General features: G+C 37.4%; 4 protein-coding genes and 2 long non-coding RNA genes across 6 annotated transcripts; 4 read left to right on the top strand and 2 right to left on the bottom strand.

The window, feature by feature from the left end:
* Positions 1–2,771: 2,771 nt before the first annotated feature.
* Positions 2,772–4,150, top strand: LOC117277410 (uncharacterized). Its single transcript, XM_033656830.2, has 2 exons — positions 2,772–3,401; positions 4,010–4,150. Exons 1-2 carry the CDS (start codon positions 2,772–2,774, stop codon positions 4,148–4,150), a joined length of 771 nt encoding a protein of 256 aa, XP_033512721.2.
* A 75-nt stretch (positions 4,151–4,225) lies between these two features.
* Positions 4,226–4,843, top strand: LOC138906063 (uncharacterized). The gene has a single exon (XM_070194584.1). It carries the CDS (start codon positions 4,226–4,228, stop codon positions 4,841–4,843), a length of 618 nt encoding a protein of 205 aa, XP_070050685.1.
* Positions 4,844–17,870: 13,027 nt separating this feature from the next.
* On the bottom strand, positions 17,871–41,263 carry LOC104099006 (uncharacterized). Its single transcript, XM_009605869.4, has 13 exons — positions 40,801–41,263; positions 36,851–37,025; positions 33,201–33,284; positions 25,504–25,745; positions 25,108–25,351; positions 23,955–24,034; positions 23,615–23,699; positions 22,252–22,386; positions 22,050–22,163; positions 20,642–20,689; positions 19,503–19,587; positions 19,012–19,059; positions 17,871–18,393 (listed from the first exon to the last, which is right to left on the bottom strand). Exons 1-13 carry the CDS (start codon positions 40,929–40,931, stop codon positions 18,302–18,304), a joined length of 1,563 nt encoding a protein of 520 aa, XP_009604164.1. The 5' UTR covers positions 40,932–41,263; the 3' UTR covers positions 17,871–18,301.
* LOC138906753 (uncharacterized) lies at positions 19,628–20,635 on the bottom strand. The gene is made up of 2 exons (XR_011414384.1): positions 19,804–20,635; positions 19,628–19,754 (listed from the first exon to the last, which is right to left on the bottom strand). It is a non-coding gene; the product is annotated as an uncharacterized lncRNA (long non-coding RNA).
* A 357-nt stretch (positions 41,264–41,620) lies between the features above and the next one.
* LOC117277411 (uncharacterized) lies at positions 41,621–46,703 on the top strand. The gene is made up of 2 exons (XR_004507706.2): positions 41,621–42,163; positions 46,100–46,703. It is a non-coding gene; the product is annotated as an uncharacterized lncRNA (long non-coding RNA).
* A 7,525-nt stretch (positions 46,704–54,228) lies between these two features.
* Positions 54,229–54,912, top strand: LOC138906062 (uncharacterized). Its single transcript, XM_070194583.1, has one exon. It carries the CDS (start codon positions 54,229–54,231, stop codon positions 54,910–54,912), a length of 684 nt encoding a protein of 227 aa, XP_070050684.1.
* The last annotated feature ends 17,177 nt before the right edge of the window (positions 54,913–72,089 follow it).

The raw sequence follows: 72,089 nt of genomic DNA, 5'->3' as shown, positions 1-72,089 counted from the left end.
CATTTGTGATGCAAAAATCACATTCACTAATGATGATCATTTGCTCGGTGAAACACACCATAATCATCCCCTATTTATGGTTAGCTTTATGGGAGAACAGAGAATAAGTAGAATCTTGATCAATGATGGATCTGGCGTCAATATTCTCCCACTTCTTACTGTCAAAGAGCTTGGCATACCGATGGATGAACTATGTGAAAGTCGTTTGATGAATCAAGGGTTCAATCAAGGGGGGCAAAGAGCTATAGGGGCTATCAAATTGGAAATAAATATGAGAAATTTGCATTCGAGTGCATGGATGCACGTGATCTATGCAAAGACCTCATATAATATCTTGTTAGGAAGGCCATGGATACACGAGAACAAAGTGGTTTCATCCACCTACCAAAAGTGCTTGAAGTACTATGAAGATGGGGTCGAAAAGAAGATAGTTGATGATGATAAGCCCTTTACCGAGGCTGAATCATACTTTACCGATGCAAATTTCTACTTAAAGAATTATGTCTCGAAGGAGGTTAAGGTTGATGACGTGATGCCAACCAAAAGTGTTGCAAAGAAGGTTGATGTCGCAACTGGCAAGGCAAATGTTACGGTTGAAAAGGATCAAGTGATTTATGATAAAATCAAGATAAACGAGGCATCTTCAAGTAAGAAAGTGACTTCCATTCTTCGCTATGTCCCAAAGGTAACGAAGGTTGAAGATCCATCTTCTGAACTGCAAGGTAATGTGTTAGGAGGCTTGACCCTTCCTATCAAGCGAATTGATGCAATTAAGTCGTCCACAAAGTTGCTTAAAAGGTTTGTCAAATCATCAAACCCCAATTCGCTTCTAAATCTAGCAGTTCCTGCAAAGCGCACAAATGATGGCTTTGACCCAAATGCCTGCAAGTTGTTAGCAAAAGCTAGATATGATCCAAATAAACCATCCAAGTTGGGAAAGCTCCCACCTAGAAGCTTCAAACCCTACTCAAAAGATGATGATGGAGAAGGGTACCCCCTGAAGCAATCACGTGAAGGTTTGGGTTACAAACAACCCCTGCCAATCCATATCTCCATTAAAAGGGCAAGTTGTAACTATATTACTGCTAAAGAAGTGTCTATGACGCTTAACAAGAAGCCTTTTATGTTTGATCAACTTACAAAACCAAGGACCTTAGTATTTGATAGGTTGGGACCATTAAAGAAAGAAAACAAGCGTCATGGAGGTAATATAAGGATTGGAGCACCTATCTTTGCTAAAAAGGAGATTTTGACCACAGACTGTCCAAGTCTGATTCCTTCTAGAATGAGGCGAGAGACCAAACTTGTAGTTTCGTGCGGAGAGGTCCTCAAAGCAAAGGCGCATAATATAGTCCACACTAAAGAACGAGAGGAAGATGAAGAAAGTGTGGGGTCATCATATCATATCACCATTCATGACGAACAAAATGCTTCATTTTATACGGAAGTCGAGAAAAAGTGCCTTGATATTCATGTATGTCATCACATATCTTTCAAAGATGGTGATCCTCAATTGGATGAAGACGCTAAAGATGTACCACCTGAGCTTGAAGAAGGGGTAAAAATAATGGTTGATGCACTAAAAGAAGTCAATCTCGGAGCTGTTGAAGATCCAAAGCCCACATATGTAAGTGCCTCTCTAATTGGTGATAAAGAGAGCAAATATATTGAGCTACTTAAAGAGTTCAAAGACGTATTTGCTTTGAGCTACAAATAAATGCCAGGTTTAGACCCCAAGGTGGTTGTTCATTATCTTGCTGTCAAATGAGGTGCTCGTCCTGTGAAGCAAGCACAACGTCGCTTCAGACTTGAACCGATTCCCTTGATTGAAACCGAAGTTAACAAGCTTATTGAGGCTGGTTTTATTCGTGAAGTTAAATATCCTACATGGATTTCAAGCATTGTCCCTGTAAGAAAGAAGAATGGTCAAATACGAGTTTGTGTTGACTTTCATAACCTAAATAATGCTTGTCCTAAGGATGAAATTCCTCTTCCTATCCCTGAGCTCATGATTGATACCACGACTGGAAACGAGGCGATGTCATTCATGGATGGTCCGTCTGGATATAATCAAATTTGCATGGCATCGAAGGATGAAGAACTTACTGCCTTTCGCACCCCTAAAGGTATATACTGCTACAAGGTAATGCCTTTTAGTTTGAAGAATGCTAGAACTACATATCAATGTGCCATGCAAAATATTTTTGATGACATGCTTCATAAAAACGTGGAGTGTTATGTTGATGACTTGGAAGTAAAGTCAAGGAAGAAAGATGATCACTTGCAAGATTTGAGGATGGTATTTGAATGGCTTCGGAGATACCAACTCATACGAAATCCTTTTAAGTGCGCCTTTGGAGTTACTTCTGGGAAGTTCCTTGGTTTTATTGTTCGACACCGAGGTATTGAAATTGATCAAACTAAGGTGGATGCTATCTTGAAAATGCCTGAGCCTAAGGATATTCATGAATTAAAAATCTTACAAGGTAAGTTATCATATCTTAGAAGATTTATTTCGAATCTGGCTGGAAGATGCCAACCGTTCAGTCGCCTCATGAAGAAATGGGTTCCTTTTGAATGGGACCAAGCTTGCAAAAATGCTTTTCAAGGCATTAAGTCTTATCTGATAAAACCTCCAGTACTGGCAGCCCCCATACCTGGAAAGCTAATTAATATAATACATTTTAGCACAGGAAAGGTCAGTAGGAGCGCTTCTGGCTCAAGGAAATAATGAAGGCAAAGAAAATACACTTTATTACTTGAGTAGGATGATGACGCCAAATGAGCTCAAGTATTCACCTATTGAGAAGTTATGTTTGGAACGTGTCTTCTCTATTCAGAAGCTGAAGCATTACTTCCAAGCTCACATTGTACGACTCGTCTCAAGAGCGAATCCTATCAAGTTTGTCATGTCTAAACCAGTCCTAAGTGATCGATTAGCGAGGTGGTACCTCCAATTTCAACAATTTAAAATTGTGTATGTTCCTCAAAAGGCGGTAAAAGGACAAGCATTAGAAGACTTCCTAGCTGACCATCTAATTCCAGATGATTGGGAGCTGTTTGATGAATTGCCTGATGAAGATGGAATGGTCATAGAAATTCAACCTCCTTGGAAGATGTATTTTGATTGCGCTATACATCGTGAAGGAGCTGGCACTGGAATAGTGTTTATTACTTCTCAAGGAGAAGTTTTGCCATATTCTTTCACTCTGACACAATGGTACTCCAATAATGCTGCTGAATATCAAGCGCTCATATTTGGTCTAGAAATAGATGTGTATATGAAACAATTGCAACTACAAGTTTTTGGAGACTTCAAGTTAGTGATTAATCAGCTTTTGGGTAGTTATGAGGTCAAGAAGCTAGAGTTGGTCCTATATCACAAGTATGCTAAGAAACTGGTAAGTTAGCTTGGAGAGGTAACTATTCAACATATGTCGAGAAAGGAAAACAAGAGAGCTGATGCATAAGCAACCATAACTTCTACATTATCTTTTCCTGATCAAACGCAAGTCGCTGTTTGCCAAAGATGGGTAGTTACTCCACCAAATGACTATGAGGAAGAAGAAAGCGAAGTTGAGCATCTTGCTTCCGTTCTTGAGGTTGAAATTGAAGATTGGTGACAACCATTAATCAATTATCTTTGTTATGGGATATTGCCGGAAAATCCCCGAAGGAAGACAGAAATCCAAAGGAGAGCCCCTCATTTTCTTTATTATAAGAATACACTCTACAGACGATCATTTGATGGAGTGCTCCTACGTTGTTTGGGGGCTGATGAATCCCTTCAAGCTCTGTAAGAAGCACACTCTGAGTATGTGGTGCGCATCAATCTGGGCCAAAACTTCATTTCCACATAAAAAGAATGGGGTATTATTGGCCAACCATGGTGAAAGATTGTTTAGATTACGCTCGAAGGTGTAAAGCTTGCCAATTACATGCTAACTTCATACATCAACCACCTGAAGTATTACACCCAACGGTTGCTTCTTGGCCATTTGATGCTTAGGGTTTGGATGTTGTTGGTCTATTGCCAAAGTCTTTTGGTGGACATCTATACATTTTGGCCGCAACTGATTACTTCTCGAAGTGGGCTGAAGCTGTTTCTCTTAAGGAAGTAAAGAAGGAAAATGTGGCCAACTTCATCTGAGTCAATATTATCTATCGTTTTAGCATTCCTCGATATATATTGACGGATAATGGTAAGCCATTTGATAACAAGCTGATGAATAAAATATGTGATCTTTTTGGCTTCAAGCAATGCAATTCCTCCATGTACTATGCTGCTGCCAGTGGACTTGCTGAAATATTTAACAAGACGCTCTGCAACTTGTTGAAAAAGGTTGTCTCTAAGTCTAAGAGAGATTGGCATGAGATAATGGAAGAAGCTCTTTGGGCATATAGGACCACATACCGCACACCAATGCAGGCGACTCTTTATTCACTTGTTTATGGATTTGAAGCGGTCCTTCCACTTGAGCGTCAAATCCCATCGTTGCGGCTTACCATTCAAGAAGGACTCAGTAATGAAGAAAATGCTCGGTTACACCTTGAAGAACTAGAAGCTCTTGATGAAAAGAGGCTAGAAGCTCAACAAAGCCTTGAATGTTATCAAGCTCGCCTGCATCGATCTTTTAACAAAAGGGTGCGCCTTAGATCTTTCCAAGTGGTGACCAAGTTCTTGTGGTCAAAAGGCCTATTATTACCTCTCGTCAATCCGGGGGAAAATTTTCTGCTAAGTAGGATGGACCATATATTGTACAAGAGGTATACTCAAGTGGCGCTTACAAGATTGTTGGCTCAGATGGTTTGCGGATTGGCCCCATCAATGGGAAATTCATGAAGAGATACTATCCTTGAAGAAAACAAATATGCTCTTTAACACATGAGCATAAACTGCATGTTACACCTGGCCCGCAAGAGTATAAAATGTGCACTGTCCAAAAAAAAAAGCTCGCTAGGTTGAAAATCTCGAAAGAGGCAGCCTAGGCAAAAGTTTGGACATTAAAAAAAAAGTCGCCAATTTCGAACTACGGAATGACTTGATCCTCTTCACCGAGGTACGTAGGCAGCTTAGAATTTCATTCTAAGTTCAGTCATATGGGTCAAAAATACATATTACCCAAGACATTATTCAAATGAGGTATGATGAAATATAATTTACTTGATTGACACTTGAAAATTAGGTGTACATGTATTCTTTCGTTGAACTCTCTGTCTTATCTTGATGGATCAATGGGGGCAAGTCCTCCATGTAAAATTGAGGTGTTTGATGGAATAATTGTCGTTTCTTTAATAAGAGGCTAAATATTTAAGTTGAAGGCTCCAATTCTAAGTCAAGTTGATTTTGTAAAGTCTATTACATCATCAATTTGAAGTATTCAAGCCCGCTATGTCTTAAAGTTGCATTATTCAAGTGCGTTAAGTCTTCAAATCCATAAAGTATTAAAAAAAAACTCACTTGTTAACTACATAATGACTTGATTCTCTTCACCTAGATTGGTATCTTTGAGATAATTATAGTCTTTAGAAGGCTGCAAAGGTTTCAAGACTGTTATGTCTTTGAGCTGAATTTTTCAAGTTTGCTAAGTCGTCAAGTTGAATTCTTCATATTTTCTATCTCATTGATTTGAAGTCTGTAGCGTGCTAAATCTTTAAGTTGAAGTTGAGTTAAATTCTTCTAGTCAGCTAAGTCTTCAACTATCCAAGTCTGTCATGTCTTCAAGTTGAATTCTTCAAAGTGGCTACATCTTCAAGTTTAATTCTTATACTTTAACCTTCAAGTTTAATTCTTAAAATCTACCTAAATCTTCGAGTTGAAGTCTTCAAGTCCACCAAGTCTTCTGAATTTTTCAAACATGCTAAGTGATGATGAGTCCTTCGAATTCGACAAATCTTCAAGTTAAAGTCTTCAATTTTGGGAAGTCATCAAGTTAAAGTCTTCAAATTCACCAAGTCAAGTTGAGGCCTTCGAATTCACCAAAAGTTGAAGTCTTCAATTCTGCAAAATTTTAAAGTTGAATTATCAAGTTAAAGTCTTCAAATCCACTAAGTCTTCAAGTCGAAGTTTTCAAATCTGTCAAGTCTTCAAGTAGAAGTCTTCAAGTCTGCCATGTCTTTAAGTTGAAATATGCAAGTTATATTCTTTCGAGCACTAAGTCTGCAATTGAAAGCCAATAAGAAGCCCCCATAATAGTCTTAAAGTCTTCAAACTGATATAGCCTTTGTCACGACCCAATTTTTCCTCCGTTGGGTATCGTGATGGCACATAGTCTTAGGGACTAGGTAAGCCTAACATTTACTGAATAACAAAAATAATTAAATAACATCTAACAATTATTTTTTGAAATGGAAATCTCTATAAAATTTACAATTCCCAAATCCGGTAGTATAAGTCATAAGCTCTACAGAGTTTGCTACAATTTACTAAATACAACTATTTGAAATAAAGTAAATAATGTGAATATAATCAGAAGGTGACTCCGAAGCCTGCGAACGCAGCAACAGGTTTATCTTGAGTCTCCACAGCAACAGTCCGCACAACTAGCTAATGATCAACTGACTTCGAAATACCTAGATCTGCACAAAAATAATGTGCAGAAGTATAGTATGAGTACACCACGGCGGTACCCAGCAAGTATCAAAACTAACCTCGGTGGAGTAGTGACGAGGAACAGTCAAGACACCTACTGGACTAAATAACCTGAACAAAGTATAAGTATAGAAACAACAGAGTATAATATCTACATAAAAACTACGCGATATGTCTGACAATAAAGTAATTGCAATATGAAAGGACAACAATAAGTATCAGCGGAATACCATAATAATGACACAGAAGGGTGAACGTAAACACAACCTAAATCCGAAATCATGGATACAGCAAGGACAATTAATAACTCAGCAACAATGACCGCTTTCACATCAGGTTTTAGTCAACAAACTCCACGAGGTACCGAACCTCGGACAAATCACAACTCACGAGTCTCAATACCTGAACCTTAACACTTGGCATCCTGTGCCCTCATTACACCTCATAACCGTAATGACGACTCGCGTGCCAAATAGAGCCATTCTCACATAGAAGGCATGTAAGCAAGGGTGTACATCTATACTCAACAATATCAAGAAAACCTCTTATCCGATAAGAGTGCTTAACTAGGTGTATGCTTATGTTAGTATCCTAACATAGTTCATACCAGCTAGCGAGCATAAGGGAAAAGAACGGACAGCACGTAGAATATTTTCTCACAACTTTCACAAGATAAAACTCACATAGGTAAGTATACCACTACACAAATATCAACAACAAGAATGCTCCCAGGCCATCACAAATCAATCCCTGTCACAACCCACATTGTCTCTTAAAATAAATGCCCGCCTTGTCTCGCCACACGTGCATGATAATGTTCCCACCTTATCTCGCCACATGCGCAACCCACATATATATATATCCTGCCTTGTCACGTTGCATGTGCAAATATCAATAGTAACAATAGCACGACAGATACCTCGTGCAACCTCATAACACTCGCATGGTAGAAACCTCGTGCATCATAATAACAACAACCGCATGGCAGAAATCTCGTGCATCACAATAATAATAACCGCACGGCAGAAACCTCTTGCATCACAACAACAAGTACAACAACAACAATGTCAATAGTACAATGGTATGACAAATAAGTCAACTCAGAAATTCCAGAACTCAAAGAAACGAAGGAACTAATTCACAAGGAGTAGTCACAATAGAGAATGCTAGTCATAATAAGAACAACTCAACAAGGAAAGAAATAATATGTAACAACGGCCCGCAATGTACAGTTCAACAACAAGGGAGCTAACACAAGTCGAATGATTCCAAATAAGGACAAGTCAACTAAGATATAGGATATCTAAACTGCCTTTAAGGTCGGGTAATTACAAAAGAGACACAACAAATTCAATTAAGCATAAGCAGCATAAAGATAATCATAGTGTCAATTAAGGATGAACAATTACAGAAGAAATAATTATAACTTCAAATAAAGACAAGCAATTAGGGGAAAGATAACATGACAATAGAAGAGATAACAATTTCAGTTAAGGCACAGATGAATCAAATAAACAACAAGAGTGGATCATGAAGCAATTAACTCTAATTAAAGCAGGTAGATGTGAAACAAGTAATTAAGAAATGTATTCATAAAAAAACAACTGCATATTTAGTAAATACAAGAACCTAAGAACCTTAAAAGGCCAATTTTCCACAAATAAGTCCGAGCACGTACTCGTCACCTCGCATACACGGACTATAATCAACATAGAAGACTCAAATCCTAAGGGGTAGTTCCCCCACACAAGGTTAGGCAAGATACTTACCTCAAAGAAGACAAATCGATACTCTAAAATGAACTTCTCGGGTGAAATAACCTCCGGACGGCTCAAATCTAATCAAATAACTTCAAAGCACAAATAAAATTCATAAAAAACTATTCTGGATCATAAAGCTTCAATCTTTATCAAAATCTAAAAATCGGCCCAAAAGTCGACCCTCAGGCCCGCACCTCAGAACCCGACAAATTTCACAAAACCCAAACACCCATTCCGATATGAGTTCAACCATACTAAAATTACCAAATTTCGATACCAGTTCGTCCCTCAAATCATGAATTTTTATTTTGAAAACTTTCTTCAAAAATCACCATTTTTCTCAACTCAAAACACAAAATAAATGATAAAAATAAAGATAAAATCATGGAATATAATAAATTCTAGGTGAAGAACACTTACCCAATCGATTTGCTTGAAAAACCCACAAAGAATCGCTCAAAACCGAGCTCCACAAGTCAAGATATGATAAAAATGGCCTAAACCTCTATTTGGAAAATATATTTTGCTGCCCAGGTGTTAAAGCATCGCGAATGCGTAAGACTACTCGAGTTCGCAAAGAAGGAAAAATGAAGGCTACCCGGATATGCTTCGCGAACGCGGAGAGAAATATTTGATGGTCCAACGACTAGGCTACGCGAAAGCATGAAGTAGTACGCGAACGCGAAGAATGGGATGGCATACCTTCGCGAACGTGGGAAGAAGGACGCGAACGTGAAGAGGAAGTAGTCACCAGACCCCAGCTCCTAGTTTCTACTATGCGAACACGAAGAATGGAAGGGCAGACTTACGCGATCGCGGATGCGAGCTCGCGAACGTGAAGAACAAATAATTCCTCCTCCAAAATAACACTACGCGAACGCGGAGGTAGTGATGCGAACGCGATTAAGGAAACCAGATGACATAAAACAGCAGTCCAAAAATAGAAAGAAATGGCCCGTAGCCCATCCGAACACACCCGAGGAACCCCAGGACCCCGTTTAAACACACCAACATGTTCCATAACCTAACATGGACTCGCTCGAGATCTCAAATCTCATCAAACAACGTCGAAACTACGAATCGCACCACGAATCGAACTTATGAACTTCCAAAACTTCCAACTTCGAAAACTCGTGCCAAAACCAATCAAACCAACCCGGAATGACGTCAAATTTTGCAGGCAAGTCCCAAATGACATAACAGAGCTGTTCCAACTCTCGAAATTGCATTCCAACCCCGATATCAAAAAGTTCACTTCCGGTCAAAATCTCCGAAAATTCGACTTTCACCATTTCAAGCCTAAATCAGCTACAGACCTCAAATTCATCGTACGGACATGATCCTAAGTCTAAAATCACCCAACGAAGCTAACGAAATTGGTGGAACTCCATTTTGGAGTCGTCTTCACACAATTCCAACTACGGTCAAAATCCTAAGACTTAAGCTTCCGTTTTAGGGACTAAGTATCCCAAAGCACTCTGAATCATCCGGTAACTGAACTCAACCACGCACGCAAGTCAATACACATAATACAAAGATGCTCAGGGCCTTATGCCACTGAACGGGACTTAAATTCTCAAAACGACCGGCCAGGTCATTACAGCCTTCAATTCTTTAGATGGAAGCTTTAGTATATCTCCAAGTAAAAAAGATTCTTCAACTGTGAGGTTATATTTACTAAAGTGGTATCTTTGGAAGTGATTTCTTCTTCTACCTGCCAAAAAAAAAAGAAAAAAAAAAGGGGAAATATATCTATTTAAAGGAGATCATAAAATTACCTATAAAGATTGAAATTGAAGAGATATTCTTGGTGGTCCGCTTTTTTTTCATGCTTCATACAATCTCTAATTCATGCATCTCGAAATAAGGACGAGTTTTAGTTCCTTTGCACCAAAGGGTAAAATCTTTTGGAGGTAAAGTAAAATCTGCATGTTGACTCTATAATGATCTTCGTTGGTCTTCGTCTTAGGCAAAATATAATCTTCAGATTAGACAGTGTAATGGTCTTAGCCTCGGACAAAGTAAAGTCTTTATCTTAGACAATTGTCTTCGCCTTTGCAAAATATAGTCTTCATCTTAGCCGATGTAATAGACTTTTCCTCGTATAAAGTAAAGTCTTTGGCTCAAATGGTGTAATGGTTTTCACCTCAGACAAAGTAAATTTTTGTCTTAGACAGTGTAATGATCTTCACCTCAGACAAAAAGTAAAATCTTTGGCTTGGACGGTGTATTGATACGAGAATGGGCCAGTGCGAGACGTAAGTTAAGACAAATGAACCCAGGAAAGATTACGGGGAATATTGATATGAGAATGGGCCAACTAATAGTTAGCAGTTGATTCAGGAAGAGCCTAGTTATGGCTAGACAAGAGGATACATGCAAATCAACAGATCGTGCAAGATAAACATAGTGAACCCCAACATGGGGAATTCAGTCTCGCAGGTATGACATTGTGATCCTTGAGAAATATTCAGATAGGAGTTGGGGTAGTTAAAGGTACCGTACGAGAGTTACGGAAATAAAAGGGAGTGCCACTAGGAAGTCAGTTAAAATTTCAGTTCAGAAGCAACCCTACGAGCACAAGGGTGCGAAGATAAGTAACTACGGATAATTATAGGCGAGCAAGAACATTAAAATTCCGACGAGTATACGATGTAATAAGCTCACAGCTTTACAAGAGTAAGAAGGTCCTCCCTAAGTGCTACAATAAAAGACTAGCTAAGGAAAATAAGGAAGAAGACTTCAACCTAAACTCAGTGACCTAAAGAGGAAATGGTCTTATAACAACAGTCTCAAAACAACATTGTATGCACTCCATAAGAAAGTGGCACCTACTGTGGCTAATGAATGAGGAGTAAAATAAGAAGTGATATTCAAGATCATATGAGTTGTATGGAATTTCAATATGTGTGGGCACTAAGATAAGCTAAGTATGGACGTAACAAGGGGGAAGAAAGACCAGGAAAAGTAATAGTTTACGTTTGGAGTATTATCCATGCAGCATATATGTTGACAATCATACAGCCGTTTAAAAGGAAGAATTGAGCCTGGGTCATAATCAAAGGATTGAATTGTTAAAGGATTGTATCATGGATATTTCATAGCGCCATGAAAGGATAAAAGTAATAACTAACACCATGAGCCGCAGATCGGAAGATAGATTAAGCCTACATAAAGGTTGATCAGAGGAAAGAGGAAACAAAAGAGTTACATCAACTAAGTAAATTAGGAGTTTGATTATTGAACCCAGAAAATTATGGACATAGTGATTGAGAACATTGCAGAATCACTCTTAATATCAGAGGTCCAGTTAGAAGAATACCTTCCTCATAAGAAGTCAGTATAAAGCTGTCATCGAATCATGTAAAAAGGTGCAAGGTTTATAATAAAAGTTCAAGTTGTGGATGTGAATTATACCTATATGGAAGGGAGGTCATGAAGGAGATAGAACATGTGATGCGAGACTTTAAGGTAAGTAAGGTAAAGGTGAACAACGTACGAGATCAAATGCAAAAGGTTGTGAATAGTCCATATTTCGAATAGAAGGCTAGAAGCGCGGGGATTCAATATCCAGGAATGATAGCGGCATCGTCAGTGGCATATCTTATAGCCTATGGTTTCTAGGTATCAAGAGGTCTAATTAAGAAAGTAAAAGAAGAGTTAGAGATGATGTGATGTCTCACTTAATATTCCAGAATAACACAAGGAAATCTTTAGTGCAAGGAAGTTGAAGGAAGGCTGCAAGTAGTATAAATGGATATGTATGGGTCGCAAGCTAAAGTATGGTAGAGCGACAAGATTGTAGGAAGACAGGAGTAAGGATAAGAAAGGGTGAGTGAGAAGGTAACGAGAATGGATATGCCCTCGGGATTAAGCCCACGAAAATGAGAGAGAGCTGATGGGTTCTCTAAATTATATAAAGCTCAGTATAGCCTGAATGAGCTCAAAGGAGTCTATGACTAGTAGCATTTAGAAGAACTGAAATGTTGACCTGGTAATAAAATGAGGGTGTAATTATGACAGATAAAAGATGATGTTTGGGCCTTTGATTGAATAATGATTTGAAGAAAAAAAAGGAGAAGGAGAAAAGATTTCGCGGACGACACGAGATTAGAATACCCCCATAAGGTGAATCACATTGAGATACTATGAAATGCGATTATGGAAATCACTTCAAATATTTCTCGATGCAACGTAAGCCCTAGTGGCAAGGTATTACGTCAGAAGTTCAAATTATCAGTAGTATATTGTAGATCAATATTGAGGCGAATCATAATGGATGGACAAAAGTCACAAAGTATGAGCTGAGATTAGGTCGTCATTCTTAAGATGAATAGTAATGAGGAAGCATTAAAGGACTTAAATTTATACATATGGGATAAGCAACAAGAGTAAGCTAGAATTTGGTAATAGACCTCAGTAACAATAAATCGAAGTAAGAGTTATGGTATAGTATGGCCTACTTAGGTGTAGTAAAGCTAATGACACCCAAAGGGACATATTGACATTATTTTGTATATGTTCACAAAGTGAGGCCTAGAGATTGGCTAAGAACTGGAAGAAAGAGGATAGAAGCGTCGCATAGGCGCACGTACAAAGTTAGAGTTGTACATACTGCATGATAGAAGGTAGCAACAGTTACAAGATTAGAAGGATTCCAACTAGAAGTCGTGGTATGAGAAAGAGGCTTAAAGGGGGGGGATGCCTTGGCTTTTGGATTTATTCAAAGAACAGTTGCCTAAATTGATAGGAGAATATTAAAGTATTCGCAAGAGCTATGGATTATGAGAATGATGAGTGCATCAGTCAATATTCGAGGATAAATATTCCAAGGGGGAATGATGTTACGCCCCGTAGTATTACGTCGATATTACGCCCTGCAGTATTATATTACGACGATGTTACACCCTGTAGTATTATACGTAAAATTATCTTAAGATAATTAACCTCAGTTCAAGGACAAGATTATTTAGAGATTATAAGCATTATACTATTTCAAACAAGTGATGAATAAATTCGCGAAGATGAGAGGGTAAGCAAATCGAAGAAAATAAATTTTCGTCGAAGTTTGATATTTTGGGATAAAATACGGCCCGATCTAAAATATCCGGTACTTATGAACTAGTACCATGCAAGGTACCACATGACCATGATAGTAAGGTGTGTTAAAAATGAGTAGTATTCTAGGTAATTTAAGATAATTCTTAATTATATGAATAATTGATTAATTGTGGAGATTATTATAATATTAGGTGGATAAGTGTCTTTTGGGGATTGCCACATGGCATAGACTAAGCCAAAGTGGCAAAATGCATAAAATGACTCATAAGGCAAAAGGCCATCTTGTTTACACGTATAGATACTTGGTCTATCTATTAGTAAGTTATGGAATTTTTCTAAGACTAAGTAAAATGACATTCCAACATTATTAAGAGAGAAATAACAATGACCAACGTGAGATTCTTTGAAATACTACAAGGTGCAATGTGAAATTCTAATTCAAAGAAGGCCTGGTACAATCTTTCTCAAGAATATCATACGGATTTTTTCTACTTCGATCCTCCGTTACGTATTTTCGTATAAGAGAATCGGTTCAGGTATGTTAAGGCTATCCCTTTTTTCTTTTTGGCATGATCTATACGACACGAATGAAATGAGCAAAATACGTAACTTTCATAAATGACTCTATTCATAGAAATACTAGGGGTGTATATTCTTGACCCCCCATGTGAATTATCATTATATCTTCTGTTCATGGGTCTCAGAAAAATACGTATTTGATAAAGTTTATCCGAAAAGCATATTGATTTTTATGACATTCCGAGAAATTTAATTAACGTAATTCTTATGCATTTCATGCATTTATACATGTATATTGACTCATGACCAGATGGCGTTATATACGCGTATATTATATGCATATGAGATATGAAAAAAGGTTATGGCATTATATACGCACTACCACCTGATCAGCTGGTATACGTTGATGATTTGCCCACAATGGCCGAAATAATATGATGGGATGCCCTCAGAGGCTTGATGATGTTATGAACGCATATACCTATGCATTGTATGACATTTATATGCATATGCATGACATTATAAAAATGAAATGATTCACAGAGCTATGCAGACATACATGTCGAGTCTTTTACTCCATGTTTCTCTCATATCTATTATTTACTGATTTTCATTCCTTATATACTCGGTACATTATTTGTACTGACGTCCCTTTTTGCTTGGGGGACGCTGTGTTTCATGCCCGCAGGTCTCGATAGACAGGTTGTGAATCCTCCAAGTAGGCGATCAGCTCAGCGGAAGATATTGGTGCACTCCATTTGCTCCGAAATTGCTTATTTGGTTAGTATGATTTAGATGTGTATTGTTTGGTATGGCGGGGCTCTGTCACGACCTTTATGACAATTACGTATTCTTAGAGGCTTGTAGACAGATGTCATGTATATGAAAGGTTGTATGGCCTTGTCGGCCTATGTTCAATGTACGAGTGATCGTTTTGGGTCTTATAGGCCAGTATGTCATACGTATAAGTTTATTCCCTCATGCTTTACTTCGGTTCATTTACCTATGATGGAATGATACGAAAGATATGTTCTGTTGGTACTCGGTTGAGTAACGTACCGGGTGCCTGTCGCGGCCCATCGGTTTGGATCGTGACAAAAGCGGTATCAGAGCAGTTCTGTTCAAGGGAGTCTACAAGCCGTGTCTAGTAGAGTCTTGTTTATGGGTGTGTCGTGCACCACACTTATAAGAAGGAAGCTACAGGGCATTTAGGACTGTCACTCTTTCTTCTTACTCTAGATCGTGTGTTTGAGCTCAGTCGTAGAAATTCAAATTCCTAAATTCTATTATATTCATAATACAACGATACCGACATCTAGAAAGACGGTTGGTAAGGGATTGAATATGGCTGTGGAAGAATTGAGTCAGAGGAACTCGATTTTGCATCATGCTTATGATGAGTAAATGTAAGGTCTCCAGCAGAATATGTGGATACTAAGACGTGCAAGCTTCTTGATAAGGAGCCTTAAGGCAAGAATATCTATCCACCCCTATGGTGAAAGGCAATGTGAGATTTAGAAGATAGATACAAATTTCAATAAGTAAAAGAAGCAAGGTGAAGAAGGGTACGGGGTACCCAGTTAGTGAAGATGATCATTATTTACAATTCAGGAAGAGAAATATAAGCATTTTGAGTACCTTCAACAATAACATAGATATATACAATTGATCACACCCATCTCAATTATGTCCTACGGGAGCTAACATGTGTAGTTTAAGAGAAGGACGGATATCAGGATCCGACTGGGGTAAGAGTAACCCAAAATGGTGAATGGATTATTTGTGTTAGTTGACATTTGCGAAGGATATAGAAAATATGCTAATAGATCTCCTTGTGAGATACTCAGATGGTGCACTCTAGAATAGTACAGCTAGATATGAATACTAGAATGTTCAAAGACATGCACTGGAATCCTGGAAGGAATAACTTTAATGGTATTACAAATTTCATCAAGTTATTTTCTCATTTGTTTTTGAGATGAATCTCATTGACGATTGTGTATATCCCAGTTCAGTGGGAGTAAGTATATTTTTCTGATTTGTATGCGTCTGGATATTTGCATACAATTTTGAGATATTGTGCAGATATTAAATAACCTTAAATTTTATTTTTGGAAAGCAGTCAAAAGGTTCATAAGGTATTTACAGAGAACATGCATATATTTTTATACTCACATAAAGAAAGTTGAAAAAGTTAAAGATAATTAGCTATTCAGATACCGACTTTTCTAGACACCAATCTAGTATATTTGGTTGATGATTTATATTGGGAAGAGTTTTAAACGAACACTCGTAGATCTTTTCACCATGACAATTGAGTTTATAGAGCAATATGAGGCATCTAATATATGGAATATGATTGTCGTATTTTGTCACTTGGCTGTGACTTTTATATATATATATATATATATATATATATATATATAAGGGTGTGTGTATGTATGAATAATAATTATATTTTGGTTGCTATGGTTGTCCCAAATTAAAGTGATCTGCTAAAGTTTAAAATTAACAGATCTATAAGACACCTCATAAAGTTTGGGAGACATACGTATGTGATTCAATTTTAATGATGGGTTGAACTAGAATTACAAAAATATGTCCATCTATAAATGGGTTATGGTATCCGATCGTTGGAAGAGAGTGACGGCTTACGTCTTGGTTTGGAGGACTAATAACCACAAGACGAAGAATTTCATCCTCTTGTGGATTCAGGTACGCTTCCGCATCTAGTTTTAATTTTTGATGATTTGACATGATAGATCTTGCGTAAAAGATAATAGTTTCATAATAAAGTTTTTGGTTCTAGCAATTTCCATCAGAGCAATGTATCATGTTGAATCATTAAGATTTTCTTCAAGTATAATCGATAAATAGCGAAACTAATAGCTTCTGGTTCTAGCAATTGCCATCAGAGAAAAGAGTTTGGACAGGTTGAAGGGAAAGGGTGTTCTGAAGAGTTTAAGATTGTCGTTTCAAGTGAAATGCCTATAGAGGAAGGAAGAAGACAATGTTATGCCAGTTTTATTAATCGCTATAGTATTTAGACTTTTGGACATCTTTTATTGGGTTTAACTGCTTTGCCTCGTCTCATCGAAGGTTGGACGTTTAATGACATAGTCCCTCGGAATTGTAGAATTCCAAGCAACTCAACCACATCTCATCTAGGTATCTCCAGCCCCGAATGCTGAAACCACAATTCAGTGGACTAAGAGTTTGTTTGACCAAGCTAGAAAAATCAGCTTATTTTTAAAGTGTTTTTTTTCAAAGTACTTTTCGAAAAAATACTTTTGAAGAAAAGCAGTTTGTGTTTGGCTAATCAATTTGAAAAATAATTTTGAACAATAATTTGTGTTTGGCCAAGCTTTTCAAAAAGTGATTTTAAGTGTCAAATTACAAATAAGGACATGAAAATATTTGCTTAATAGTTAATATTATATAAGTAGATAAATAATTATGAATATTTATTATTAAAGATAATAATTAAGTTTTTTATTTATTTAAGTAAAATATAAAAATAAAATTGAAACTGCTTGCAATAAGACACCTCTTCAATTGCAGAAACTGGCTTGGCTTCACCCAAAAGCCATTACGATATATTTCTCTTCAGCTCTTCGGCTCTAAAGCCTGACTTTCAAGGCATCCCATTCATAGCAGGGTTTCAAACCTAGTCTTACTCTTATGCTATATTTCTCTTTTCTATACCCATGTTTAGGATGTATTCCATGCGCCGGTCTTTAGATCCCAGTCTCACACATTAATTGCGCTAGGTGCCTGTAGTAGGGCGGTTGAACTGGTATATAATATGTGTCATGTATATATGAGCAATGCCAAATGCACGTCCTTCTGTTTGATAATGCTCAATTACATATTGTCTCTGCACTACTACTATACATCCAAGCAGAGACTACAAATCCCAAAAGATTCGAGAATAGATCTTTCAAGAGAAAACTAAAAACAGTTGGAAACATTACTAAGGTCAACAACAATTACAGTGTGAATATAACATTTCCTTGGACCATTAAAAAAGAGTATACCCCAAGTGGAAAAGTTATTGGATAATTTCTCATTTACTTATATTATCTGACCAAACACTGCCACAAGAGAAAGCATTTGAGTGCCAACCTGGGCAATCAGGGCAATAATACATCAAGCTATACTAAGTTTCTATAGCACACACAAGTAGTTTTTATCCTACAAGCTAAAACAAAGTTTCTCAAGCTCTGCTGTACACTTAGATGATGGTTCTGCATAATGTAGACACCACCTTGAATGCTGGTAAAGGGGTGAGCAACCTGATCTAATACCACAGGTATATGCAACCTCCCTTCAGTACGAGTTTGTTTCTTTCAATAAAACAGTTGCATTGTCATGGTAACATTGCATCACCGGTTGATGTAATCATCTGTACATCTGTTTCCCCAGCTGTTCCATTCGTTGAAGGATAGTCTTTGGAATCACCTACAGAGATAATAATATAGAATATAGAATATTAAGTTCAAGTTACAACAGTACTGCAACAATAAATACGAAAGCAGGTTGAGCTCGGCTATATCAATCCTCATTATCCCATGTTGCTCCATTTAGGCTCATCTCAGTTTAATATTATACTCCCTCTGTTTCAAAAAGAATGAACCTAGTTCGTTTTTAGTCAGTTTCAAAAAGAATGAACCCTTTCTAAATTTGGAAACAATTTAACTTTAAAATTTTCTTTTTACCCTTAATGAGATGATTTATAGCAACATAAATATCTATGAATTGTTTTAGACTACAAGTTTCAAAAGCCTTCTCTTTTGTCTTAAACATCGTGCCCAGTCAAATAGGTTCAAACAAATTGAAACGGAGGGAGTATAAAATAAGGCCTGACAAAAAGAATAACAAGTGTCTCTAGTTCTTTTCTGTATATTTTCCATAGGCATATCTTACATGACTAAATGACATTGGACCTAAAGCAAATATACTAACATGACTAAAACTTAATCCAACTAATTGGTATCACCTACATAGATCTTTATCTTCCTTTATGCACTATTTTTCGCTAAGTTATGACAATATTCAAGGTTGTAAAACAAAACTTACCAAATATGGAATCAATTGACCGTCTAGGTGAGGTACTCCTCGTAGGATCTGAAAATACAAATGAAGAGTTAGATCACTCGCAGTATTTCAAAAACAAAGAGGAACTTCACAGATACTACATGCCAAATCAGCGTACAGGGCAAGGTTGGGTGGGTTATCCATACAGTAATTTCATTTACTTGGAAGTATAAGCAAATAAGCAAGCAAATAGTAGCTTTTAAGACACCATAGACCACCAACAACACGAGCATAAAAAGCATCAGCTGAATACTGGAACGTCCAAACTGGACTTGCTTGTGATTGACAGATTTTCGGAAACCAAAATAGCAAAGAAACCAAAACAGCTTTGGGTTTAGCAGTTATGAGTTTGTCTCAGGTAGGTTATGATGAGGCAATTTATCAGCACAGTAGTCCAATTTAATCCCCCTCCCCCCCAAAAAAAAAGAAAAAGCGAGGGAGAGAAACTCTGATGCGGTGCAAGTATGACTCACCTGAATTGTTGCGTAGTGCTTTGACAGCATCAAAATTTTTGTAAGTATAGCCAACGAAGCTTAAATCTTTGGGTGTCAATGATATCTACAAAACACAAAACAGAGGTTAGATGCATTTCTAAGAATTTTGAGGCAAGATATATTACTAGGACTTTAATTTGCGCATAAAATATAAAAAGGGAAGCGAAGATGTTAGAACCAAGGAAAATAGGGAAGTTGAGACAGAAGCTTCAGGATTTACTAGAAATAAAGCTGATGGCAACTTGGGAATTGAGCTCAAACCAAGCTTTTAAATGTTCACAAAACACTCTGTTGAGATACCCATCCACATTAGCACCTACGTCTTGTCCCGTTTGATTATTGTGCCGAAAAGAATGGATATTTTTAGACACGTAAAACTTCAAACTTCAAAAAGTATTTTCTCATGCATCTGTAATAGCCTATATGTCCCAAAAGGAACATGATGCGCCCGGCCCCGTTTCCGTAGATCATATTATGATGAAACAGCTTTCTTTCATTAACATTCAGTGAAGATGCATAGGTTCTTTGAGTGTCTGCTGATTGAAAACCAAATCTAGGGATGGAACCGATCCCGAAAGAGAGGCCTTTCTTCATGGTTATGAAATTACTTTGATCAAAAAGCAAGTTGATGATGCCACAAGTCAAACACACTTTTAATTGGATTATTACAAATTGACATTTAGAAATCATAGTAAATGACCACACCATACTATTGATTCATACAAATTTAGGAGAAGAACGATCAAAGCAGATGAAAAAAACCACACAGGGATGTCCAAATACATAGGTTTCATCTGACTGTGTATTACATAATGTATGTATTTATTATGTGTTGATTCACAATTCCTACTACAAAAGTCTAAAGTGAGGTTATGGGGTACAGCTTGTATATCTACATAATAATTTTAGACAGTATTCTTTTAATTTAACAAGGAACATAGATACAGTTTTTAAGCAAATTTGAAAACCCTCCCTTCGTCCCTCTTTTGCTCTTTGCTGTGCTAGTTAAGTTCAGTCGTAGTGTTAAGAGAAGGTTACATAAACTTTGATAGCAACAAAATCTTAACATATTTGAAAGGTATTGCAATAGATAACGATGAGAATTAATGCTTGCATACCTTCCGAGAAGGACCTGAACCAGATCTTGCCGGTGTTGGAGAATCCATCTAATGAAAAAGCCAGAATGCAAGTTATAAAGAAAAGCACTCATGAAGTATTGGATAAAAGACAAAAAAAAAGGAAAAGTATGTATGCATCAAATTATGTCTACCATCTCATTTAAATATTTAAACTAATTAGAAGGGAAAATTTCTATGTACTTCATTATGTCGTTAATACGCCTACTTACATGCAAGTCAGATTCCTTTTTGTGAGCCAAGAACATGAAATTTTTTTACTAGTGGTAAGATTCCTACTTAAGACCTTTGTCTGTTATGCTAACATATCGAATAGTTTGCATCATTCCTTCTAAACGCTCAAGAAGCCAGAGGGACATTTGTTATTTCTTTAACAATACAAAGAAGAATGGCATGTATGACTTAGTAGAATTTCATATGTTTTTAACAATACGAAGAAGAATGGCGCGTGTGACTTACTATAATTCCATCATATTATTGCAGAAGGCACAAAATGTAACACATCTTCTCATTAAGAGGATTAAGAAGAGTGAGATCGACCACAAGAAGGTTGAAAATGACAAACCCAAAACTAAAGGTACCAAGAGTTGATTTTCTAGTATGTCCAGAATACACCACCAAGCCCACCTATATGTGGCTAACATAAACTAGAGAATGTGGTTACCTGCTACGTAGATTTACAAAAAGAACATAACATTATGCAGAGACGCATGCTATAATTGTGTAAGAGAAACTCAACTTACATACTACATCAAGCTTAGTAAATTTGGAGCATTTTTAAAAACGTAAAATTTTACTGATATAAAAAGGGAAACTCTTATGAATGGGATACAAAAGTAGAGAATTAAGAAAAAAAGTATTTCTCTACAAAGGAGTATCCAAACACCTATGCTAACCGGGATATCAAAGGTACTCCAAATAATTTTAAATTTTGAGCATATAACTAGTTTATTTAATGAGAAAATCATCAGACTATTGTCCAATGGATAACAAAATCACAGAACGGGGTAGATATATTGAAAAACGGCTGGAAGTAGAAATCAGAAAGAGAAAGTTGAGTTCATAGAAATAGACAAATGGACGAACAGGAAGGATTCCTGCTGCATCTTTTTCTTATTTTCTCTTTTTACTAAAAATTCTCTGCCGCTGCTTTCCTCGTAGATTCTGAGAAGATAGTGAAAAGAGAAGGTTGTAGTTTGTTTATCAGTTAATGCAGATAGCGGGAAACTTAGTTATAATATCATGTGATTTCTTATCAATTGGATAATTAGAGAGCAACTGTACAAGAGATCCAAAAGGATAAAAAGAGTGATAATTATGTGCCATTTTGGTACTTATCCAAACTAAATGTGCACCATTGGTTATGTAAGAGAAGATTTTTGTACACAACCTCATCAAACTTCATAAAATTCTGAGTATCCAGCTCCCCATTAACTTCTGGTCTGAAGGCTGCCTCCATTTCATAAAGCTTATCCCACAAAATATCCTTGAACCAAGGATGAGCCTGATAAAAGGCCACTTGGAATAAGTTTTACCAGAAGAAACAGAAAATATGTGATGAAACAATTGAATGTAAGTGATTGAGATAGTACCTTAATTTGGTTTGCACCTCCTCCAGTGCCAAGTCTATGTTCAACATCACATAGCAACCTGCAAATGAGATCCTTTGCCTCCGCTGACAATTTGGCATCTTCGGGAAATTTTAGCTGATTTCTCCAATGGACAATCTGGAACCATAAAACACATAGTCGAGATATGATAAGATTAAAAGATGTAGGCCACAGAGAGGTATATAGAAGGTGTTTGGATAAGCTTACAAGCTGGTTTGGCTTAGCCATTGTTTGGTAAACACCAAAAGTGCTTATAAGCCAAGATCAGCCAAAAGCTATAAGTTAGTCAACCCTAACTTAAAATATTTTAGCTTATAAGCACTTCTTGTTGAACCAGATTTTCCTATTTTGTCCTTTTCTTTTTGTAAATTCCAGAATACCCATCCCAAAAAAAACCCCAGATCCCTCCATTAATTTCTGCCATTTGTCCTTCTCCCTACTTACAAACTATAGTCAAATTATTATTAGGGTAAAAGCTTTAAGATATTTCAGTCATTTTAACATTTTTCCCCAAACAGTTTTTTTAACTGGTAAATAAGTACATTATTGATATAAAAAACACAAAGAAAATACTCTGTAAAAAAAAAGGCTCCAATCTATACAGAAATTGATTCCTGTAGTGAATTGATGAATCTAACATACTATTTTCATCCTTTACATCCTGTGTTGCACCAATAAGCCAAAACCAGAGACACTTTTATTTTAACATTTGTACAGAGACAGTTTTCCTTTCAAAACACCTAGTATTTTTCCCCATATATATTAAAAACTTACTATCAGTTTCATCACTCTATCCTAACACGTTATTGCTTCTTATTAATATCAGTTCAGCATTAAAAGTTTTCTTCAAAGCAGGCTCATAGTCATGGCTAGTAGGTGGTGATCATGTAAAAAGAAAGGCAAGAGTTACACTACACTGAGTTCCATACATTGATGGCATGTCATCAACATTCCTTTTTCACACTAGACACTGGTTTGTAGTACTGGAAGCATATCAATGGGAACACTATACTTCTACTCCGCTTTTAAAGCACAAATAGATAAGTTGAACTCACCGGGGCCACATTAAACAATCAGTGACTTTCAGTACTAGGCACAAAGGTCGGATCAGGTGTTCAACTAGTCTCCAATAATGTATCAAACATAAATTAGGTTATCACTTGGACAAAATCCTGCTAGGTGGTAACTTGTACTTCTCAACCTTTTTATTTTCCTCTTTTCATTGATTTTAACTGTAAAAGTAGAGGGTGGCCGATCTGCTTGCACAGCACCGCTGAAATACTCTAATCAAAACGAAAACACAAAAATACACAAGAGGAAGACAGAAAAGCAGGAAATATGCTACCTTCCTGCAAGTAGTTATTGGATCATCGGAGTAGAACGGAGGGTAACCAATGAGCATTTCATACATAATTGCACCAAGGGACCACCTGCATGTTGTAAGGCAGATAAAAAATGAGAAATGGATGCAGACAATCCTCCCACGATTGCACTTATGGCATTATCAACTCTAGCAATTATCAATAATTTTCCCCACATTTCACCAACTTTCACAGGCTCTCTACATTGGTATTTTGGATGCTTTTCGAAAAGATTTATGCATACTAGACATGTATTAGCAGAGAAGCCAAGAATCTTAGTAATTTCAAAGAATATTACTGGCTATATATAATGAAAAAACTAACCAGTCACACTCCATTCCATATCCTTTCTTCAACAGTACCTCCGGAGCAATATAGTCAGGCGTACCCACTGTTGAAAAGGCCTTTTGACAGAAGAAAAACAGAATCAGAAAATTAGCGTCAAGACTTACGTGCAAATAGTGAGTTATGAAATAACATAGATCAAAGGTTAAGTATCTATAAAAGTGCAAATACAGATTCTATCTGACAGTCAGATCGCCATTTGCAATGAAGTGAAAATTCTTCAATTCACTCACACACGGGCCATAATAACCTCTAGTTCCTGTGGTAATTCTTCTTTATGTATGTGCATGTGTTTGGGAATGTGATCTCTAAAGCTCATAAAAGAAAAACCTTTAACAACAATACTCTAACAAGTTACATTACGAGCTGAGCTTACAGCAAACAGCAGCTTTTATACAGCATATTGTTATTAATCACCTTTAAATGTCAGATTGTACTTGATGAAAAATGGAATGAGGCAGCCCGGTGCATTAGCCTCCCGCTATGCGCGTGGTCCGGGGAAGGGCCGGACCACAAGGGTCTATTGTACGCAGCCTTACCCTGCATTTCTGCAAGAGGCTGTTTCCACGGCTTGAACCCGTGACCTCCTGGTCACATGGCAGCAACTTTACAAGTTACGCCAAGGCTCCAGTAAATCCAAATGGGATGCTGATAGATGTATTTCCATTGGAAGTACTGTCTACCAAATCTTAAGAGGTTAAAACATAAACCTCCCATGTTTAAATAAAATAAGGCGCTCCTCACGTCCAATTGTCTTTTCCATGGCTTGACTTAATGGGGAAGCTGTCATATTTTAGAGAAATCATTGATTTCTTTACATTATAAACATTGTTGTCTTACATAGTACAGCATTTTGGAATTTGTCTCAACTCCCATTAGAAACCTAAATTGCACAGGACAAGTTGGATTTGACAAACAAGTCAAACAGTCCCATATAAGTTGTGCAAGAGATACATCATTGAGCTGGAAGTAGGAAAATATAATTAATCTAAGCAGAGAACCTTCATGATTTCAGAAAGTCCTAGCCTTTAATCCCAATTATGTTTTCCTCCTTTAATAACAGAATAACTGCAAAATTTAACGACTCCCACAAAATCCAAAGAAACAGAATTTATTTTTTTAAATATCATACCAATTTCCTCCTGTTCATCTGCCAATGCTGAATCTGCTCACGAGGGCTTCTCCAGTTACTTCCATCATTGGCATCTGGGAAGCTGCTATCAATGTCCATCGGGTCCCTGATATTCTCATCATCCATAGCTTCATTTTCATTTAATGTAGATAGCGTTCTACAATCAAGAGGCTTACAGAGACCAAAATCAGAGAGCTTCATGTGACCCTTTTTGTCCAGAAGAAGGTTGTCAGGTTTGATATCTCTGGATGAAGAAAATGGGCAAATATGAGAAAGAGACAATTAGTTAGCTATAAAGTTTGTACCTCAAGAAAAAACTGTTATAGTCGCAATATGCTGTAGTTCTAAATAAATTTCAAAGCAATAATCTTTACAAGTCAAAAGTAAATGATGCACCTGTGAATGTAATTATGCTTGTGAATAGATTCTATAGCTAGGACACTTTGAGCAATATAAAATTTAGCTACACTTTCTGACAATGTGTCTTCTCTCATCAGCAGTGTCATCATGTCACCACCAGGAAGATATTCCATGACAAGGTAAAGATACTCAGCATCTTGGAATGAGTAGTATAATTTCACAATACAATGGCTGGCTACTTCTGCCAGCAGGTTCCTTTCTGCTCTAACATGCTCCACCTGCAACAAATGCAATTTGTCAACATGGACAATGGGACAGCAACAACAACAACAAACTCAGTGTAAACCCACAAGTGGGGTGTGGGGATACTTTCTTATACTTGGATTTCTACTACTACCGGGTGTTTCTTTTGCTCCAGTTATCTTATTATCCTGTTGTTATTACTGCTTCTTGTTATTGCTTATTTTCCGTGACTTCTCTATTTACTGTAAAATGTATTTCTTTTCAACAATGTTGTGACTGTATTTTTCCTAAGCCGAGGTTCTATAGGAAACAACCTCTCTACCTTCACTAGGTAGGGGTAAGGTTTGAGTACACACTACCATAAAAAAGATATACGTTAAGGTTTGAGTACACACTACCATGAAAAAGATATATGTTCAACTACTTACTATCCTTCTACCCCTAGTTCTCGGCCTCCACACCCTCTTATCAACGGTCATGTCCTCGGTAAGCTGCAGATGTGGCATGCCCTGCTTTATCACCTCTCTCCAATACTTCTTTGGCCTACCTCTACCTCTCCTCAGAGTCACTGTTAGTTTGGTAGTTAAATAGTAGTAAATAACCCTAATCCAATGTGTATTAGGAGTAGGACATGTATTATATATATATAGGGCTCATTGTATCATTGTCAGTATCAATAATATAATTTTCATGTGTCATATTTCTCACATGGTACCAGAGCAGCAGTGAGAAAACATCCGGGAAAGAAAACCCAGCCAAAACAGTCGTCGTGCTTCAATTCCGGCGACCTTTTAGGGCTGTTTTTCGAAAAAAACCAATTTCTATCGGTGTTGTGCAAAAACCAACACCACCACAAGGTCCCCCAACCCCCGGCGACCAAACCCCAACAAACACCTTCGGCAGACAACCTCTCACGCGCCATCACACGTTGCCCGGAGAAAAAATTTTCCGACGAGATCTCCGGCCAGTTTTTGAAATTACTTCTTCAGAATAGTCGGATCACCGTGTAATTCCGACCCTACCCGTGCTTTTATTTTTTGATTCCGAGCACTTTGAAAATTTCCCGGCAACTACAGTAGTTTTCCGACAGCTACAGTATTTTTTTCGGCAAAAGTATCCAGATTTCTTCTGTTATCTGCTGATAACTTTGCTAGCCCTCTCTTTAATCCAACCATGTCTCTCGGACTTGATGCTTTTGGTTCCAAAAACAGTGGCGTTGGGAATTCAGTCCTGATGATTACTTCTAAACCCCTACTTGGGAGTTTCAATTATTTATCTCGGGCCTCGTCTGTTGAGTTGTGGTGTAAAGGTCATGGTGTTCAAGATCACTTGACCAAACAGGCTAGTGAGGGAGATGACAAGGCCAAAGCACATTGGGAAAAGATCGATGCTCAGTTATGTAGTATCTTGTGGCGATCTATTGATTCCAAATTGATGCCTTTGTTTCGCCCATTCCAGGCATGTTATTTAGTTTGGGAAAAGGCTCGTACTTTATACACTAATGACATATCTCGTTTCTATGATGTGATATCGCGAATGACAAGCTTGAAGAAACAAGAATCAGATATGTCTACTTACTTGGGACAAGTACAAGCAGTCATGGAAGAATTTGAAAAGTTGATGCCAGTTTCTGCTAGTATTGAAAAGCAACAAGAGCAACGGCAGAAGATGTTTCTAGTTCTTACACTCGTTGGACTTCCGAATGACCTGGATTCAGTACATGACCAGATTTTGGCTAGCCCGACTGTCCCTACAGTTGATGAATTATTCTCTCGATTACTTCGCCTTGCTGCAGCACCAAGTCACCCAATGATCTCATCACAGACACTTGACTCCTCTGTTCTCGCATCCCAGACAGTAGAAAATCGGGCATCTCAAACTATGGAGAATAGACGAGGAGGAAGTCGTTTTGGAAGATCTAGACCCAAGTGCTCTTATTGTCATACACTTGGACACACTCGTGACGTGTGTTATTCTTTACATGGTCGTCCACCCAAAAATGGCTATGTTGCTCAGACCGAGACTACAGGTAACCAGGGATTTTCTTTATTTGAAGGGGAGTATAATGAGTTCCTTCAGTAGCGAGCAAGTAAGCAGACATCTCCACAAATAGCCTCTGTTGCTCAGACTGATACTTTTATTGTTGGTAATTCTTTTGCTTGTGTTTCCCAGTCTAGTACTCTTGGACAATGGGTTGTGGACTCAGCCGCTTCTGATCATATCTCTGGTAATAAATCACTTTTGTCTAATATTGTGTATTCACAGTCTCTTCCCACTGTTACTTTAGCCAATGGGTCTCAAACTAAAGCCAAAGGAATTGGACAAGCGAATCCCCTATCCTATAGTAGTAAATAGCCCTAATCCCATATGTATTAGGAGTAGGATATGTATTATATATATATATATAGGGCTCATTGTATCATTGTCAGTATCAATAATATAATTTTCTTGTGTCATATTGCTCACAGCCACCATTGCCAACATCTCACACCTTCTCACTGGGCATCTCCTCTTCACATGCCCGAACCATCTCAGCCTCGCTTTCCGCATCTTGTCCATCTTATCAACATGGATAATGGAAACTACAATAAATTTAAGCATATCATGATGATGCAAGTCACACATGGTCAAGTGATCCCTCCCCCCCCAAAAAAAATCACGCCATATTATTAAGAACGGATACGATTTCAGCTTCAACTGTAGACAAATGAGGATCTCCTTACTGATATACTAGTAATAAATATCCAACCTTGATATGACGCTAGATCATTTGCATTTATTGAAGGAAATAATGTCCATCTTATAAGCATAGACCTCTCACTCTCGAGGAAAGGGGGTAGGCGAAGGGTCAACTTGATTAAGTTTCAAAAGAAAGCTTTTTGATGAAATGTGTGACCGTCACATCTAAAATCTTTAGTTGTTAGAGAATAGAGAGTTCACATTCTTTTTATTAGTAGAGAGATCAATTATGTCTTTAATACGCCAATTCACGAACGAGCCTGATTCTTTGTCATAGGCCAAGCATGTTGAAATTCTTTTTGATAATGGGTGGCGAAGAGACTCAATCTTTGGAACTCTATCTGCTCTAATTTCATGTTTTGAAATGTGTGTCTCATGTGAAAGCTTAAGCTATTTAAAAGCACAGTTTTATCTACATAATTATGTCTCAGCACTTTTAATCTACGAATATGTGGGAAAGAACAGAGGGCCCTAATAACATTGCCAAAACCACATGCAGAACGTATGCTATAAATTCTCCAACATATCCCATGATATGATTAACTTCCAAAGATGAAGAGAAATGAAGAAAAGATTAAAGCTTGTTATTTACCGAATATTGAAAACAAAATCTATAAAGATCAATGTTATCAAAGGCGCGCTTAATGAGCGCTTAAGCCTTGAAGCAAGGCTCAAAACATACTAAGCGCTTTGCCTCGCTTAGCGGGCGCTTCAGCGTTGTCATCAAAGCTCTAAGGCATACTTTTCCTTGCCAATGAGTGTAATCATGAAGAGGCCACATTAAATAATTGATATTTCACTTTATTATAAATTTTCTTCAATTTCTTAGTCCATATATTTGGTATTCATGCTTATAAATATTAGTTTTGGACAACACATACATATTTGTTGTTTTTCTCCATTTGTGTCCTTCTTCATTTAAGCCCACGCTCTATTTGCGCTTAAATCCCCAACATAGCATAAAACTTTTTTGCGCTTTTCGCCATTGATAACACCGATCAAGATGCGAGAAACAAAGTAAGAGAACAAGGAAAATCCCTACAAAGAAGAGCCATTCATTATAGGAAGAGCTAAGATTGGGGGAACGATAATATTTTAACATGCAAACAAAAATGTCACTTTTAAGCTCTAACTTGGGAATTGTGCCTGCGCCATTTTTAATTATGTAATTCTCTCTCCGGCGAGGCCTTTTCCGGCTAAGGTGTCATTTTATTATGGGTGATAGACTAATCTTTATTTCAGGTGACAAATCTTTTGAGTTAACAAACATTAGTGATGATCGGAGCAGATGGTTCTCCATTACGGAACGAGGCAGACGATTTACGAGCAGTATCAAGATTGACGAAAGTAACCTCCAGTGGCTCTGTTCAGTGCTTCATCTAGCATCTAGGGGAACAGGGGATTTATACAGAAGATGGGAAGGAAACAACAAGCAAATCTATACAGGGTCTACCAAAACTACAACGTATATGGTCGATTCTTGAGGGTGGAAGCTTGGCTAGGGGACAGGAAAAAAGCCATCATCATTCCAGAATCTGAATATGACTATGGCTGGGTAGAAATAGCAGACAGAATACTTCGTCATCTGGGAAATCGAAACCATTTCGCGCCTCCAACGCTATTACTGAAAACTTATTCTGCAGCTGCAACTATTCCAAGCTAGTGTTGTGAAGAGCGTGAAGCAAGGAAAAGCAACAACCCCCTTTTCGCTTAAAGCGAGAAGCGAGAAGCAAAGCGCTTGCTTTTTTTAAGTGAAGCAGAATTTTTAAAAAAAATTAAAATAAATACTGCATAGACAACACATGTAACTGTAAGCAAATGTTCAATACTTCAATGTAAAAACTAAAGAGTAGCATCAACTAAAGCACAAAAGAAAGGCAATAAGAACTAAGAATAAACGATATAAAAATAAGAGGAAGGACGGTATACCATTCCAATAAAAAATGGGCAGCATTTCAAACGAAAAAACAATGCAAGAAAATGAAGAAGAAAGAGAAGAATGAGAAAGAAGAACTGAAGGGAAAAAAAATTCGCCAGCATTTCACTACTATTTGGACGCTGAAACAGTGAAAGAAGAAGCAGGAGGAGGAGGAGGAGGAAGGAATCACATACCTGGACCAAACTTGATGATCTTGAAGTTGAAAAGTGTAGAAAATTTGAACCCTAGTCGCATCTTTCTTTCTCTGTTGTTGTTGGTCGATATGTTTTAAAAAAAGAACATCTTTTTTAATTAAATAGGTTGGAAGCCCTTTAAAACAGAGAAGCGCACGCTTCTTACGCATCGCTTCGCATTGTCGCTTCTCGCTTTTTAGTGGGAAGCGAGCGCTTTTGAATACCTGCTACGCTTCAGATAACAGAAGCGCTCGATGGGTCGCCTAGTTTCACTTCTCGCTTCCGCTTTTCACAACACTGTTCCAAGCTGGCCAGTAGAGGCAGCACCAGCTCCTCTTGGGCATGAAAGCGATCATCCTATTTCTAGATGTCTAATTGGAAGGTTCTCGAGGTGGAAAATTCCCACAGGTCTGATTGGGACCAACATGATGTAAATGTTCATTCTATTAGATAGGAGAAAATGAAAAGATATGTGAAACTCTCACCATCACTCATATAAAAGGATAACTTTGGTATTTTGCATATATTTGGCTTAACTGTCGAAAGTTTTCTTTAATTTTTATATTTCGTGCCCAATCAAACACCTTCATCTCAAATGGGACGGAGGAAGACTAATTTTGACTGGAGTTCTACCATTGCATTATGAAGAGTTTGATTTGCTAAAGAACGCTTTTTTTATTATTAAATGCATGTTTTCTTAAAATACTTGCCCCACCTTCTAGAGGGAGGTTTTTATGATACTTACTAGGTATCTTATACTCTCTCCACCTTCTTCGTGTTTACAGATCCCGAGAACCATCACAGCACTACAGCTTGAGCACCAGTTCTTCCATTTATATCTTTGGTGGTGATATTCATTTTTTGCTTACTTCTTTGTTTATCCAGGCTGCGTCCCAATACTTTCATTGTATATTTTGATACTCTTAGGGACTCCAGATTGTCCTTGTAGTTACCTATGTCTAATTTGGATCACATACCTTATAATGTTACTTTTGGGGATGATAATTGGCACGGTCCCTTTATGAGACGCGCGTATTGAGTAGGGGATTTTCAGTCTTCGATATTTTATAAATGTGATGTGCGTTGAAATATTGGTGCCTAATATGGTACTTAGATTATGATAGGGGTTAAAGGATAAGGGTTCATTCGACAGGGAATATGCTGTTGTATGTCCGTCACAGCCCCCTATTTTGAGCTGTGTGCACAACAGAGAGAAATCTATTTCATATTCACCAGAAAGAGGTTATGATGATGCGAATCTCTAGGAGTTCACCGGCGTAATTTGTATTGGTGGCTAATAAGGAACTGGAAAAGCTGCTGGAACAGTGAAAGGAAAAGCTGTTGGAAAGGTTGCAAAAAGTATGACATGCACAATGGGCATAAGAGGCAGTGCGGTTGGACATTCCAACAGCTATTATATGTAGTGTCATCCGAATGGTCGCAGCAAAAGCATGGTGTCATGGCAACATTTGCCAAAAGAGGCTCAGTGTTGTTAGAATAATAACTGTAAAGAGGAATGGTGCTGAAGGAACAATAGCCAAGAAAGACACACAGAAAATAAAAAAAACTTCTGAATTACAAGTAATGAGGAATCAGGAATGTTTCTTAAATCTTGGATGCTTTACTATGACAAGATCATTATTTTTAATAATTATTATGAAAATAATAAAAATATTATACACAATTCTTTTAAATGATTCCTAGACTTTACACTAGAGGGGGTATTTCCCTAGAAGTATTGAAAAGCCTACTGTGCAGACGTTTTTACCACAGGCTACTAGGATTATTTATCTTGGAAACTTGGTCTCTCGGAGGCAAAAGAGATTGACATAATGAGAGGTCTTTGCATTAAAGTTAATATTTCTTAACTGGTACATCAAAGAATGTTAAATTAATTATACCAAAAAAATCAAAAGGCTCTGTTATCGTCCTCTAATAACACCGTTGGAGCAACCATCCGCCATTCACCACAGCCCTCCCTCCCAAAAGAAAAGGTACAGAAAAACAAAGAGAATAGAAGATAGAGTAGAAAGTTTAAAGATAGTGCTTCATCATATAAAGTTTAAAGATAGTTGCTTCATCACACATACCGCAGACATACATACGACAAAGCAGCAACATATGCTGAACTGGGCCCCTGCTTAAGAACATTGCAGAGCAGCACCAGCACCAGGGACTTGTAATATCCAGAACCATCTTAGTGCACTCACTTTCCAACTTACAGCCTTTTCTCTTTTCTTTTTCTTTCTTTTTTTTCATACTTTTTCTTTCTTTTTTTTCATAACTACCAACTTATAATCTGTGTGAGCACTCACTTTCTAACTCCGAGTTTTCTTACCATCATATAATGCATACTTTACCTTGTCCTGTTCAGCACCATCTTAGTATTTGACTGCTCTTACTTTTTTTAATCCTTGAATGTAATGCTAGCACCGTCCCAAAGGGCAGTCTTACGCACCCCTGGTGGGTGGCTTAGAAATTAGATATCTAAATACCACCGAAGTGGTAGTTCTTGACTGCTCTTAGCCTCTTACTAATAAAAGTCTTACTTCTCCCCCAAAAAAGAACAAGGAATACATACTTTGCCAGAGAACTTGGAACAAAAGAAAAAAGATAAAAGGAAATATTCCTCTTCTGACCTGTCCCCTTATGAGCATTTCGGATTTCTTCAATTTCTTCATAGCATAAATATTGCCTGATTTCTTCTCCCTGCATAAACGAACCTGCAGAGCCAAAGTATCAATATTATATCAAAAATAGGAATACGTCTTCATGAATTGCTAGACTCAGATTTTAGGGAAACCATCCTTGTAAACAAAAGATGTTTTTTCCCAGAGGCGGCCACAGGACACTATTTCTGTTAATTCATCATAGCTTAAGTAGTAGGTATTGGAAGAAGAGAGCCAGTTTTGATTTGATCCTGCATGAGTTTGAATGCATCTACCAACTTGGACCAAGGATGTCAAGTGCGAGCAGTATGGTTTTGTATGATTTTATTAATATCATGAATCGATATAAATGTTTTAAAGGGTTATATCATGATTTACATTTCACTTGCCCTTTAATTTATATTGATGAAGAACATGAATTTTTTGATAGAACTGCTTACTGTTTATATCAAATATCAGCTGCATTAATTTTTATAAAAGTCTTGTCTCAAGAACTTGAGTTATTTTATGACACTTATTGAGTATTATTGAGTATTGTGACGGTGTACTCAGTCCATGCGGGCTCCCCCTCTCCAAGGCCCCGCCTACTTTATATGTTTCAGGATGAGCTATGGTACTTGTCATGTGGATTGGGCTTAGAATGACTCTCTTTCTCAGATAATTGATGAGACGCCACATTTATTCCGTGGTAGCTGACATGTTAAATTTTATTTTCTTTTAGTCGAGAATTGTCCCGGTATTTATTCGAGGCTCCATAGATAGTTGTGAAGAGTTGTCTGTAGTAGTGGGGTTGTACACGACATACATGAAAAGATATTTATTTTACTTGGTCGCATTGTTATTGTTTGAATAGGAAAAATGTTCCACCCTTTAACTTGAAAATATATATGATTTTCAAAGAGTTTCCACGGTTAAATTAGTTTTCATGCTAAAAAATCTTCTCAATAAAGGTAAAATGGGAAAGATAAAGTTAAGTGTTCCAAATAGAGAAATGTGACATTCTTTTTTGAAAGGACCAATAAGGAAATAATGTTAGATAAATTGGAAAAGGGGAGTAACAATTATACCTCAACCTAAACTAGTTAGTGTCGTTTTTTTTTTCTATGTAATTTCAGGTCTACCTAATCCTTTTTTCCCACCTTCGGTCATTGTAGTGTTGCACTCACGGACCATTGCATTGGAGGTCTGCGTAAAAGGGCAGCCTGGTGGACAAGGCATCCCGCGTTCACGCAGGGTCCGGGAAAGGGCCGCACCCCAAGGGATGTGATGTAGATAGCCTACCCCTACCCTAATGCAAGCATTAGTGGCTGCTTCCATGGCTCGAAGCCTGTGACATATAGGTCACACGGCGACAACTTTACCGATGCTCTAAGGCTCCCCTTCATTTTTGGAGGTCTACGCAAAAATGGTAAAATCATGATGATAAGTTGATGTTTTACCAAACTTATCTCTTCTTTGTACAAAGACTTTTGTATGATTTTGTTGAGAAACTAAGGTATTTGTTGAGGTTTATTAGCATATTTCAGGTATTATGTAATTTAGAGAAAATACGGAAGAAAATAAGTCAAAATGAGTTAAAATGGAAAAATATATTGTTGCCAGATATTGCTCTTTGCGATCACGGAATGAATTAATACAATCGCGAACTTCATGGAAAATGTCCATTGCGAATGCGGAGGATGGGCTGCAAACGCGAAGAAGGACGAGGTGGTTAACAGCTGGTCAAGTACTCTACGCGATCGCGATTTGGAAAGATGCGATCGCGGTCGTCCTGGAAGATGCCAATCAAGAACGTGAAGACCTTTACGCGAACGCGATGCAGAAAAGCCTGGCCAGCGGCTGGTCAAATGGTTAACATGAACGCGAGATGCAGTACGCGATTCCGATCCTTTGCAATGTTGTTCAATGCGATCGCAGGACTTTTCTTCGCGATCGCGATTCATATAACTGGGCAGAAAATCTGGACAGAATCCTCATTTCACATTTTTTGCACCCAAACCACTTAATACTCGACACAGCTCATTTTGGAAGATATCTTTGGCAAAAATACAAGTTTTGGAGCTAGGGTTTCTTGCACCACACGTGGGAGTTGAAGATTTGAATGAGAAATTTCTTACGCTTTTACTCATTTCTTCAATTCCTTGTTAAGTATTAAATATCTAAGTGTGTAGCATTTTATTCCATTACTTGAATCTTGTTTAGGGAACTATTCATCATTAAAGTTTGGACTAAAACTCTTGTTATGCTTATGTATTGAATGATTTTTATTAATTATGAAGTGATTTGATTGTTTCTTTAATTATTCTTGTTCTTTAATATTTCCAAAGGGATTAACTAACCTTAGGACCCGCCCATTAACTTCGAATTAATCTTGGAAAAGGCAAACTCGGAGTTTTGAAAGATTAATTAACAAGAACTTGAGGCGTTAGCCCTCATTTTATAGATTCTACCTAGGAATAGGATTGAACTACTTGTAGCCATATTCAAGTGTACTTAATTCTCTTAATTATTTTAGGGATAATTCAATTAGGAAGTCTTGTTAATCTTAGGAAGAAGCTAATATAGAATTGTTTTTCGCGGCTAATTAACATAAACTCGCTCTTATCTGTAAAATCGTGAAATACATTGTATCGTTACTTGAGTATAATTCCCCTTTTATCCATGCTTGTAGCCATTGATCATTTCACTTGCTTTCTAGGTCAGTTTATATTTCTGCATTAGTTGTAATATTTTCTGAAAAAACCCAGTTAGTGTTTGACTTAGCATAAAAAGCGATAATTCTCTTACTTGCCTAATCACCTACATATTGTTCCCGGTGGGATGCGACCCCGACTCATAGTTGGGTAAATTATATTGCATACGACCGGGTACACTTACTCTTTGAGGAGTGGATTTGGACGTCATCACATGCGATCTTGTCTCATCCCATCCTCTATGTGTGCTACTTGCATTCTCAGTATAATGTGATCAGTTGCCCAAACTACAAACAATAAAAATTAAAAGGCTTGCTACTTGCACCCTATGTCTAATGTAATAGTTGGCCCAAGCTACAAAGGATAAATATTAAAAAGCCTTTGAAATAGATATGCAGTTGGAATGGTCGCAGCTGGAATGGGCTACTGAGGATACCAACCACGCTGAGATTTGATTGGTCAATAGATTAAAGGCAACAAACCTAGTAAACATGTGATTGGGTTTGGGTCTATAGAAGAAGTGGGTAACAAAGCTTAAGCATTCTAACTGCTACAAACTAGTTTCTGAGGTGCACTATTTCCCGTACAAAAATAGACAACGGCACATGCCAGGTAGGAATATCATCTTGCAGACTTAGTAGGCTTATGAAATAAGGAAATCATCTTTATTTATAGTTGTTATCCGAAAAGGGGTGTGACAGTAGTCATGTATTATCCTTTAGTAGTCTTGCTTAGACTACAAGAGTGAGCTTGAGACAGCAAACTTTTCCATCACTTACTGTTATCATCTTGTCCGTAACTAGCATTTATTTATATGAATATAATGCAAATGAAAATGGAAATTAAAAGATCATGAAAGAGAAAAAGATGAACTGCTAGTATTTGCAATAAACAGATCACTTTGCTTAAATGGGAATAATCACGAACCTCGCCAAAGGCTCCTCTGCCAATAATTGTTAGAAGCTCAAAGTCATCCACGCAAATCTTGTGCCTCCTCAGTCTCATATACTCTGTCTCCTTTCGCTCTAGATCCTTGATCAGATTCATCTGCTCCTCTTTAGGCACATCTGAAGATGCTAACTTTCTCTCTAGAATCCAGCGCCTATTGTCAGTCAATATTGTGTTAGAACAAAGGCATACTAAGATCTATTCTAAATAAGACTAGTTCGGACATATGTAAAAATGCAGTAGTGAACTTCAATAAGCAATGATAAAATATTGTTGAAGTTTTATAAAAAAAAATGTCGTTGAAGTTTAAGTTGCTACCCATGGATAAACATTGCAAATGTAGGTTGGTATATGCAGCTAAAGCAACAGAAGGAAGAGGCACAGACAACAGAAATGACATTTCCAGCATAATAGGGACAAAAAATGTCCTGGAATGTGGCAGACAGGGGAATGAAAAGAAAAACTTTCCCAAGTCAATGCTAACCTCAGTGCTCAAACGACACAAAACAAATTACAAGTGAAATGGTTGATGCACCGTGGAAGACTGTGCAAGCCTGTCCTACATTTCTAGAAGAACATGCAAGAGGAAACTTTTATTCACATATTGTTCCCCCAACTTTAAGGGTCATTTGGTTCGGAGCAGAGATATCCAGGTATTGTAATCCCGGGATTATAATCCTGGAATTATAATCCCACATCATATACGGGGTAGCCAATACCAAGATCGTGGTATAAAATTCATTCTGGTATTAGCTAATACCCACAACCAAATATAGGATAAATATAATCTCAAATTTTATAACGAGATTAGTATCCTTCTCCAGGTAACAAAACGATCCCTTAACATTTGCCTTTTTTCCCTTTTTCCTATAATAAACTTAGATATGTCAAAGGACTTATGACAATTGTGCAGCAATTGCAACGTTAATGGGTACTTCAAGAAGAAGAAAAAAAGGAGATTTAAACAAAGAGCACAAACAGATAAAACAGCTGAAAGTACTCGGTGGCATGAGAAGAACTGAGAAAGATTGGCTTACAACTACAAAAATATGATAGACACCCCCATCTAGATGTGTATTCTTTTAAGAAGAAAATAAGTCAATGTGCGTCTCCAGATTCCCAGCATTAGTATAGTAAGTTCCAGACATTTAAGATTCACTTGTTCTGGAAAAGGTAACTGAAATGAACACTAGCCTTCCACAGCAGTAGCATTAGAAGTGACCAATTTCTTATCACACTGTATAACTCAGACAATCTTATAATAATTCTAGTTGAATTAAGGTATCCATTCAAAAACCCTAAAGCTACTACACTACAAGAAAGATACCTAAGCCAAAAATACTACTCTTTTAGTCGCAAATTGTTGTCAACTCTTCTTTAGTGTGAAATTTCGGTAGCTGGATGAGTTTCAGTTGAAAATAATATTAAGAGATTTGAATATTACAAAGACACTACACTTGGAATATTTTTTTCATTTTAAGATGCAATATTGTCCAAAAAGAGAGAATCACGGTCTAACGTTTACACCCACTCAATAGGCCCACCATTATATCCATCCATCAAAACCTTTTAAATATCACCTTCAACCTTTGCAAAAGATTATTACAGCGGGTTCCAAATTCTAGTCACAGTAAAAACTCATACCAGTGAACAATGTAACAACACATGAGATTATTCCCGACTCATCATAATGTATCTTTTTTTTAATAAATAGGTAAGCTCATCCGATAATATATGTTTTCGTTCTCCCAGTCATACTCCTGTTTGTTTGAGAATGGAGGAAGTAGTGCTCCTAAATGTATGATTGATTGTATGCCCAAAGGAGAATACTTCTGTTGCAAAGTCAGTCAGGTAATCTTATCAATCAAAAACAAAGTCAATCAGGTAATCTTCCAGTTCAACAAAAGCACAAGATAAACGGATTTTCAAGGTGTTATCCAATATACTAGACAAGTAAGATGGCAGAATAGAAGATTTCTAACGAAGGATCAAACTCGGAAATCCATATGTTATTGGGAGGGGATTTAATGAAGGAAATTGATTATCGGGGAAAAATAAGGAGAGGGTCACATTTTGTGCACGAGAAAGTGACGAGGACGGAACAAATAAGCACATATAGTATATGCTCCAATGATGATGAGCAGGGACTAAGACGGGTATTGTTTTGAATATATAAGAAATCATTGTATAAATTGAATTGTCTGGTCAGTTGTGTTGTGAGAAGCCACCCACATGCTGCAGAATTTTTTCAGCGACCGAGCTAAAATGTTTAATCGCGCTACAAGAGCATTTTGAAAGAAGCATTCCAAATATTATTGAAATATCTTGATGTTGTGAATGAATTGATAATGACACGTACCTTCACAAGCTTTTCTTTTCTGTTTAATTCCTAAGTAGGACTTTAGGTAGTAAGAGCTTTAACATGTTCCTTCAGCTATTCAGTGAACTAAATCAAAGAATATGGAAGAAGGCTAATTCAAAGAATATGGAAGAACCTTTTTTCTGTTTAATTCCTAAGTAGGACTTTAGGTAGTAAGAGCTTTAACATGTTCCTTCAGATTTTCAGTGAACTAATTCCAAGAAGAAGAAGATTAAATGGTAAAATACACGTGTTAGGCGCTTGTATTTCACCACTGAAACATAGATCTGGTTGTGGCATTTTAAGCGGGTACTTTTTCCACTTCGGAAATGACCAGGAGGGTTAATAGGAGTCCTGCAAAGTACAAGTGTATAACTGCAAATAGAAGAGAGAGAGTAAGAACTTCAAACGAAGCGTTGTCATCGCCTAACATGCATCTGCCCTTGACAAGTTCCATGCATGTGAGACAAGGAAGCACATAGTCTCTCAACATGATTTCCCTAACTCCCATATTAGCTTAACATTTCCTTGTCATTTCTCATTTTGTATTATACATATCTGGAGATAGTCTTATGGTCCTCTCACCAAGTCAAAAGCTAGTCAATCTCAACTCGTAAACTCTAATCTCCACAGGTAACCAGATTAAAAGTATAGGTCTTAACATAGAGATATACCCCCAATGGATGGTTGACTAGTGAGACAAGAGTGGGTTGCTCTAGTAGTGAGCACCCCCACTTCCAACCAAGAGGTTGTGAGCTCGAGTCACCCCAAGAGCAAGGTGGGGAGTTTTTGGAGGGAGGGAGCCGAGGGTCTATTGGAAGCAGCCTCTCTACCCCGGGTAGGGGTAAGGCCTGCGTACACACTACCCTCCCCAGACCCCACTAGTGGGATTATACCGGGTTGTTGTTGTTGTTGTTATTGTTGGATGGCTGACTAGTGACTGGGTAAGGCATAGGAGTAACAACCTAGAGACCCCGGTTCAAATCTCACTTATACACCTATCTTTGTGGGCATTTGCCTGGACACTGTTGCTACCCGTGAAATAGAGATTTGACTGACTTTCAATGACATGAGAGAACAATTACTTTTCCTCGAGTCACCACACAAATGCCAGATTCTATTTTACGATAATGGTGTCCGGACCAACTTACGCGCACCTCGACTATTCCATTGTAGACCTGCTACCTTCCATCAGTACAGGCATCGAGTAACTTCTACTTACCAAGGCTTTTAGATGAGAAGAAACAATGACCTAATTTTGTTTTTTTCTGCCTTGGAATTTGAACTTGAGACCTCATCGTTCTGATTATATATCAGAGAAACACTCCCCTATCTCAAGCAGCTGATGCAATTGGGTCAAATTATTTCCGCATAAGCAATAATCAAAAAACCCAATTAACTCATTTATATAGTTCCATCTATGAAGACATAGAAACCAAGGACATAAATACTATAAGTAGATCTTGAAGTGAAGCACAAGCCAATTGACTCGCAGCAAAATCAAGTAAACTTGCAGAAAATAACATTACAATATTCTCAGCAAAAAGAAGGGGAAAAAAAAAACAAATACCTCTCTTTGCGGTCTTGAATGCTTTTCATCTGAGTCTTATAGTGATTCTCAATAAATTGCTTAGCAGCAGCAACTTTCTCCATTGTTAAGCTTGAACCAAGTACTTCCTCTTGCTGTTGTTCTTCCTCCATTCTTTCTCGCTCTAATGTCTAAACCAACCTCTTTCTCTCTCCAGAATTCGTATATAGAGAAACGCAATTCAGACTTACATTCAGCAGTATATGCGGAACGGGGTCGGATCCCCTGTACTTGACAGGTCCACTCTACTACTATAGGCCTTTTACTTAGACAACTAGCCATTTATTACTACGTTCTGTTTGGAATGTCCTGTATTTGACGCATATAATTGTTATATATACTCTCTTATTGATTTAAGAAGAATAAAATTATTTTTATAATTTAGCAAATATATAAATAGTTGTGCCATTATAAATCATCTACTTCATCCGCCCCAATTTATGTGACCTTTTTTTAACTCATTTTTTGAAAAATAATAATATTTTTTTATATTTAGTAGTAACATAAATATCTATTTTTTCTTAATGATATGATTTATAGCGACGTAAGCATTTTTGACTTACTTTAGATCGTTAGTTTCAAAAGTCTTTCTTACTCCGTCAAATACAATCACATAAATTGGAACGAAGAGAAGATTAAGGATAAATAAAGATTTTAAAATTTTTAAATATGAAGATATAATTTTTTGAAACATACTAAAAGAAAATATATCACATAAAATATCACATATGGAGCATTTTTTTACTTTTAAAATTTTTCCTTTTTACTTTCTGTAAAAGGAATTTAAAGGTAAGGGGTGGCTTTGGAGAGTGAAGGAAGGAACACGGATGATCGAAAATGAGATGGTGTTGGTGAAATTGGAACTTTGTACTTAGCAGTATAAGTTGAAATTGCAAAAGAGAGGTTCTTTTCGGCCCTAAGTTTCTGCGATGCGTTTTTCTCTCAATGCATGTTAGCTTAACGTGCGCAACCATGGAGAAGAGGACACGAATTCCATCTCAGAAAGCACTAATGGTGCAAGCGTCGTCATCTTTGGTAACTACAAATCAAGGAAGGAAAAAAAATCAAAACAAATTTGATATGGTAGTGAATCGGTCTCCGAGGATAAGAAAAACGCACAACTGGAGGAACGATTGAGGGACGAAGAGACCGATTCACATGTAAAAGTGCAAGAGGAATGGGCTAAAATAGTTCAATTACCGACGAGCAGTCGCAAATTGTCTTGGGCAGAGGAAGTGGAGGCAGCATAAGAGACAGTGCCAAAAAGGTCAATTTGGGACAAGTTCGATATCGGGAATCTCGAACGCCGGTTTCAGATTGGAATACATCGCTCCTGAAACTCATGGTAAGTCTTCTGTTTGTGCAATTGACGTTGAAGATATGAGTTCAGAGCTAGATTACTGGAAGTCAACAGTAGTTTGCTATGTCCTTGGGGCACAACCCCCTTCTGCTGTGCTAAGTGGATACATATAGAGGTGTTGGGCAAAAGCATGGAATCAACAAGATTTCTATGCTGAAGAATGGAATTGTATGAGTCTGATTTGATTCAGATGAGGGGAAAATAAAGTGATACAAGGGGGAATTTATCATTTCGACAATAAACCATTTATAGTTAAAGCATGGAATCCGGATATGGAATTTACAAGAGAAGAACTACTTATAGTTCCTATATGGATCAAGCTACCAGGCCTCGAATTCAAATATTGGAGTCCTAAGGACCTAAGAAAAATAGGCACTTTAATTGAAAAACCACTTCTTGTGGATCACAATACTGAAAAAAGAATGGGGCTCAATTTTGCTAGGTTATTGATAGAGGTAGAAATGCATGCTAAGCTTCCTCATGTGATAATGTTCATGAATGAGAAGGGAGTATTATTAGAATAAAAGGTCTTATATGATTGGAAACCTACATTATACAATTTCTGTTATAGGTATGGGCACTCCGAAGAGGAATGTAGAAAGAAAAAGGTTACAAAACCTGGATTACCAAAACAAGGAAAACATGTAAGGAAGGAGAAACCAGAAGAACGGAAGGAGAAACAAAGGGTGGATACTGAAGAAGCAGGGAATCGGGAGAAGATACACTATGTTAAAGCAGCAGCCATGACTATGGGAGGAATGGCACCTGCTGAATTATCTACCAACTTAGTGAAGACTCAAAATGTGCAAAGTGGGCGACCAGTTAATTAGACCACAAGGTGGATTACTCTAGTGAATATAAGAAAGCAGCAGTTTAGACAAAACCAGCAAATGATCAATCAAAATCCTTCCAAGTTCTTGACAAGAAAAGGAATAATACTCAGATTCAATCAAGCTCAGTTGAAAATGAGGGAGGCCAGCTTATTCCTCTCTCAAAAAATGGTTAGTATCTTAAGTTGGAATGTAAGGGGCCTCAATGGCCCTAATAAGCAGAAGGAGGACAGACTCCTTTGCAATGAACAAGAAGTGGGATTGGTTGGTTTATTAGAAACAAATATCAAAGCTAATAAGATTGAGGGTCTAGCAAACAAATTGATCGGAGGTTGGCAATATGTCACAAACCTAGAACATCATTACAATAGTAGAATTTGGATTACTTGGAGGCAAGATTATTATCATGTAACTTCTGTTACTAGCTTAGCACAAGCAATTACTTGCAAAGTGAGGTATATTCCTATGCAAGTGACATTTATGATGACATTTGTGTATGCTTTTAACCAAAGGGCAAAATGGAGGGAATTGTGGAGCTATTTGGAGAATATGCGTATAAGGTGTAATATCCCTTGGTTGGTCCTAGGTAATTTCAACTCAGTATTGCACCAGGAGCACAAAATTGGAGGGAATCCTAAAACTTTAGCTGGGATGCTGGACTTTCACACTTGTGTGAAATCATATAGATTGCTAGACCTTCCAACTCATGGTAGTCGATATTCATGGAATGACAAACAAGGAGATCAAAGGGTGTTTTGAAAAATAGACTGGGCTTTTGTTAATAATGAGTGGTTAATTAACATGCCTGCCTATGCAGCCATATTTCCGCCTGAAAGCATACGTAATCGTTTCCCTATTAAGGTTGATATGCTAAATACTCCTCCTAAAGTAAAGAAGCCATTTCAATTTTGTAATCTTTGGTCGAATCATCCTCAATTTGCTGATAAAGTGAAAGAGGTGTGGCAAGTCCAAATAGATGGATGTAAAAAGCTGCAGGTGGTAAAGAAACTTAAGTTACTAAAAAGGAATCTGAAAGAGCTGAATGGGCAAACATTTCAGAAACATTCTAACAGAGGCAAGTGAAAATAAGGAAGCTCTAGTTCTGACTTAGAGATCTTTGCAATCCAACCCTTTAGATCCAGTGCTTCAGCAAGATGAAAAAATGAAGTATCAGAAGTACAGACAATCATATTATCTGGTTTAGTTGTTCCTGCAATAAAGAAGCAAGGCAACATGGATCAGACTAGGTGATGACAACATAAAATATTTTTTCTCAATTTTAAAACATAGGAAGATGCAACAAGCTATTACTCCGCTACAAGATAAGAATAATAGGGTGCAAACAGAATCTAATGTTATAGTTGGAATACTGGTGGAGTACTATGAAGAACTATTGGGGAGGAAGGATACAACAAGAACAAAAGCTCAAGCAAGATTGTTGAAGAATGGTCCAACACTGACCATGGAGCAACTGATTGAGTTAGTGGAGCCTTTCACAAAGAGGGGTATTAAGGAATCTATGTTTGGAATAAATAGTAATAAGAGTCCTGATCTGGATGGATATAAAAGTGGATTTTATACAGATGCATGGGAAATAATAGGCAAAGACATAACTAAAGCAGTGTTAAAGTTTTTTAACAATGGGAAATTGTTAAATCAAGTGAATACTACCATGGTTTCCTTGATTCCAAAATTCAAAGTTCCAGAAAATGCTTGCTAGTATAGACCCATTTCTTGTTGCAATGTATTATACAAATGTATCTCCAAGATGCTCAGTGCTAGATTAAAGAAGACAATCACTCATTTAGTAGCTGATAACGAAGCAGCATTTGTTGCATGGAGGTCATTGATTCACAATGTACTTATTTGCCATGACTTTTTAAGGCATTACAATAGGAAGACCTCTCCTAGATGTATGATGAAAATTGATCTGAGAAAGGCATTTGACATGGATAGTTGGGACTTTATTGAAGAGGCAATGGAAGGGTATAGATTCCTAGTAAGTTTTACTCAAAGAGTTATGACATGCATCACTTCCACTAGATTTTTTGTGAATGTAAATGGGATAGGATACGGGTACTTTGTTAGGAAGAGGGGTCTAAGGCAAGGAGATCAAATTTCCCCGTTATTGTTTTCCTTGTTATGGAGTACCTATCGGTAGTATTAAGAAAAATGTACGAGCTTCCAAATTTCAAATTGCATCTCATATGTAAAGCACCAAAACTTGCACATCTTACATTTGCAGATGATTTAATTATATTTTGCAAAGGTAATATTACTTCAGTAACCAGGGTAATTGAGGCTTTAAATCATTTTAGCAAGGTAACTGATTTGGTGTCAAATTTTGACAAATCAAGCATCTTCCTAGCAGGAGTGGATGAATCTCTAGAGGAGGAACTCTTAGGCATGACAGGTTTTACTGTAGGTACCTTTCCCCTTAGATACTTGGGGCTACCATTATCCTCAAAAAAGTGGAGTAAGGTGGAATATCATCAGCTAGTGGATAAAATAACTAGTAGAATCACTAAAAGTTATGCAAGGCAATTATCATATATTGGAAGGTTACAAATAATTAATAATGTCTTGTTTTCAATATACAACTTCAGGGAGCTATTTTTATTTTGCCACGGAGCATCTTGAAAGAGGTGGATAAAAAGTGTAGAGTGTATCTTTGGGGTGGGTCTGAGAAAAATAAAAAGATTTCTTTGGTCACTTGGAAAAATATGCGTGTTCTAAAAAAATTTGGAGGTTTAAACATCAAAGATAGTAAAACCTGAAATGTAGCCCCAATGGGGAAATTAATCTGGCAACTGGCTACTAAGAAGGACTTGCTATGGGTTAAATGGATACATGGGCTTTATATGAAAACTAATACTGATACATGGACTCATATACCACCAGTGGACTATAGTTGGTACTGGAAGAAACTTAATGAAATTAAGAACAAGATGGTCGATAGGTATTTGAATGGGACATATAGGTTGCAAAAGTTACCTAGTCATGAAGACTAACCTGTCTAAAGTTCCAGAATCTGGCTTGATCTAGAGTTCTGTGTTGCAATCTAAACACAGAGCCATTGTTTGGTTGGCAGCTTAAGACAAGCTACTCATAAAAGAAAGATTGGTGAAGCTACATATAGCAGTGAAGGACATTAGTTGCTGCCTATGTGAAGCTGTACATATGGAGACACAACAACACCTATTCTCTGAATGTAGCTGGATAGAAGCCAACGGGGAACTAAAGCTTAGCAAACTGGATTGGAGTAACTATCAGGAAGCTAAGAGTCATGCATAGTCTGCAGTGGATCAAAACCAGACACTGGAAACAGTTCAAAAAAGAAGTGATCATTGCAATTTGGGGAGCTTCAATCTACCATATATGGACGGCTAGAAACTGGAAGCTCTTTATAGGAACAAATGTAAATACGAATTTTGTAATTGCACAGATAAAAAGAGAGATCATAGAGAGAGTAGATTTGCTAAGAGGATCAAAGAGAGCCCATAAATGTAGTTTACTGATTAGGAGATTATGTAATTAGTTTTGTCAGAGGCCTTAGCAACCAAATTGTTTTCGTAGGTGCTCTATAGGTGTATTGTTTTGTTTTTGTTTATGGTAATTTTCACAGTTATTATCAAAAAAAAGTTGAAATTGCAACGACTGTGCTTCAATCCACTTAATTATTGAAATTGCTTGTTATTTTATTTTTGCATATTGAATGCTATATTTTGCAAAGATCCTTTTTTATTAATTTGTATCATAGAATTTTTAAATATTGGCTGGAAAGCTTAAATTATATATGGATGTTTTAATTTACAATAGGAGTGTAAAAAAAATCACGTATTCGTAATTTTGGTACTTCAAATTTTGAACATTTAAGATTATTTTGTTTTCAAGTATCAATGTGTAGATTTTCTTTCAGACTTTCATATAATAAATACTATTTGAAACAAAATAAAAATCCATTTTAAGTGTTTGTTTGTTTCAACTAAATTTCTGTATTTGCTTAAGTTTTCTCATAACAATTTTTGCAAAAAGTTTTTTTCAGAAAAACGATTTTCTTGCAATTTGATTTTAGGATGTACTTTCTAAACAAAAGTTCTTTCTTACACTTGTTAATTTTTAAAAATCTACAATCATGGGACTTTTTATTTTGCAGACTTTTTTCTCATGAAACTTTATTCAAAATGTTTAAAGTTCCACTGATACATAAAAAATAGAATTTCCTTCAAGTTCTTTTTAGTTTACTGCATTGTTGAAAAAGATATTAGGAATCTTATTTTCTACTAGTGGTTAAGCATATACTAGGAGAAATCAATTCTATCCCAACTTTTACAAAATAAGGAGTAGAGAGAATAACATTTAATGAAAGTGTACCAAATTTAGTCATAAATAATGCAACAAAACATTAATAAATGTCCTTATTCTGCAAAAAGCGATGCCACTCCCTAAACGGCGAAACAGCACTAAATTTGTACATTTTCTTATCTGACTCGCACGTGATCCAGGTTGTATTCCTCCATATATCCATGGTAAAAAAACCTTTTCCATTCATGTCAGTATTTGAGAAATGACTAAACAAAAAGCAGCCGCAAATGTCGGCGTGTGTTCATAACTCTCGGCCGGCGGATCTCCGGGAGGATATCAGGTCTGAATCAAGCAGATTATAAGGTGACCACTTCTTCACAAATTTTAGTACAAGGAAAAATGCTGTCTAAAGAAGAAAGAAAAGTACCACATTAATGACATCAAACTCCACTTGACGAGTAAATTTATTGAGGTGTCGTAAGCATTTAAATTTTGTTGGGATTAAATTCATAAAATAATTTGGATCATATTAAATTCAAGATATTAGTCCAAACAAATATTGTGGCTAGATTGGGCTAATTATTTAAATCTAATATATGTGTTGGGCTAATCCATTTAATTGGTCTACAAATTAAATGATAAGCCCGCTTCAGTAGCTCAAGGTCCAAATGGCTATTAGCCTGTCTTAAAGCACAAGCTCATGCTAGGTGTCAAGTGATGTGGCAAGCCAAATCAAAAGAACGAGCCAATAAAATCATGTGATGTGTCAAGTGATGTGGCAATCCAAGCCAAACAAATGAGCCAATTAAATCATGCCAAGTGTCTAGATGGTATTGGTCAGTTCAAACGGACCAATTAAATTCCAGAGCCACACCACTCCCTACAATTATAAATAGAGGTCTTCATAAAGCTAGAAGACACCATAAGTGATAACAAGAAGCAAGTAGAGAGCTCGTGGATCAAACACCGCAAATTTCTCTACAAGCTACAAATTCAAGCACTCAACCTACAAGTTCAAGATCAAGAACGAAGCCAAATCAAATACCAAGGCGTTCAAGATCAAATTACTTGTTCGTGATCAAATCCAAACTCAAGCTCAAGAAGTAGATTCAAGACCAAGCTTTACAAGCCCTTGAATCAAAATCAAGCTCATCAAGATAGTTTATATTCTTGAAGAATCATAGGAATACCATAGAGATTGTAACACTTTCATTTGTTGAAATCAGCCCTTGAATCAAAATCAAGCTCATCAAGATAGTTTATATTCTTGAAGAATCATAGGAATACCATAGAGATTGTAACACTTTCATTTGTTGAAATCAAATACTACATTTGTTACGCAATTTTTCAGTCTTGATTATTTATTTTTCTCAACGCGAAAATTTATTGTTACAAATTTCTGACATGCCCAGTGGGACAATCTCTACCTCTCACCTCTTCAAATTACCAAATTTCAAGAACACAGAAATGACTCCTAAGAAGATCAACTTCAAACTCACTACTGCTAAGGCTACGGATTCCAAGTTTTCATCAAATGTGAAAAACTTGTTGGATGCTACTATGGAAAGCGTAGGACCTATCACTAGGAACAAAGCAAACTTGCTGGGACAATAAGCATTTCAAATGCCGTCTACATCAATTCCTATCTTTGATTTCCGATCTTCAAAAGGGGAAAGATCCTTTTCAACTGAACTGGAAGAAGGAGTGAACATTGCTGAAATTGTTGAGTATACATTGGCTCTACTTAGCCCTTCTAGATCTAAGAATTTCATCACACATGATGATGATGATGTCTTGATCACTGGATCTGCTCCAAGCTCTCCACGTGAGTTATTCCACTCAAAGTATGGTGTAATAGAAAATCCATGCTTTGTTCCACCATCCACGACGGTTATCCAAGAAATTATGACTAACACTTCAGTTGTTGAAGAACAACTCGCAAATTTAACAAAAGCAATTGAAGGGTTAACGAAGCATATGCAAGATCAAGATAATAAAATTGTCAAGCTGACAGATAAAGTTGGAAGCATGATGGAGGGAGATTCAAGTCATGCACCTGGAAAGCTTCCTATGAAGCAAGATAAATGAGACTCATCTGCAAGGCAGACAACGACTCCTAATGAACTTCAGATTTCATCTGACGAGGTTATTCCCATTGACCAATTGAAAGACTTCTTCATGGGAACCATCAAAGATAAGTACGACATTGCTGCTAAATCTTCTCTCGCATATGCGAAGCCATACACTACGAGAATTGATAGTTTGAAGATGCCTATAGGTTATCAGCCCCCAAAATTTCAACAATTCGATAGTGAAGGAAATCTAAAGCAACACATTGCACACTTTGTCGAAACTTGTAATAATGTTGGAACATATGGAGATTATCTTGTCAAGTAGTTAATCCGTTCCTTAAAAGGAAATGCTTTTGATTGGTACACTGATCTCGAGGCTGGTTTCATCGATAACTGGGAGCAACGTGAACATGAATTTCTCAATCGCTTCTATATCACAAGATGCACTGTAAGTATGGTTGAACTCACAAACAAACGTCAATGGAAGGATGAACTGGTTGTTGATTTCATCAATCGATGGAGGAATGCAAGCCTCAACTGCAAAGACAGACTTAGTGAAGTTTCTGGAATAGAAATGTTCATCCAAGGAATGCATTGGGGACTTTGCTACATCCTATATGGTATCAAGACTAAGTCTTTTGAAGAATTGTCTACAGGTGCTCATGATATGGAATTAAGTATGTCTTCAAGTGGAAATCAAGGGGCACCTATTTATGAACCTCGCAGAGTGAAGGATAAACAAGAAATAAAGAAAGGAAGCAAGTTTGTGCCGAAATCTGAGAGCAAGGAATCAATGAATACTAATGCCTCGCCATTAAAGGTCACTACAAAAGTGAGTAAGAAGCAAAGTGTGAAGACAACGTCCTTACAAGATAAAGTTGGCCAAAAGTTAACTCTGAAGGAAATGCAAGCGAAAGAATATCCATTCTTGCACTCCGATGTCCCAACAATATTTGAAGAACTCCTTGAGTTGAAACTCATTGAGTTACCTGAGATGAAGCGGCCAGGCGAAGCTGGAAGGACCAATGATCCAAATTATTGCAAGTACCATTGGTTGATTGGCCACCCTATTGAAAAGTGCTTTATCTTCAAGGAGAAAGTCATGGACTTGGCCGCTGAAGGAAAAATCTTACTCTAGGATGAGAAGGAAAGTTCGAATCAAGTCTCTGTCACTTTTGGTTCACTTGATCCCATCGTCCTTTGCAATTTTGTCGAAGTACATGAATGTGATGACATCTAAGCTGCATCATCACCAAATACGATTAAATTTGGTGACTCTGAACCTATCGATGTGAGCAAACCATTGTTTCTCCCTATAGTGAATAAACTAATAGTGGAGGAAAGATCTCAAGAGGAAAGTGAGTCACGAGATGGTCAAGATGATAAAGGTTAGATTCTTGTGGCTCGGCGGAGACGCTGCAAGACAAGTATACAAAGGGAGTCAAGTAAGCAATTGACTAGGGGAAAAATGGTGAAGAGACCCAAGAAGAAAATGATAAAGAAGTATTGGAAGAAAATAAAAATGGCAGAGAATCATTATCAAAGGCTGCGTCGTCCAATAACATTGATGAATTCCTGCCAAGCTGGTTACGCATGCGAGCTTTATGTAAAGATATCAAGGCCTCATGTTGTAAGATAGATGAAGAAGAGACAAAGAAGGAGGATCCATCATTTGCTGCCACCTCCCTTGCCTGAAAAACTCACTGAGAATTCTGAAAAAGTGGACATTTGTGATGTAAAAATCACATTCACTAATGATGATCTTTTGCTTGGTGAAACACACCATAATCGTCCCCTATTTATGGTTGGCTTTGTGGGAGAACAGAGAATAAGTAGAATCCTGATCGATGATGGATCTGGCGTCAATATTCTCCCACTTCGTACTGTCAAAGAGCTTGGCATACCGATGAATAAACTATGTGAAAGTCGTTTGATGAATCAAGGGTTCAATCAAGGGAGGCAAAGAGCTATAGGGGCTATCAAATTGGAAATAAATATGAGAAATTTGCATTCGAGTGCATGGATGCACGTGATCGATGTAAAGACCTTATTTAATATCTTGTTAGGAAGGCCATGGATACACGAGAATAAAGTGGTTTCATCCACCTACCATAAGTACTTGAAGTTCTGTGAAGATGGGGTCGAAAAGAAGATAGTTGATGATGATAAGCCCTTTACCGAGGCTGAATCATACTTTACCATTGCAAAATTTTACTTAAAGAATTATGTCTCGAAGGAGGTTAAGGTTGATGAGGTGATGCCAACCAAAAGTGTTGCAAAGAAGGTTGATGTCGCAATTGGCAAGGCAAATATTACGGTTGAAAAAGATCAAGTGCTTTATGATAGAAGCAAGATAAACGAGGCATCTTTAAGTAATAAAGTGACTCCCATTCTTCGCTATGTCCCAAAGGCAACGAAGGTTGAAGATCCATCTTCTGAACTGCAAGGTAATGTGTTAGGAGGCTTGACCCTTCCTATCAAGCAAATTGATGCAATTAAGTCGTCCACAAAGTTGCTTAAAGGGTTTGTCAAATCATCAAACCCTAATTCGCTTCTAAATCTAGCAGTTCCTGCAAAGCGCACAAATGATGGCTTTGACCCAAATGCCTACAAGTTGTTTGCAAAAGCTGGATATGATCCAAATAAACCATCCAAGTTGGGAAAGCTCCCACCTAGAAGCTTCAAACCCTACTCAAAAGATGATGAAGGAGAAAGTGCACCCCCTGAAGCAATCACGTGAAGGTTTGGGTTACAAACAACCCCTGCTAATCCATATCTCCATTAAAAGGGCAAGTTGTAACTACATTACTGCTAAAGAAGTGTCTACGACGCTTAACGAGAAGCCTTTTGTGTTTGATCAACTTACAAAACCAAGGACCTCAGTATTTGATAGGTTGGGACCATTAAATAAAGAAAACAAGCGTTATGGAGGTAATAGAAGGATTGGAGCACCTATCTTCGCTAAAAAGGAGATTTTGACCACAGATTGCCCAAGTCTGATTCCTTCTAGAATGAGGCGAGAGACCAAACTTGTAGTTTCGTGTGGAGAGGTCCTCAAAGCAAATGCGCATACTATAGTCCACACTAAAGAACGAGAGGAAGATAAAGAAAGTGTGGGGTCATCATATCATATCACCATTCATGACGAACAAAATGCTTCATTTTATACGAAAGTCGAGGAAAAGTGCCTTGATATTCATGTATGTCATCACATATCTTTCAAAGATGGTGATCCTCAAGAGGATGAAGACGCTAAAGATGTACCACCTGAGCTTGAAGCAGGGGTAAAAATAATGGTTGATGCACTAAAAGAAGTCAATCTCTGAGCTGTTGAAGATCCAAAGCCCACATATGTAAGTGCCTCTCTAACTGGTGATGAAGAGAGCAAATATATTGAGCTACTTAAAGAGTTCAAAGACGTATTTGCTTGGAGCTACAAATAAATGCCAGGTTTAGACCCCAAGGTAGCTGTTCATTATCTTGCTGTCAAACAAGGTGCTCGTCCTGTGAAGCAAGCACAACGTCGCTTCATACCTGAACTGATTCCCTTGATTGAAACCGAAGTTAACAAGCTTATTGAGGCTGGTTTTGTTCGTGAAGTTAAATATCCTACATGAATTTCAAGCATTGTCCCTGTAAGAAAGAAGAATGGTCAAATACGAGTTTGTGTTGACTTTTAGGACCTAAATAACTCTTGTCCTAAGGATGAATTTCCTCTTCCTATCCCTGAGCTCATTATTGATACCACGATTGGAAACGAGGCGATGTCATTCATGGATGGTTCGTCTGGATATAATCAAATTTGAATGGCATCGAAGGATGAAGAACTTACTGCCTTTCGCACCCATAAAGGTATATACTGCTACAAGGTAATGCCTTTTAGTTTGAAGAATGCTGGAACTACATATCAACGTGCCATGCAAAATATTTTTGATGACATGCTTCATAAAAACATAGAGTGCTATGTTGATGACTTGGTGGTAAAGTCAAGGAATAAAGATGATCACTTGCAAGATTTGAGGATGGTATTTGAACGGCTTCGGAGATACCAACTCAGACAAAATCCATTGAAGTGTGCATTTGGAGTTACTTCTGGGAAGTTCCTCGATTTTATTGTTCGACACCGATGTATCGAAATTGATCAAACAAAGGTGGATGCTATCTTGAAAATGCCCTAGCCTAAGGATATTCATGAATTAAAAAGCTTACAAGGTAAGTTGGCATATCTTAGAAGATTTATTTCGAATCTGGCTGGAAGATGCCAACCGTTCAGTCGCCTCATGAAGAAATGGTTTCCTTTTGAATGGGACCAAGCTTGAAGAAATGCTTTTCAAGGCATTAAGTCTTATCTTATGAAACCTCCAGTACTGGCAGCCCCCCATACCTGGAAAGCTAATTAATATTATACATTTCAGCACAGGAAAGGTCAGTAGGAGCGCTTCTGGCTCAAGGAAACAATGAAGGCAAAGAAAATGCACTTTATTACTTGAGTAGGATGATGACGCCAAATGAGCTCAAGTATTCACCTATTGAGAAGGTATGTTTGGAACGTGTCTTCTCTATTCAGAAACTGAAGCATTACTTCCAAGCTCACGTTGTACGACTCGTCTCAAGAGCGAATCCTATCAAGTTTGTCATGTCTAAACCAGTCCTAAGTGATCGATTAGCGAGGTGGTACCTCCAATTTCAACAATTTGAAATTGTGTTTGTTCCTCAAAAGGCGGTAAAAGGACAAGCATTAGAAAACTTCCTAGCTAACCATCTGATTCCAGATGTTTGGGAGCTGTTTGATGAATTGCCTGATGAGGATGTAATGGTCATAGAAATTTAACCTCCTTGGAAGATGTATTTTGATTGCGCTACACCTCGTGAAGGAGCTGGCACTGGAATAGTGTTTATTACTTCTCAAGGAGAAGTTTTGCCATATTCTTTCACTCTGGCACAACGGTGCTCCAATAATGCTGCTGAATATCAAGCGCTCATATTTGGGCTTGAAATGGATGTGGATATGAAACAATTGCAACTACAAGTTTTTGGAGACTCTAAGTTAGTGATTAATCAGCTTTTGGGTAGTTATGAGATCAAGAAGCCAGAGTTGGTCCTATATCACAAGTATGCTAAGAAACTGGTAAGTTGGCTTGGAGAGGTAACTATTCAACATGTGTCGAGAAAGGAAAACAAGAGAGCTGATGCATTAGCAGCCATAACTTCTACATTATCTTTGCCTGATCAAACGCAAGTCGCTGTTTGCCAAAGATGGGTAGTTCCTCCACCAAATGACTATGAGGAAGAAGAAAGCGAAGTTGAGCATCTTGCTTCCGGTCTTGAGGTTGAAATTGAAGATTGGCGACAACCATTAATCGATTATCTTTGTTATGGGATATTGCCGGACAATCCCCGAAGGAAGACAGAAATTCGAAGGAGAGCCTCTCGTTTTCTTTATTATAAGAATACACTCTACAGACGATCATTTGATGGAGTGCTCCTATGTTGTTTGGGGGCTGATGAATCCCTTCAAGCTCTGTAAGAAGTACACTCTGGAGTATGTGGTGCGCATCAATCTGGGCCAAAATTTCATTTCCACATAAAAAGAATGGGGTATTATTGGCCAACCATGGTGAAAGATTGTTTAGATTACACTCGAAGGTGTAAAGCTTGCCAATTCCATGCTAACTTCATACATCAACCACCTGAAGTATTACAACCAACTGTTGCTTCTTGGCTATTTGATGCTTGGGGTTTGGATGTTGTTGGTCCATTGCCAAAGTCTTTTGGTGGACATCTATACATTTTGGCCGCAACTGATTACTTCTCGAAGTGGGCTGAAGCTGTTTCTCTTAAGGAAGTAAAGAAGGAAAATATGGCTAACTTCATCCGAGTTAATATTATCTATCGTTTTGGCATTCCTCGATATATATTGACGGACAATGGTAAGCCATTTGATAACAAGCTAATGAATAAAATATGCGATCTTTTTGGCTTCAAGCAATGCAATTCCTCCATGTACTATGCTGCTGCCAATTGACTTGCTGAAACATTTAACAAGACGCTCTGCAACTTGTTAAAAAGGGTTGTCTCTAAGTCTAAGATAGACTGGCATGAGATAATGGAAGAAGCTCTTTAGGGATATAGGACCACATACCGCACACCAACGCAAGCGACTCCTTATTCACTTGTTTATGGAGTTGAAGCGGTCCTTCCACTTGAGCTTCCAATCCCATCGTTGCGGCTTGCCATTCAAGAAGGACTCACTAATGAAGAAAATGCTCGGTTATGCCTTGAAGAACTAGAAGCTCTTGATGAAAAGAGGCTAGAAGCTCAACAAAGCCTTGAATATTATCAAGCTCGCCTGCCTCGATCTTTTAATAAAAGGGTGCGCCTTAGATCTTTCCAAGTGGGTGACCAAGTTCTTGTGGTCAAAAGGCCTATTACTACCTCTTGTCGATCCGGGGGCAAATTTTCTGCAAAGTGGGATGGACCATATATTGTACAAGAGGTATACTCAAGTGGCACTTACAAGATAGTTGACTCAAAAGGTTTGCGGATTGGCCCCATCAATGGGAAATTCATGAAGAGATACTATCCTTGAAGAAAACAAATATGCTCTTTAACGCATGAGCATAAACTCCATGTTACTCCTGGCCCACAAGAGTATAAACTGTGCACTGTCCAAAAAAAAAGCCCACTAGGTTGAAAATCTCGAAAGAGGCGGCCTAGGCAAAAGTTAGGACATTAAAAAAAAGTCGCCAATTTCGAACTATGGAATGACTTGATCCTCTTCACCGAGGTACGTAGGCAGCTTAGAGTTTCATTCTAAGTTCAGCCATATGAGTTAAAAAAATACATATTACCCAAGGCATTATTCAAATGAGGTATGATGGAATATAATTTGCTTGATTGACACTTGAAAATTAGGTGTACATGTATTCTTTCGTTGAACTCTCTGTCTTATCTTGATGGCTCAATGGGGGCAAGTCCTCCATGTAAAATTGAGGTCTTTGATGGAATGATTGTCGTTTCCTTAATAAGAGGCTAAATATTTAAGTTGAAGGCTCCGATTCTAAGTCAAGTTGATTTTGTAAAGTCTATTACATCATCAATTTGAAGTATTCAAGCCCGCTATGTCTTAAAGTTGCAGTATTCAAGTGCGCCAAGTCTTCAAATCCATTAAGTATTAAAAAAAACTCACTTGTTATCTGTATAATGACTTGATCCTCTTCACCGAGATTGGTATCTTTGAGATAATTATAGTCTTTAGAAGGCTGCAAAGGTTTCAAGACCGTCATGTCTTTGAGCTGAATTTTTCAAGTTTGCTAAGTCGTCAAGTTGAATTCTTCATATTTTCTATCTCATTGATTTGAAGTCTGTAGCGTGCTAAATCTTCAAGTTGAAGTTGAGTTAAATTCTTCTAGTCCGCTAAGTCTTCAACTATCCAAGTCAGCCACGTCTTCAAGTTGAATTCTTCAAAGTGGCTACATCTTCAAGTTTAACTCCTATACTTTAACCTTCAAGTTGAATTCTTAAAATCTACCTAAATCTTCGAGTTAAAGTCTTCAAGTCCACCAAGTCTTCTGAATTTTTCAAATATGCTAAGTGATGATGAGTCCTTCGAATTCGACAAATCTTCAAGTTAAAGTCTTCAATTTTGGGAAGTCCTCAAATTGAGTCATCAAGTTAAAGTCTTCAAATTCACCAAGTCAAGTTGAGGCCTTCGAATTCGCCAAAAGTTGAAGTCTTCAATTTTGCAAAATTTTCAAGTTGAATTATCAAGTTAAAGTCTTCAAATCCACTAAGTCTTCAAGTCGAATTCTTCAAATCTGTCAAGTCTTCAAGTAGAAGTCTTCAAGTCTGCCATGTCTTTAAGTTGAAATATGCAAGTTATATTCTTTCGAGCACTAAGTCTGCAATTGAAAGCCAATAAAAAGCCCCCATTATAGACTTGAAGTCTTCAAACTGATATAGCCTTTGTCACGACCCAATTTTTCCTCTGTTGGATATCGTGATGGCACATAGTCTTAGGGACTAGGTAAGCCTAACATTTACTGAATAACAAAAATAATTAAATAACATCTAACAATTTTTTTTGAAATGGAATTCTCTATAAAATTTACAATTCCCAAAACTGGTAGTACAAGTCATAAGCTCTACAAAGTTTGCTACAATTTACTAAATACAACTATTTGAAATAAAGTAAACAGTGTGAATACAATCAGAAGGTGACTCCGAAGCCTGCGAACGCAGCAACAGGTTTACCTTGAGTCTCCACAGCAATAGTCCGTACAACTAGCTAATGATCAACTGATTTCGAAATACCTGGATCTGAACAAAAATAATGTGCAGAAGTGTAGTATGAGTACACCACGGCGGTACCCAGCAAGTATCAAGACTAATCTCGGTGGAGTAGTGACGAGGAACAGTCAAGACACCTACTGGACTAAATAACCTGAACAAAGTATAAGTATAGAAACAGCAGAGTATAATATCTACATAAAAACTATGCGATATGTCTAACAATACAGTAATTGCAATAGGAAAGAACAACAACAAGTATCAGCGGAATACCATAATAATGACACAGAAGGGTGAACGTAAACACAACCTAAATCCGAAATCACGAATACAGTAAGGAGAATTAATAACTCAGCAACAACGACCTCTTTCACATCAGGTTTTAGTCAACAAACTCCACGAGGTACCGAACCTCGGACAAATCACAACTCACGAGTATCAATAACTGAACCTTAACATTTGGCATTTTGTGCCCTCATTACACCTCATAACTGCACTGACGACTCGCGTGCCAAATAGATCCATTCTCACATAGAAGGAAAGTAAGCAAGGGTGTACATCTATACTCAACAATATCAAGAAAACCTCTTATCCGATAATAGTGCTTAACTACGTGTATGCTTGTGCAGGTGTCCTAACATAGTTCATACCAGCTAGCGAGCATAAGAGAAAAGAATGGACAATACGTAGAATATTTTCTCACAACTTTCACAAGATAAAACTCACATAGGTAAGTGTACCACTACACAAATATCAACAACAAGAATGCCCCCAGGCCATCACAAATTATCACAAATCAATCCCTGACACAACCCACCTTGTCTCGCCACGTGTGCAATAGTAAAATAAATGCCCGTCTTGTCTCGCCACACGTGCATGATAATGTTCCCACCTTGTCTCGCCACATGCGCAACCCACACACACACACACACACACACACACACACACACATATATATATATATATATATATATATATATATATATATATATATATATATATATATATATATATATCCTGCCTTATCACGTCGCATGTGCAAATATCAATAGTAACAATAGCACGACATATACCTCGTGCAACCCCATAACACTCGCATGGCAGAAACCTTGTACATCACAATAACAATAACCGCACGGCAGAAATCTCGTGCATCACAATAACAACAACCGCACGGCAGAAATCTCATACATCACAACAACAAGTACAACAACAACAATGACAATAGTACAATGGTACGACAAAATAAGTCAACTTAGAAATTCCAGAACTCAAAGAAACGAAGGAACTAATTCACAAGGAGTAGTCACAATAGAGAATGCTTGTCATAATAAGAACAACTCAGCACAAGAAAGAAATAATATGTAACAACGGCCCGCAATGTACAGTTCAACAACAAGGGAGCTAACACAAGTCGAATGATTCCAAATAAGGACAAGTCAACTAAGATATAGGATATCTAAACTTTCTTTAAGGTCGGGCAATTACAAAAGAGACACAACAAATTCAATTAAGGATAAGCAGCAGAAAGATAATCATAGTCTCAATTAAGGATGAACAGTTACAGAAGAGATAATTATAACTTCAAATAAAGACAAGCAGTTAGGGGAAAGATAACATGACAATAGAAGAGATAACAATTTCAGTTAAGGCACAGATGAATCAAATAAACAACAAGAGTGGATCATGAAGTAATTAACTCTAATTAAAGCAGGTAGAGGTGAAACAGTAATTAAGAAACGTATTCATAAAAAAACAACTGCATATTTAGTAAATACAAGAACCTAAGAACCCTAAAAGGCCAATTTTTCACAAATAAATCCAAGCACGTACTCGTCACCTCATGTACACGGACTACAATCAACATAGAAGACTCAAATCCTAAGGGGTAGTTCCCCCACACAAGGTTAGGCAAGATACTTACCTCGAAGAAGACAAACCGATACTCTAAAATGAACTTCTCGGGTAAAATGACCTCCGGACGGCTCAAATCTAATCAAATAACTTCAAAGCACAAATAAAACTCATAAAAAACTATTACGGATCATAAAGTTTCAATCTTTATCAAAATCTAAAAATCGGCCCAAAAGTCGACCCCCCGGGCCCGCACCTCGAAACCCGACAAATTTCACAAAACCCGAACACCCATTCCGATATGAGTTTCAACCATACTAAAATTATCAAATTCCGATGCCAGTTCGTCCCTCAAATTATGAATTTTCATTTTGAAAACTTTCCTAAAAAATCACCATTTTCCTCAACTCAAAACACAAATTAAATGATAAAAATAAAGATAAAATCATGGAATATAATAAATTCTAGGTGAAGAATACTTACCCAATCGATTTGCTTGAAAAACCCACAAAGAATTGCTCAAAACCGAGCTCCACAAGTCAAGATATGATAAAAATAGCCTAACCCTCGATTTGGAAAATATATTCTGCTGCCGAGGTGTTAAAGCGTCGCGAATGCGTAAGACTACTCGAGTTCACAAAGAAGGAAAAATGAAGGCTGCCCGGATATGCTTCGCGAACGCGGAGAAAAAAATTTGATGGTCCAACGACTGGTCTACGCGAAAGCGTGAAGTAGTACGCGAACGCGAAGAATGGGATGGCATACCTTCGCGAACGCGGGAAGAAGGACGCGAACGCGAAGAGGAAGTAGTCACCAGCCCCCAGCTCCTAGTTTCTACTATGCGAACGCGAAGAATGGAAGGGCAGACTTACGCGATCGCGGATGCAAGCTCGCGAATGCGAAAAGCACATAATTCCTCCTCCAAAATAACACTACGCGAACACGGAGGTAGTGATGCGAATGTGATTAAGGAAACCAGATGACAGAAAATAACAGTCCAAAAATAGAAAGAAATGGCCCGTAGCCCATCCGAACACACCCGAGGCCCCCAGAACCCCGTTTAAACACACCAACAAGTTCCATAACCTAACACGGATTGGCTCGAGATCTCAAATCTCATCAAACAACGTCAAAACTATGAATCACACCACGGATCGAACTTATGAACTTCCAAAACTTCCAACTTCGAAAACTCGTACCGAAACCAATCAAACTAACCCGGAATGACGTCAAATTTTGCAGGCAAGTCCCAAATGACATAACGGAGCTGTTCCAACTCTCGAAATCGCATTCCGACCCCAATATCAAAAAGTTCACTTCCGGTCAAAATCTTCGAAAATTCGACTTTCACCATTTCAAGCCTAAATCAGCTACAGATCTCAAATTCACCGTCCGGACATGCTCCTAAGTCTAAAATCACCCAACGGAGCTAACGAAACTGCTGGAACTCCATTTCAGAGTCGTCTTCACATAATTCTAACTACGGTCAAAATCCTAAAATTTAAGCTTCCATTTTAGGGACTAAGTGTCCCAAATCACTCCGAATCATCCGGTAACTGAATTCAACCATGCACGCAAGTCAATACACATAATACAAAGATGCTCAGGGCCTTATGCCGCTGAACGTGACTTAAATTCTCAAAACGACCGACCAGGTCGTTACAACCTTCAATTCTTTAGATGGAAGCTTTAGTATATCTCCAAGTAAAAATGATTCTTCGACTGTGAGGTTATCTTTACTAAAGTGGTATCTTTGGAAGTAATTTCTTCTTCTACCTGCAAAAAAAAAGAAAAAGAAAGGGAAAATATATCTATATAAAGGAGATCATAAAATTATCTATGAAGATTGAAATTGAAGAGATAATCTTGGTGGTCCGCTTTTTTTTTTCATGCTTCAAACAATCTCTAATTCATGCATCTCAAAATGAGGACGAGTTTTTGTTCCTTTGCACCAAAGGGTAAAATCTTTTGGCGGTAAAGTAAAATCTGCATGTTAGACTCTATAATGATCTTCGTCTTAGATAAAATATAATCTTCAGATTAGACGGTGTAATGGTTTAGCCTCGGACAAAGTAAAGTCTTTTGCTTAGACAACTGTCTTCTCCTTTGCAAAATATAGTCTTCATCTTAGCCGATATAATAGTCTTTGCCTCGTATAAAGTAAAGTCTTTGGCTTAGACGGTGTAATAGTTTTCACCTCAGACAAAGTAAATTTTTATCTTAGACAGTGTAATGATCTTCACCTCAGACAAAAAGTAAAATCTTTGGCTCAGACGGTGTAATGATATTCGCCTCAGATGAAGAAAAGTCAAATATGTAAATGAAGTAAGATCTTTGGCTCAGAAGGTATAATGGCCTTCACCTCAGACAAAGTAAATTTTTGATTCAGACTGTAATGATCTTTACCTCAGATAAAGTAAAATATTTGGCTTAGACGGTGTAATGGTCTATGCATTAGATAAAAAAAATTTAAATCTTAAAGAAAAATAGAGTCTTTGGCTTAGATAGTGTAATGATCTTTGCTTCACACAAAATGAAGTCCTTATCTTAGACAGTGTAATAGTCTTTGCTTCAGACAAAATAAAATCTCTGGCTCAGACGGTGTAATCGTCTTTGCCTCAGATAAAGTAAAGTCAAATTTTCAAGCAAAATAGAGTCTTCGGCTTAAATAGCGTAATGATCTTTGCTTCAGATAAAATAAAGTATTTAACTTAGACGGTGTAATAGTTTTTTCTTCAGACAAAATAAAATTCGATCTACTTAAAGATTCGATTTTTATCATTTGGAATTATTTTCTTGGGCTTTATTTGATGTATTTGAGATGCTTTTTGGCTAGTTTTAAGCCATTCGGAGGTCGCTACTGTTACGCCCCGCAGTATTACGTCGATATTATGCCCTGCAGTATTATATTATGACGATGTTACACCCTGTAGTATTATACGTGAAATTGTCATAAGATAATTAACCTCAGTTCAAGAACAAGATTATTTGAAGATTATAAGCATTATGCTATTTCAAATAAGTAATGAATAAATTTGTGAAGATGAGAGGGTAAGCAAATCGAAGAAAATAAATTTTCGTCGAAGTTTGACATTTTGGGATAAAATACGGCCCGAGCTAAAATACCCGATACTTATGGACTAGTACCATGCAAGGTAGCACATGACCATGATAGTAAGGTGTGTTAAAAGTGAGTAGTATTCTAGGCAATTTGAGATAATTTTTAATTATATGAATAATTAATTAATTGTAGAGATTATTATAATATTAGGTGGATAAGTGTCTTTTGGGGATTACCACATGGCATAGACTAAGCCAAAGTGGCAAACTGCATAAAATGAGTCATAAGGCAAAAGGCCATCTTGTTTACATGTATAGATACTTGGTCTATCTATTAGTAAGTTATGGAATTTTTCTAAGACTAAGTAAAATGACATTCCAACATTATTAAGAGAGAAATAACAACGACCAATGTGAAATTCTCTGAAATACTACAAGGTGCAACGTGAAATTCTAATTCAAAGAAGGCAGGCCCGGTACAATCTTTCTCAAGAATATCATATGGATTTTTCCTACTTCGATCCTCCGTTACGTGTTGGCATGATCTATATGATACAAATGAAACGAGCAAAATACGCAACTTTTATAAATGACTCTAATCATAGAAATACTAGGGGTGTCTATATTCTTGACTCCCCATGTGAATTATTATTATATCTTTTGTTCATGGGTCTCAGAAAAATACGTATTTGATAAAGTTTATCCGAAAGGCATATTAATTTTTATGACATTCCGAGAAATCTAATTAACGTAATTCTTATACATTTCATGCATTTATACATGTACATTGACCCATGACCAGATGGTGTTATATACGCGTATATTATATGTATATGGGATATGGAAAAAGGTTATGGCGTTATATACGCACCACCACCTGATCAGCTGGTATTCGTTGATGATTTGCCCACAGTGGCCGAAATGATATGATGGGATGCCCTCAGAGGCTTGATGATGTTATGAACGCATATACCTATGCATGGTATGACATTTATACGCATATGCATGACATTATAAAAATGAAATAATTCACAGAGCTATGCAGACGTATATGTCGAGTCTTTTACTCCATGTTTCTCTCATATCTATTATTTACTGATTTTTATTCCTTACATACTCGGTACATTATTTGTACTGATGTCCCTTTTGCCTGGGGGATGCTGTGTTTCATGCCCGCAGGTCTCGATAGACAGGTCGAGAGTCCTCCAAGTAGGCGATCAGCTCAGCGGAAGATGTTGGTGCACTACATTTGCTCCAGAGTTGCTTGTTTGGTCAGTATAATTTAGATGTGTATTGTTTGGTATGGCAGGGCTCTGTCCCGACCTTTATGATAATTATATATTCTTAGAGGCTTGTAGACAAATGTTATGTGTATGAAAGGTTGTATGGCCTTGTCGGCCTATGTTCAATATACAAGTGATCGTTTTGGGTCTTATAGGCCAGTATGTCATATGTATAAGTTTATTCCCTCATGATTTACTTCGGTTCATTTACCTATGATAGAATGATACGAAAGATACGTTCTGTTGGTACTCGGTTGAGTAACGTACCGGGTGCCCATCACGGCCCATTGGTTTGGGTCGTGATAAAAGCGGTATCAGAGCAGTTCTTTCCTAGGGAGTATTCAAGCCGTGTCTAGTAGAGTCTTGTTTATGGGTGTGTCGTGCACCATACTTAAAAACAGGAGGCTACAAGGCATTTAGGAATGTCACTCTTTCTTCTTACTCTAGATCGTGTGGTAGAGCTCAGTCATAGAAATTCAAATTCCTAAATTCTATTATATTCGTAATACAATGATACCGACATCTAGAAAGACGGTTGGTAAGGGATTGAATATGGCTGTGGAAGAATTGAGTCAGAGGAGCTCGATTTTGCATCATGCTTATGATGAGTAAATGTAAGGTCTCCAGCAGAATATGTGGATACTAAGACGTGCAAGCTTCTTGATAAGGAGTCTTAAGGCAAGAATATCTATCCACCCCTATGGTGAAAGGCAATGAGAGATTTAGAAGATAGATACAAATTTCAACAAGTAAAAGAAGCAAGGTGAAGAAGGGTACGAGGTACCCAGTTAGTGAAGATGATCATTATTTACAATTCAGGAAGAGAAATATAAGCCTTTTGAGTACCTTCAACAATAACATAGATATATACAATTGATCATACCCATCTCAATTATGTCCTTTGGGAGCTAACATGTGTAGTTTAAGAGAAGGACGGATATCAGGATCTGGCTGGGGTAAGAGTAACCCAAAATGGTGAATGGATTATTTGTGTTAGTTGACATTTCCGAAGGATATAGCAAATATGCTAATAGATCTCCTTATGAGATACCCAGATGGTGCACTCTAGAATAGTACAGCTAGATATGAATACTAGAATGTTCAAAGACAGGCACTGGAATCCTGGAAGGAATAAATATTACCTTAGTATGACTCCCGTCCCTAGTAGAGTGAGAACGTTAAGCACCCCGAAGAGCCACTGGATGGAGAAAAGGGGAGCTAAAAGAAAAAGATTGTCTTGTTCGAGTTTTCAGAATAAAGTAATAGATATAAATGTTAGCGGGAAATAAGAAGAGAGTTAATGAAGTATTATAAGTAAGATGTGATACATAGATGACAATGGTAGATCAAAAAGATGATAGTATTGCAGAGTCTATAGTCAAGTGAAGGAAAAGACGAGAGGTGACAGGCCTTGAGACGACAAAAGAGTATAGACTATAAAGTCGTATCCTCATTTCGAGAAATAAGTTTGTGACTCCAACGCGACTACCAGAAGGAAAAGTTAGACCCTAAAGTAATAGAAATCAGTACGGGCTGGTGAACAAGATAAACTAAACATGAATTAGGGACTGAATGATTTGATAATGGTCGACATCATGAGAATTTCAGATTGCATTCTGGAGATAATAGAATGGACAACAGAAGAAGATTCATGAGAAATTCAGAGAATGGTCATTCAGGAAGACGCCTCCCTAAAGCAACCAATGTGAACAAAGTTAAGCTTAAGGGACTATATGTGCCAGTTGCACTAAGTGTCACCATCGCGAGTAAGGAATTTTGTTATCCTTGGTACAGAAGGATTACCGCAAGGCGAGTAAGGGTCACCGATGATGTGAAAGGATGCCAAAGATGAAGAGGTAAAACATCTATAGGTAGGTCATTGTAGCTCCAACTCTTAGTACTCCCATAAAGGGGAGAATATGGAGTGATGTGGCATTAAGTCAAAATTAAGTGGTTTTAGTAACTACGGAATGGTAAAGAGAGAATGCCATAAAAATGAGAAAGGGATGAGATTGCACTCATTCAAATCCTACAGACATGCAATGATTATAGAACATTATGCAAACACGACGTCAAGGAGAGGAAGTAAAGATTCCTTCCCGAGATGCTATTAATAGATAAGGAACCAATGCGAGACATAAATTAAGACAAAGGAAGTAACCCAAGAAAGATTACGCAGAATGTTGATACGAGAATGGGCCAACGAATAGTTAGCAATTGATCCAGGAAGAGCCTAGTTATGGCTAGACAAGAGGATACATGCAAATCAACAGATCGTGCAAGATAAACATAGTGAACCCTAACATGGGGAATTCAGTCTCGCAGGTATGACATTGTGATCCTTGAGAAATATTCAGATAGGAGTTGGGGTAGTTAAAGGTATCGTACGAGTATTACGGAAATAAAAAGGAGTGCCACTAGGAAGACAGTTAAAATTTCAGTTCAGAAGCAACCCTACGAGCACAAGGGTACGAAGATAAGTAACTACGGATAATTATAGGCAAGGAAGAACATCAAAATTCCGACGAGTATACGATGTAATAAGCTCACAGCTTTACAAGAGTCAGAAGGTCCTCCCTAAGTACTACAATAAAAGACTAGCTAAGGAAAATAAGGAAGAAGGCTTCAACCTAAACTCAGTGACCTAAAGAAGAAATGGTCTTATAACAACAGTCTCAAAACAACATTGTATGCACTCCATAAGAAAGTGGCACCTACCGTGGCTAATGAACGGGGAGTAAAATCAAAAGTGATATTCAAGATCATATGAGTTGTATGAAATTCCAATATGTGTGGGCACTAAGATAAGCTAAGTATGGACGTAACAAGGGGCAGAAAGACCAGGAAAAGTAATAGTTTACGTTTAAAGAAAGCTAAGATGGAATGAAAGAAATTATTCGATCAATGATCCAGAGTTGGTTACGTTATGAATGAACTTAAGAGTTCAGAGTATTATCCATGCAGCATATATGTTGACAATCATACAGCCGTTTAAAAGAAATAATTGAGCCCAGGTCATAATCAAAGGATTGAATTGCTAAAGGATTGTATCATGGATATTCCATAGCGCCATGAAAGGCTAAAAGTAATAACTAACACCATGAGCCGCAGATCGGAAGAAAGCTTAAGCCTACATAAAGGTTGATCAGAGGAAAGAGGAAACAAAAGAGTTACATCAACTAAGTAAATTAGGAGTTTGATTATTGAACCCAGAAAATTATGGACATAGTGATTGAGAACATTGCAGAATCACTCTTAATATCAGAGGTCCAGTTAGAAGAATACCTTCCTCATAAGAAGTCAATATAAAGCTCTCATCTAATCATGTAAAAAGGTGCAAGGTTTATAATAGAAGTTCAAGTTGTGGATGTGAATTATACCTATATGGAAGGGAGGTCATGAAGGAGATAGAACATATGATGCGAGACTTTAAGGTAAGTAAGGTAAAGGTGAACAACGTACGAGATACTCAAATGTAGATGGTTGTAAATAGTCCATATTTCGGATAGAAGGCTAGAAGCGCGGGGATTCAATATCCAGGAATGATAGCGACATCGTCAGTGGCATATCTTATAGCCTATGGTTTCTAGGTATCAAGAGGTCTAATTAAGAAAGTAAAAGAAGAGTTAGAGACGATGTGATGTCTCACTTGATATTCTAGAATAACACAAGGAAATCTTTGGTGCAAGGAAGTTGAAGGAAGGCTGCGAGTAGTATAAATGGATATGTATGGGTCGCAAGCTAAAGTATGGTAGAGCGACAAGATTGTAGGAAGACAGGAGTAAGGATAAGAAAGGGTAAGTGAGAAGGTGACGAGAATGGATATACCCTCGAGATTAAGCCCACGAAAATGAGAGAGAGCTGATGGGTTCTCTAAATTATATAAAGCTCAGTATAGCCTGAATGAGATCAAAGGAGTCTATGACTAGTAGCATTTAGAAGAACTGGAATGCTGACCTGGTAATAAAATAAGGGTGTAATTGTGACAGATAAAAGATGACATTTGGGCCTTTGATTAAATAATGATTTGAAGAAAAAAAGGAGAAGGAGAAAAGATTTCGCGGACGACACGAGATTAGATTACCCCCATAAGGTGAATCACATTGAGATACTATGAAATGCGATTATGGAAATCACTTCAAATATTTCTCGATGCAACGTAAGCCCTAGTGGAAAGGTATTACGTCAGAAGTTTCAAGTTATCAGTGGTATATTATAGATCAATATTGAGGCGAATCATAATGGATGGACAAAAGTCACAAAGTATGAGCTGAGATTAGGTCGTCATTCTTAAGATGAACAGTAATAAGGAAGCATTAAAGGACTTAGATTTATACATATGGGATAAGCAACAAGAGTAAGCTGGAATTTGGTAACAGACCTCGATAACAATAAATCGAAGTAAGAGTTATGGTATAGCATGGCCTACTTAGGTGTAGTAAAGCTAATGACACCCAAAGGGACAACTTGACATTATTTTGTATATGTTCATAAAGTGAGGCCTAGAGATTAGCTAAGAACCGGAAGAAAGAGGATAGAAGTGTCGCATAGGCGCACGTACAAAGTTAGAGTTGTACATACTGCATGATAGAAGGTAACAACAGTTACGATATTAGAAGGATTCCAACTACAAGTCGTGGTGTGAGAAAGAGGCTTAAAAGGGTAAAAGGAGGGGATGCCCTAGCCTTTGGATTTATTCAAAGAACAGTTGCCTAAATGGATAGGAAAATATTAAAGTATTCGCAAGAGCTATGGATTATGAGAATGATGAGTGCATCAGTCAACATTCGAGGACAAATCTTCCAAAGGGGGGGAATGATGTTACGCCCCGCAGTATTACGTCGATATTACGCTCTGCAGTATTATATTACGACGATGTTACACCCTGTAGTATTATACGTAAAATTGTCATAAGATAATTAACCTTAGTTCAAGGACAAGATTATTTGGAGATTATAAGCATTATGCTATTTCAAACAAATTATGAATAAATTCGTAAAGATGAGAGGGTAAGCAAATCGAAGAAAATAAATTTTCATCGAAGTTTGACATTTTGGGATAAAATATGGCCCGAGCTAAAATATCCGGTACTTATGGACTAGTATCTTGCAAGGTACCACATGACCATGATAGTAAGGTGTGTTAAAAGTAAGTAGTATTCTAGGTAATTTGAGATAATTCTTAATTATGTGGATAATTAATTAATTATGGAGATTATTATAATATTAGATGGATAAGTGTCTTTTGGGGATTGCCACATGGCATAGACTAAGCCAAAGTGGCAAAATGCATAAAATGAGTCATAAGGCAAAAGGCCATCTTGTTTACACGTATAGATACGTGGTCTATCTATTAGTAACTTATGGAATTTTTTTAAGACTAAGTAAAATGAATTATTATTATATCTTTTGTTCATGGGTCTCAGAAAAATACGTATTTGATAAAGTTTATCCGAAAGGCATATTAATTTTTATGATATTTCGAGAAATCTAATTAACGTAATTCTTATGCATTTCATGCATTTATACATGTACATTGACCCATGACCAGATGGAGTTATATACGCGTATATTATATGTATATGGGATATGGGAAAAGGTTATGGTGCACCACCACCTGATCAATTGGTATAGTGGATGAAATGATATGATGGGATGCCCTCAGAGGCTTGATGATGTTATGAACGCATATACCTATGTATTTGTATGACATTTATATGCATATGCATGACATTATAAAAATGAAATGATTCACAGAGCTATGCAGACGTACATGTCGAGTCTCTTACTCCATGTTTCTCTCATATATATTATTTACTGATTTTTATTCCTTGCATACTCGGTATATTATTTGTACTGATATTCCTTTTGCCTGGGAGACGCTGCATTTCATGCCCGCAGGTCTCGATAGACAGGTAGAGAGTCCTCCAAGTAGGCGATCGGCTCAGCGGAAGATGTTGGTGCACTCCATTTGCTCCGGAGTTGCTTGTTTGGTCAATATAATTTAGATGTGTATTGTTTGGTATGGCGGGGCTCTGTCCTGACCTTTATGACAATTACGTATTCTTAGAGGATTGTAGACAGATGTCATGTATATGAAAGGTTGTATGGCCTTGTCGGCCTATGTTCAATGTAAGAGTGATTGTTTTGGGTCTTATAGGCCAGTATGTCATATGTATAAGTTTATTCCCTTATGCTTTACTCCAGTTCATTTACCTACAATGGAATGATACGGAAGATACGGTACTCGGTTCAGTAACGTACCGGGTGCCCGTCGCGGCCCATCGGTTTGGGTCGTGACAACTACACGCGTGATAGCATCTTTGGAGCATCACTTGGCTTGTTCGACATTGGTGTTGGCTCGTTCGAGGTAAGTAACTCTTCTAAATTTCGTGCTGAGGGTATGAAACCCCATAATACGTGTTATGTGATCGGTATTGAGGTAATACACATGCTAGGTGATGGGCCTGTGGACGTGCACCATATGAATTGGGACTCAGTTGCCTCTATGACACCATGTGATATGCGTACTTGAGATACATGCATAGAGATGCATTTCCTTCTGCTACCCAGTTTGGGACATTTATAATTAACCTGTATCTTGACATGTAGGTATAGAGACGTACTTTCCTCATGCTATCTGAAAAATAAAACATCTTACTTATTGTTGAAAGGATTTTTGGGAAAAATCATAGTTTTCAAACTTACTCGTATTTTTGGCATTTTCGATAAAAGATTTGGGTTTTCACTAAGATACTTGAAAAGCATAACTATTTTTCTGGAATTGTGAATGAGATGAGCATTTTACTTCTGAGATACATCTCTTATTACTTGTATTATGCTGTTATGAACTGTTGTGGGATATTGGTATTGGACCCGACCTTATGTTAGCTCGTCACTACTTTCAATGACAGAAATACGAATTGTAAGTATCAATTCCAACAAAATATAATTAATAAATTTTCTTCTCTCTTTTTTGGTTTCTAATTGATCAAATACCACAATTTTTCCCTTCTCATTATTTTTATCTTTTGCTTTGCGGATTCATAAAATCCATCCAAGAAGTCGGTCAGGGAGAATCAATGGAATTGTCCAGATAAATTGACATGAATAGGCATCTCATATGAGCAGCTTATGCAGTAGAACAACATGAACTAGTAGAACTTAGAAGAGCTTTGTAGATAGAGTTGAGCAATATGAAAGTTTAAAATACAGCCTAAGGATGCTTTCCACACAATTGAAGTGCAAAGACTTACTTCGGTAAAAAAAAGAAACAACATCCATGAAATGGATGATAAAGCGAAATATTATTTTGATATATATATTCTTTATAATTAACTCAATTTATTTGTGACTACAGCAACAAATAAAGACAACTTTAGAATTGTTGGGCCCATGTGAAACATGGCAAAGATTGTCTAGTTTACATATATATGTTGTCGAAGGCTTATGGAGAAATATTACAAAGTATACTGTAGTAGTGTAGATGTTAGATCTTAGTTTCAATAATAAAAAATAATGTTACTCTTCTTGTAGGAAACCAAAATAAAAGAAGATGAGCCAGGCGGAAAGAAGGAAAGGAAAGTATCAATCAAGTGAAGGAAGATGAAATCAGCTCAAATTTGACGAGATAAGATAATCCTCAAGCAGCGGTCAATCAACAATCCTATCCTGAATCTACTCCAGAAGAAACGAGACTCACACAAGAAGTCAATCAAGTCTGAAGATCCGCATAAATGTCAATTAAGTCTTTGAAAGGAAAGCAATCAATCTTCACATGTGTATCAAGGACAGTTCATGTAAAGCTCCACTCTTACTCTTGGAAGGAATCAATGAGGATGCATTCTAATGATCAATTCCTTTGGGTGTCAGTCTCTCATGATATGTATCAATCAAGTCCATAAAAAGAGTCTTACTGATGCTATATATACTCGAAAACCAAGGAGAAGGAAATATACTTTCGTCTGACTAATTTCAAGCTCTTTGTTCTACTCTTAACAAGCATTGTAATTCAGTGTAATTTGTTGCGTAATAAACGGAGGGAGAGAGAGAGAGAGAATATTTGTGAGTCATTGTATCAAAAGATTCGAGAGTTTACTTAGTATAAGAAATCACTTGGTGTGTGCAAAGGAAACTCACTAATATAAGTGCACTCAGAATTTCAGGAGTTTTAAAGAGAGAACCCTCTTATAACCCAAGAGGACAGGACTAAGTTTTAT

Source organism: Nicotiana tomentosiformis, chromosome 2 (assembly GCF_000390325.3).
Source record: "Nicotiana tomentosiformis chromosome 2, ASM39032v3, whole genome shotgun sequence".
Classification (NCBI taxonomy): Eukaryota; Viridiplantae; Streptophyta; class Magnoliopsida; order Solanales; family Solanaceae; genus Nicotiana; species Nicotiana tomentosiformis.
The sequence above is the reverse complement of the archived record's forward strand: the minus strand, read 5'-3'. Positions and strand labels throughout refer to the sequence as shown.

Coding starts and splice junctions, on each gene's coding strand:
- LOC138906063 (XM_070194584.1), top strand. CDS start 4,226: ATGAATAAAATATGTGATCTTTTTGGCTTCAAGCAATGCAATTCCTCC.
- LOC104099006 (XM_009605869.4), bottom strand. CDS start 40,931: ATGGAGGAAGAACAACAGCAAGAGGAAGTACTTGGTTCAAGCTTAACA. Junction 23,700..23,954: donor TATGGAATGGAGTGTGACTG/GTTAGTTTTTTC, acceptor TACAACATGCAG/GTGGTCCCTTGGTGCAATTA. Junction 22,164..22,251: donor GAGGTGCAAACCAAATTAAG/GTACTATCTCAA, acceptor GCCTTTTATCAG/GCTCATCCTTGGTTCAAGGA.
- LOC138906062 (XM_070194583.1), top strand. CDS start 54,229: ATGTATTTTGATTGCGCTACACCTCGTGAAGGAGCTGGCACTGGAATA.
- LOC117277410 (XM_033656830.2), top strand. CDS start 2,772: ATGACGCCAAATGAGCTCAAGTATTCACCTATTGAGAAGTTATGTTTG. Junction 3,402..4,009: donor ACAAGTATGCTAAGAAACTG/GTAAGTTAGCTT, acceptor TTTGATGCTTAG/GGTTTGGATGTTGTTGGTCT.